Raw genomic sequence first — 72,089 nt, 5'->3', positions numbered from 1 at the left:
AATAAATATTTAAAACAATAAGTGTTACAAAACTAATGTGGACCATAAATAATATTTCATGTTTTTTAGAACGGGGAAGTCTTCTTCCACTCCCAATATCATTTGGAGGACGGCCGGTGTTATCCATCAGAATAATGAAGATTGGTCTGAAGGATGCCAAACAGTTCATTGATCCCTTCATATCCATATATGTCAAAGGTGAGAATATGATAAGTTGTAGGACTTGTAAAGTAAGTAGCAGAACATGTATTCATGTATTATCCCGAAACCTTGCAACAAATGGAAAGAGGTGTACCATAATTACTCTAAGTTTTTGTCCAAAATTGTAGATAAAAAAATGTTAAAAAAAACAACAGGTGTCTGAAAATTAAGAGACAAACAAATTACAGGTGTTCAATAATTTAGAGAATGGATACGGTTCTGCAATGTGTATAATGTGTAAAATGCTTCAACCAATAATGGCACTTGCTTGTAAAATACCACATCGTATATTTTAAATAACTTAAAAATCTACATGTGTTTCACTTTTAGCTATTTGGTCAAACTATTGTCTATAACCAGTATACACAGTTATTTACCCAATAAGGCAATTGTAATGGTCCATTGCATTTGTTCATTCTCTGCCAGGTTTTATTACTTTAATGTTGTAAGAATGCTTGATCGAGGTGCCATCAGATGAGGGCAACAGTGCAGAATGTTTGTTAAATAGTATAGTATAGTGAAACAAACTGTCCAAAATTTAATTATGGACTAAAACCCATATGTAAAAAAATTAAGAGTCTTGAAAAATTATTATTTTGGCTAAAAACAGGGGTGTCCGAAAATTTAGAGTGTCTGTTAACTTAGAGTTATTATGGTATTGGAAGTTCCTCTCTCGCCAGTTGGTCAAGTGATATTTTCCTAAACTAACTGACGTACAACGTACATTCAAACCTGAATGCATTTTTCCTCACAATATGAAGTTGTGCATGCGCTATGTGTTTTATACTTAACAATTGCATTAGAAATGCCCCTTTAAAAAAACAGTATTTATACAAATTGTTACATAATATAAAATTTGGCTAAGGGTGTGGTATGGTAATTACTATGACAAGCTCCTGTTTTGATTTGTTTGTTTATCTGATGACAGTCTGGGCATGATATTTATTTTCACTTTGGCTTACAGTAAAAAAAAATGTTTAAATTGAGGTTTGAGCCCACCTTTTGAAGGGATATATATTGTGAACACTGTTGGCAGATGGGACGATGAGCAGGCAGGCAGATGGGTTTTTCTCTCTCTAGTCATTAAGGTTTCACAGAATATCTAGACTTTCTCAAAATGTTTGCTGACATAATAGGAATGCCATATTGGATAATTCTCTCCAGGCACTTCATAGTTATTGCCCTTAATAAATACTAAAAATACGACATTGGCTGGTTGCATTCTATAATTGATACATACAGTTTTAATAGAATTTTCACAAATCTTTGTTGTCTTGTTAAAATATATTACAGTTGGACATTGGTATTTTGGTTAATTGGTGTTTTCAACTCTCACTTTTATGGAATTTTAACCAAACTTTCTGGAAATGTTAAGTGACATATAATTGGGGCTAAATTCAACAGCAAATCATTTCAGGTACCTCAGAGTTTTAAGTCTTTGTTTATGCCAAATATTCAACATTAAAAAAAATGTTTGTTGCCATAAAATGAAAGTAAAGTTTGACAACCAGCCCGACTTTAACTTATCCCATATGGTCCAATTCTTTATAGCAAGCGTATATTTTCACCCATGACTTTGTTAACCCTAAACATTTTTATGTCCCCCACTATAGTAGTGGGGGACATATTGTTTTTGCCCTGTCTGTTGGTCTGTTGGTCTGTCTGTTGGTCTGTCTGTTGGTCTGTTTGCGCCAACTTTAACATTTTGCAATAACTTTTGCTATATTGAAGATAGCAACTTCATATTTGGCATGCATGTGTATCTCATGAAGCTGCACATTTTGAGTGGTAAAAGGTCAAGGTCATCCTTCAAGGTCAGAGGTCAAATATATGTGGCCAAAATCGCTCATTTTATGAATACTTTTGCAATATTGAAGATAGCAACTTGATATTTGGCATGCATGTGTATCTCATGGAGCTGCACATTTTGAGTGGTGAAAGGTCAAGGTCATCCTTCAAGGTCAGAGGTCAAATATATGTGGCCCAAATCGCTTATTTTAGAAATACTTTTGCAATATTGAAGATAGCAACTTGATATTTGGCATGCATGTGCATCTCATGGAGCTGCACATTTTGAGTGGTGAAAGATCAAGGTCAAGGTCATCCTTCAAGGTCAGGGGTCATATATATGTGGCCCAAATCGCTTATTTTATGAATACTTTTGCAATATTGAAGATAGCAACTTGATATTTGGCATGCATGTGTATCTCATGGAGCTGCACATTTTGAGTGGTGAAAGGTCAAGGTCATCCTTCACAAGGTCAAGGTCATCCTACAAGGTCAAACATCATATAGGGGGACATTGTGTTTCACAAACACATCTTGTTTTGAAAATTGTCATTTAAGATTGTGAGCAAGTCCTCTTATGCTTAAATATATATCTGGGAAAATGGGGTTAATTGCATGTGCGTAAGTCTGCACAGGCTTATCAGAGACAACATTCTAAGCCCAACTTGATTCTCGCTAAGAAGAGACTTCTTTTTAATGAAAAACGCAATCAAAGCGGAAAGTGTTGTCTTTGATTAGAATGTATGGACTTCAGAGGCTAATATAGGACGACACTTTACATGCATGCATTAAGCCCCGTTTTCCAAAAGCGTTGCACATGTATAAATATATTCTCTTGTTGTCAGACAACCAGGGTGCTGACCTGACAAGTCACCAGGATACACCCGTGGCCAAATGCAAGGAGGACTCCAGTGTAGTGTTCAACGTGGATGTTCATGTTCAGAAAACACTCGATAGTTTGCCACCAGGTCAGCACAAGATTTTGTTTTTACAAGTGATACAAATTCAGTCTTCCAAATTTTTTTTATTGCCCGTTTTTGAGTACATGTACCCTGTTTCATGTATGCTTGCCTGATTCTGCTTATTTTTAATGCATGTCATACAGAAGTCAAACATATTTTCTTAAGGTAAATTAAATTAATATTTAATTGAGTTATCAATGTTAAATGCCTTTCCCAGTGATACAGGTATTTGGTGTACAACTAACTGATTTTCAAAATGTCAATTTTGAGCTTTAATGTTAGCTTGAAGTGGTAAAAGTGAGCCATTGTGATCAACCTGACATCAACTATTACGAATTGTTCCCATATTACTACCGGCAAGTATTGTTAAAAAAGTAATGAATAGGATTTTATGTAATGAAACTCATTTTTGACATTCATTGATCAGGTGAAAAATACAAGTTGTTCAATTTACCTGTAATTGTAATTGTTACTTCTCCTACTGAAATGCTCACAGCTACAGTTGTAAAGTTTAATGCAGTTGAATGTGCTTATCTCATAACAGTCAGTTTCATCTCTATTCACAGTTATATGGTAAGCTAAGTGTTAGATGGCAGGAATTTATATTCTCTATTTCTTGTATTGCATTTTTTTATTCATATTTTGGTAAAAGATATCAAATGAACATCTACAAATGTAAAAAAAAACTGTTACATGTTCATATTTATGAGAGTTGATCTCATATGAAGTCATAACAACTGGAGTTTGATCATTTATTACCAGGGCCGGAAAGAACTAAAAGTTTACCTCTCGGTCTGTCCATGTGTGTGTCTTTAAGTTTGAATTTTACATCTTACATCTAGAATGTGGCATTCTATTTCTACTAGTAAAAGTAGCAATGTATCAAACTTTGAATGGAGATAGTGGAATAGCTATATGTGAATGCAATGTCCTATTACAAACACACACTATTGTAAAATCATCTGTTTTAACTGCTTTACCAGAAGTAGTTTATATTTTTTGATTTTTCTGTAGCTGTTATGTCAATTTATTTTGTTTTTGGTACGTGGTGTTTTTATATATAATTTTTGGAAAATGTACATATTCTTTTATATGCTATTTGTTTGACAATTTATAACATTTTTTGATCATAAATAAAAATTGTTGTAGCTCTATTGAGGAATTCGGTATTGGATGTTGTAATTCTTCTTCAAAAACAAAAGAGCTTTGTTAAAATAATAACCAACTGTCATTTTGTTGATTTTTATGATGTAAATTCTAAATGATAATTAGGGTGCATTAAACGTCATAAAATAGCCAAACTAAGATGAATGTCTACGTTGTAGAAACAATTCTGAGTCTGTTGAAGCCCCGAAAATATTTTAGACTCGCTCTGGAAAAACGGGACATAATGCATGTTCGTGAAGTGTCATCGCAGATTAGCCTGTGCACTCTGCAAACTTTCAGTCTAAACTGGATTTTCACTTAGAAGTGACTTACTTAAAACGAAAAAATACCATTTTAACTCTTTCAGTGCTGGAACCGAATTTTGAAGGCCTTTGCAAACAGTTTGGATCCAGATGAGACGCCACAGAACGTGGCGTCTCATCAGGATCCAAACTGTTTGCTATTCTGATAGTATTCTTTGAAAAAAACACAAAGAAAATGCTTATGTTAGAAATTCTGCAGACAACATTTTAGCAGACGACCAATTTCCAAGCATGCAAAGGGTTAAGTTTAAAGTGTTTTTCTTTGCCTTTGCAGACTGCACTGGCTAATCTGTGAATACATGCATTGAACGCCGTTACACCAGGCAGAGTGAGGCTGATTTGTATTGCTTCTTCTGATACACAATTATTGTGCATTTCTTGTATTTTTGTATGGCAGGTTATGCAGTGTTCTTTGAGTTCAAGCATTTCAAGCCAAAGAAGGACACCACAAGCACTCGGTGCTGGGCATTCATGGAGAGTGATGAGATTAAAGAGGGACCTGCCGTCCTTGAATTGTATGTCATTTGAAGTTCACTCGAGTGCTCAAAGTGAGCTATTGTTATCACTCTATGTCCAGGGTGCGTTGTTGTGCCATGTTGGTCGTCAACTGTTAGTTTGTAACCAACCACTCTCTTTCATCCAAATTTAATAAAACTTGGTTGCAATGTATATTCTAACAAAATCTAGGCCAAATTCAAATCTGGGTCATAAACAAGGGGACAAGATCAAATATAAGAAAAAACACATTAATTGCATGATCTTTACTTGATCAGAATGTTTATCTTGACAATATCTATATTGAGTTTAAATCTTGGTCCATAGCCTTACAGCATTCATCTTCAGGTTTTATTACCTTAAACTCCATTTTTAAAAATGCATGATCTGAGTGTCACTTGATAAGGGCAACAGGGCAGACTTCTGGTGAAATAGAATTGTAAAATAAAATGTTTGACAATGAAGAGTCATTAATAATAGACAAAAACCTTTATGTCATAAAATGTAGAGTCACACAAAATAATAAATTTGGCTTAAATGGAGGATGTCTGACAATTTAGAGTGTGAGAAAACTTAGAATTATTACAGTATTCCAAGAGCAATTGACATTTACCTTAAAGTTAAGCAAAAGTTTCATTTTGGTTGCTTAATTTAAAGAGATTAATATAAATGTTTTGTGTTCATGTAAATCATTTATTTACTTGTACTATTTTTGCCATGATAAACATAAATCATATTTGTCATTTCAGGTACAAAAAGCCAGCTAACTTCAAAAGGAAGAACTTGCAACTGTTGACTGTAAAACCACTGTATTTGCATTTAAAGTTGTCCATCAATACCTAATTCTATCCTGACACTGCGGTGGGGAAGCATTCCAAATTGTGTTCTGCTCTTTCAAAAAATAAAATAAAATATGTCTTCCAAGAGGATATTAAAAAAGATTATAAATTACATATCAGCCGTGTCATGCGACAATGGGTCTTATGCCATATGCTGCCAGAGTAGCTCCAGGCCAGTCTGCGCAATATGTGCAGTCTGGTCAAAATCTACTCGGTTTGCAAATAAGAAAATGAAGCCTTGTGTAACTGTGTACAAAGTAGCTCCTGACAGGACTGCCCTCTGCCCTTAATGTGATGGCTTGTCTGTAGCTACACTGGCCGCAAATGGCTTATGACCCATTATTGCAGGATGGGGCTCATGTTAGTGTGCTAGTTAAAGATTGTATTCATGGAGTTTCCATGTTGAATTTGAACTGGAGTTAGTGATCTCTTAAATACTTTAGATTAAAATTATACGGTTGTGCTTTTTATATGTAAATATAAAATCTATGAGTAAAAAACCCACTGTGATCAATTCTAAATTATAAAATCATTATATAGGTAATAAGGAAAATAAACATGTCAGAAGGTTCAAATTCAAAGCTAAATGTAAGAAATCAACCTTTTACACTTTGTCCTGAACACAAAATTATCCACTATGGATTTATTTTCAATAAATATGCACTAGTGACTGGCAATTAGGTCTAGATTTAGTGTTGCACGCAAGCCACAAGCCCCTTAGTCAAGGACATAACCTAGGTCAAAGGTTAAGTGGTAATCTTGAGCATGAATAGGATTTTCAATTAACTGGTCCTATGTAATAAGCATACTCAAAGTGGCACATCAACAAATTAGGTCATTAGGTTACAGGTCAAAGTCACAATCTAGATGCAAAAGTCGAACATAACAGTTTTTGTGTGATCTTTTACCTCAAAAAAAAAATATATAGGTGTATCACTGTGACAATTGCACTCTTGTAACTGACAAATTACAATACAAGTTAACCTCGTTGAGTAGATATTTTGGGTGTTCTTTTTTCAAATTGTCCAGCTTGATGTTTATAGGTAGGGTTATATTGTTTAAATAAAGCAACATGACCATGAGTGATAAGATAATGATATGAAGACATTTCCATTATAATATGTAAATAAATTGTATATTTTAGATTTTTTACTTGAGTAGTTTCATATTGGTTGTTTATCTACATTAATCTCTAACATTCCGGGGTATCTTATAGTAATGAATTTATTTCATTAACATATTGTTACAATATATCTCTGGTTGTACATAGTCATTAATACATATCAGCTTAGACAATTGTGATATAAGTTATTACATAATCATTACTGATGTTAACACATTTTATTGATAAGATGTTGATATCAGTTTTTGTATGATTATTGCTGCTTTATATATTAATGGAATTAAGTTATTTATAAACATTTTAATGCAAATTTCAGTTGTGTTGATAAGGATCAGCATTAAAATATTGCAGTGGACATTTTTATTCAGTTTATTAAATCTCCTCAAACTTTACACATATTTGAAAGTCGTAGTGGTTACAGTTATCATTGAAATGTTTTGTTAACTATGGACACACCATGCACAAGTTTTTTTTTATAGAATTCTGCGTGAACGTTTTAATGTTTGCATATGAACCTTAAATTGTCAAATAAGTAAGAGAATGATTCTGAAACTTGTAAACATGCTTCTTCTGAACATGATCTCAATTGTCATGAAAGTTAGCCAATCAAATTGATATATCGTTTGTTTGAGATTTCATTTGCAGTGAAAATTTTACTTTGGTTTAAAATAGCTTTAAATGCTGATGATTTTATTTGCAACTTTAGATAAATGCTGCATGAACATTATGCCAAGATTCTTAATATGGATGAAATGTTGTTGTTAATGAATTCATTAATTGTGTTTACAGTACAAACAAGTGAACATATTGAAACAATACCATCGAAGATTATCGTATGCGGAAATGCTATCTTAATAATATTATACAATTTTCAAACAAAAAGCATATTTTGTTCATGTCATATAAATCAGTTATATAGCTTTTAGATTATAAATTATGGACTTTTGTGTATTATATTAACCTGATAACTTAAAGTTAACAACAAAATTTTTATTGAATAAAAGCATTCAGCATCTGATGAAATTCAATGATACTATGTTTGGTAGTTAACTTATTGGTATATCTAATTGATGTAGCAGCAGGTTTTGTCATTAACATGTTAATATAATGCTTTCTGGAGCATGCATTTATTATACCCCCACAAACAAAGTTTAGGGGGGTATATAGGAGTGAACTTGTCTGTCTGTCGGTCGGTCTGTCTGTCGGTCCGTATTAAGTGTCCGCTCTCTAATTCAAGTAGTTTTCATCCGATCTTCACCAAACTTGGTCAGAAGTTGTATCTACATGATGTCTAGGCCAAGTTCGAACATGGGCCTTGCTGGGTCAAAATCTAGGTCACGGGGTCACTTAGTGCGTTTTAAACATTCAGCATGTTGTCCGCTCTCTTATTCAAGTAGTTTTCATTCGATCTTCACCAAACTTGGTCAGAAGTTGTATCTAGATGATCTTAAGGCCAAGTTCGAACATGGGCCTTGCCGGGTCAAAAACTAGGTCACGGGATCACTTAGTGCTTTTTTTAAAATTCAGCATGGAGTCCTCTCTTATTCAAGTGGTTTTCATCTGATCTTCACCAAACTTGGTCAGAAGTTTTATCTATATGATTTGAAGGCCAAGTTCGAACATGGGCCATGCCAGATCAAAAACTAGGTCACAGAGTCACTTAGTACGTTTTACACATTGAGTATGGTGTCCGCTCTCTATATCAAGTAGTTTATATCCGATTTTCACCACACTTGGTCAGAAGTTGTAACTAGATGATGTGTAGGTCAAGTTTGAACATGGGCAATGCCGGGTCAAAAACTAGGTCACGTGGTCACTTAGTGTGTTTTAAACCTCACCATGTTGTCCGCTCTCTAATTCAAGTAGTATTTATCCAATCTTTACCAAAATTGGTCAGAAGTTGTATTTTGATAATGTCTAGGGCAAGTTTGAATATGGGTCATGCCGGGTCAAAAACAAGGTCACGGGGTCACTTAGTGCCTTTTAAACATCACAATGTTGTCCGCTCTCTAATTCAAGTAGTTTTCATCCAATCTTCACCAAACTTGGTCAGAAGTTGTATCTAGATGATGCCTAGGTCAAGTTTGAATATGGGTCATGCCGGGTCAAAAACTAGGTCATTGGGTATCTTAGTGCGTTTTAATCCTCACCATGTTGTCCGCTCTCTAATTCAAGTAGTTTTCATCCAATCCTCACCAAACTTGGTCACAAGTTTTATCTTAATGATCTCTAGGACAAGTTTGAACATGGGCCAGTCCGGGCCTAAAACTAGGTCACTGGGTCACTTAGTGCGTTTTTTAACATTCAGCATGGTGTCCGCTCTCTAATTCAAGTAGTTTACATCCGATCTTCACCAAACTTGGTCAGAAGTTTTATGGAGATGATCTTAAGGCCAAGTTAGAACATGGGCCTTTCTGGGTCAAAAACTAGGTCAAGGGTACATTTAGTGCGTTTTAAAAATTGAGCATGGTGTCCCACTTTGTGAAGACGACATGCAAAATATTATGTGTCAATGCGGCATGTGGGGGTATTCGTCACGTTTGTGACAAAGCTCTAGTTTTTTTCGAACTAGACATATTGTCTAACATAAACTAATATTATATGTGATTTTGAATCTTACTGTATTCATATACCAATAAAAAACATCAAAATATTATATATATGTCGGTACCAGTGTTTTTGGATCATTTTAAGAACCCTGATTATTATTTTGTGGATGGGCGGATGGATGGGTTGTGGTGACAAATATTTACAGTAAATAACTTTTGTTGCACTGACCAATCTTAATGAAATTCTGTGAGACCAAGCTTAGAATTGTATTTGGGATAAGTTATGGCCATAGTTGAGGACACTGTTTTAACCCTTTGCATGCTGGGAAATTTTTTGTCTGCCAAAATGTTGTCTGCTGAATTTCTAAAATTAGCATTTTCTTCGATTTTTTTCAAAGAATACTATCAGAATAGCAAACAGTTTGGATCCTGATGAGACGCCACGTTCTGTGGCATCTCATCTGGATCCAAACTGTTTGCAAAGGCCTTCAAAATTCGGTTCCAGCACTGAAAGAGTTAAAATTGTATTGGGATAAGTTATGGTCATGGTTGATGACACTGTTTAAAAAGAATAAAATGGTTTCTGATAATAATAACTTCAGTTTTTGAATGCAATATTGCAGACACGATTAGTATGTAGATAGTCTGCATGCAGATCTTGCCATGATTTCATTCGGAGTCAGTAGGGTCAAGGTTACTGTAACTAAATACAGGAAGATGGCAACCAATTTTGTTTGTTTGAATGAACCAATATGTATCAATCTTTTTATACAGCTAAATGAAGCTTGCATAAAGACCTAGCTTATGATTGTATAATATCAGGCTAGTGGAATTAAGGTAAAGGTCACTGTGTTTATATAAAAAACAACATAAAAACTTTTACTTTTCATTAAATTGAGTGCGCTGATAGATAGGTATTTCTCTGAAAGTTGTATGATAGTAGCTTGCATGCAGAGCTGGCGTATTTGGGCCCTAGTAAAAAAATAAAACAATATTTGGGTTACTAACTTATGTTTGGACGGACTTCTTCACTGACATTTTTTGTTTAGGCAGTTAAACGAAGGCATATATTATGCTAGCATGTGATATTGAAACTAAACATTTGAATAATAGTCATCGTGTGTTCAGCATCAGGACTATCGGATTCTGAAGCCATCGGGCCCCCTTTAAATTTCCACCGCATAAATATTTGAGCATTCATGAAACGATAAAGGGACAGTGTATGCTTGATGTTTTTGCAAAACTAGCGCTGGTAAAAACGAGGTGGGGGAAACGAGGGCATATGTTGCCTGCTGAAAATGTGGCTTATTAATATGCCTACTTTCTTCTTGCGCATATAAATAATTATCTTATATACAAATACTTAATTTTTACGTATGTAACAGTCCTACACCACAAAGGAAGTCTCATTAAAATGCAAATAAACCATTTTTTTTAAATAAATAATGCCTTTCAAAGTTTCCGTTCACTAGGCTCCCGATCTGTTCTCGATAGGAATGGAGTAACCTTCGGTATTCGGACGTCGAATATTTGATTTAGTACGATGTTAGTATGATCTGCAATATCGGCAACCGTTCGCAATGTTCTGAGGTATATTTGAAAAAGCATTTTGCAATGATTATTAATGTTTATCCATCATGAATTGACCCTTCAGGAAGCGGAATGACATTGCGGGGCATTGCAGAAGGCTTTCCGAAAATTCGGAGTCACTAGCCACGGGTTCCTGTGTATAAGCGAGACGAAACTCTGCCACTCGACATCCGCGTGGTGCTAGTCTGCAGGATTTGCTAGGTGTGGATACAACATGTTTAATATTAGCAGAAAGCTCACCGGGCTCCAGAAAGTTCCGAATGTTTGTCGATGGCTGGCCGAACAACCCAAAACCGTCCCTTAATGAACATAGGGCGTTGAAATGATGTACTTCTCGAAATTTTGATACCCAATTTTTCTATGTGCGATTCCTATCAAACACCGAAAGATCACAACAGTTTCACAACCACTACGACTAGACACTTATAGTCTCAGATCGTTGCAAAGACAACCCGAAACACGTTGATTTTGCCAAATTCGTGAAGGGCAGGATTAAGTTTAAAATAATTGACAGCTTGTTTGTTGTTTGTGTTTTAAACATCGGACACTATGACTTTTTTCTCGCGTGATTGATTTAAGAAGTGAGTAGATATATAGCACAGCTCAGCGAGATATTCACATTTCTAAAAAGTATTGTTAAATATGTAATATGTTGATAGCTCACAACTGTGATTTTTAGTTGTTCGCGTAGCGAACAGCTTATGTTGTTACTGAACATTTTAAGTCAGTTCGCGTTATCTACGGAAAGCCCACTATCCGCCACACCTTCCGTATCCGCGTGAGAAAGAGTCGTATAATTTATGCAAGAGGTTTGAGTTCTCCAACTTCATTCATTCACAAATGGAAACATTATGTGAATATCGTGTTAAATGGAATATTTTTGAACGGAGCTTATATAGAAAAGAATCAATAAACAATGATTGTATTATACATGTCGCGGAAGAAATTATTTAGGAATGATTAAAATAGTCCACTATCTGATGCGCCTTAAATTAATGACGTAGTACAGGTCATTCATAATCTGAGGCTATTAACAGATTCGAGAAAATCGCTGCGTCTTAATGACGTAGTACAGGTCATTCATAATCTGAGGCTATTAATAGATTCGGGAAAATCGCTGCGTCTTAATGACGTAGTACAGGTCATTCATAATCTGAGGCTATTAATAGATTTGGGAAAACAACGCAATAGTATAAGGTTACGCTTGTTTATATTCCCTATAAAACATTTAACAGGAGTTCAACAATAATTCAGGGATACGATAGACAACAACAAAAATGCTTCATAATCGCTAAAACCGAATATAAAAAACAATTAAATATAACAAGAATTATCTGTTTCGTAACCTCGTTCATGCTTCTACAGCGGGGTTAAAAAAGATATTTCTGGGAAACGTTCTTTTGTTCTCAACAGATAGCGGCGATCTTTTGTATTTACGGGTGCTAACAACGCAATAGTAGAAGGTTAAGCTTGTTTATATTCACAGGTCTCAATTTATAAAACGTTGGACATGAGGTCACCAATTACTACAGGTATACTATAGACAACCTCAAAAATGCTTTATAATCCCTAAAACCAAATATTCAGAAACAACTAAATATAACAAGAAACATCTTTTAAAAAGGTAGTCGGCGTAAATGCTGACTTTGAAATAAAGTTTAACATTTTCGTTTCTAAATAAATAAATTGAAAACAAAATATTGTGTGTGTGTGTGTTTTCACGTGTAAGTCGCATATTCACCGCATGAAATGTGTTTTATAGTCAAACCACACATTAGTGTTAGTAGATACAAATTATACTTCGGGAGTTCAAATCATATGTGTCCTCATATGGCTTATTATAAGTTTATTTCTACACCATCGAAATATATCTGTGTTAATATTTAACACGCAGTTTTCTTTCGAAACATTCAAATCACACATTCATAGCCACGTCATGCGAAAATGGGTCTTATTGCGTTTCAGCCAGCGTAGCTCTAGCCCAGTCTGTGCATTTGCGTAGTCTGGTCAGAGGCGATGCTGTCCGCTATAAAATCACTTAGTGTTTTATGGTCTCATTATGTATCTTATGACCAGACTTAGAGATGCGTGTGGGCTGAAGCTATGATGGGCGCATATGGCATAAGACCCATTTTCGCATGACGCGGGTCTTTTTAAATCTCATTGCGAGTTGTAAATGGAACACTTTAGCACAATTCTTTTCGATTTAAATTGTATTCACAAAAGCAAATATAGCAAACTGGCAAATAATGGAAGCATATTCAGGCGTTCAGGAACGATTTCCAGAGTGCTGACCGAGTACGCAAACATTTGTGGTTAGATAATTAAACGATTTTCCCTCTACATGACATACTATTTCGGTAGTGTTTTTAAATTCTGATTTCTGTACAGGTGGCCGTCCTATGTCTGCACAGGCTTTGCCCAATACCTTGATGATAACTGAACATTTCTCAGTGCTTTTCCTGGCACTAGATGCCAACACGATCTTATTCGAAATCGATCGGACGATGTTTTGCCGCATAAAACCTTCACTCGATTTCACTTTCCCACTCAGAAGCAAATTAAAAATGCCTATGTGCAAACAGCATAAAACCAAAACAGCCTGCGAGTAACTCGCAGTCTGTTCAGGTTTTATGCTGTTTGCTGCTCATCAGTATCTAAGGGTTGGAGATGAAGCCTTTAAATTTGAATTTAATAAAAAGGTCTTAAATTTAATTTAACTTTCTATGGGACTACACATACGTCAAAATACGTTCCTAAGCGGGAAAGGGTTAAATATGTACCACCACTTCATCTGTTGAGTTGTTCTAATGGCGTATTGCACCTTTCTGAGATGTGATCAGGTGATATGGCAAGGTGTGAAACTTGATTGTTTAGACAATTGGTTGTCGGGATATTAAATCGGATGGATGTGTAGTTCACCTGCTTAGGTAAATATGAAGTTGTGTTACGCATGCTGTATCGGTTTGTGTTTTGTAATTGAGACGGTGCTTGTGAGAAAGATACGTTTTTTACCGTGTTTTAGTTAATTGAAAATAATTCATAATGAAGATGTACAACTTGTTGGAACAAAATAGTTAAGTTGACTAATTTATCACTCGAAGTATTACAAAACATGATCATATTAATGAAAAGGAGCATAACCTAAAAGCAAATTTATATGTGTTTTATATTCCCCATGCAAAATATAGGTATTAAACAATATACACGTGCGCCATAATGTGTATGTGTACTTAAACGGATCGTTTTGAACTTTCAACACTGTCAATTATCGTAAATGGAAGGTTTTCACGCTGCAACTAATTTGGAATAAATATAACACATTGTCAGTTGGAACATTTTAAAACTTAAATCAATAGATTTGGACAAAAAATATCGGCGACAAATTCTTTGTCTGTATCCAATATACGTCGTGGGTGGTATCTATAACATATTTTTGTTCAACAGCTGATACACCATGCCCAACCGCTGAAGTTCACATATATCCGTCTGAATTGTGGATCGTCATCTCGGCCATTGATGTTAATAAAAAGATAAGTGGTATCATTTTTAAAGGTCAAACATGACGTTAGACAGTTTTGCTTAAAGAGATAATTGTGATGTGCGATTGTTGTTGACTTCCTTTGGAAAGCATAACTGCTGTTGGTAAGCAGACAGACAACACTGTCCATTCGACTTGATTTAAACATTGTTGGCGCTAAAACTTGGGCAAGGCTCCTCAGTTTACAGCGAGGGACACACTTTTTTGCCCGCAAGCGTAAACACACTGACGTGGGTCGATGGTGCAAAAGCGAGTCCGAGTCAGCGTAAACAGTGTTAAACGCCTTAGCTCTGAAAATCAAGTCTTTAGAATCGATAGCGGGTTCGCTCTGTTTTCAAATAGCAGTACTGTTTACCAAAGGCAGAAAGTAATGTCTTGCATCATCTTATCTCTTTTTTCAGTGCTGCAGTATAACGTAAATTCTGACATTTTGTTGCATATGTACGTATTCTAATTTACATATATATGCTAATACGTGTTTACGTTATTTATCTGCAACTAATTTTTAAAAGAATATAGTACATGGTCATTTGGTCCACTTTACAATTTAATCAATATATTTGAACAAAAAATATTGGCGATGTATTCATTGTCTGTATCCAATATATGTCGTGATGGTATCTCTAACATATGTTTGTTTAACAGCTGTCCGTGCATTGGGATACGAGCATGAACTCTACATGGGCACCGAGAAACCATGACCAACCGCTGAATGTCACCTATACCCGACTGAAGTATGGACCGTTATCTCTGCCATTGTTGTGAATAAAAAGATAAGTGATATCATTTTTAAATGTCAAAGATGACGTTAGACAGGTATGCTTAAAGATATAATTGTGATGTGCGATTGTTGTTGACTTCCTTTGGTAAGCATTACTGCTGTTGGTATGCAGACAGACAACACTGTCAATTCGACTTGATTTATGCTGATTTTTTTGCATTTATATGCGGTGTAAATACATTGATCTGCTTTTCAATGTGTGTATTCGGCGATGGGTGATACGTTGGTTCCTTTTTCCTAGTTCCTTATTTTTTATTCGAATAAGGATTAAGGAACTGTTCCTTATTCCTTATTCACGCGTTACATATTTGTTATAGGGTTTAAAGAACACTAATGCAAACATTTCTGAAGTAAATCAAAACACAATAACTAGAATGCATTTACTTTATGTATTACGTTACATATTCATGGTTCTTCTTCGCGCTTGCATAGGATTTCTTGTTTAAACCGAACCGATATTTTTAAATCGAATACTAACTTAATTCACATTAACAAAGCCTAAAGCATATACTATTATTTTACATGTATGTGATAAAAAATATCAATCTTGTACATTTAAACATGCTTGTTTTTATTTATAATCCAGTTCCTTATTCGATGCTGAATAAGGAAAAAAGGAACCAGTTCCTTATTCCTTATTCAAACTGAATAAGGAACTGGCATTTATTTACTTAAACATCAATGAAATTGATCCAAAATTAACCACATATAAATGAACATATCATCTAAATATTGGTTGTATATGTAAAATTATGATTGCAATACATTTCTACCAAGTTTGAAGTGATGATTATCCAGTTCCTTATTCAGTGTGAATAAGGAATAAGGAACTGGTTCTTTATTCCTTATTCAAATCGAATAAGGAACTGGAATTTTCTTTCTATAAATTATAAAGTCAAAATGAACCAACGAGACTAATAACTCAACGAAAATTATTGTAAATGTATGTCGGGTGTAACAAATATAAATTGCAGTACATTTCTACTTCGTTTTAATTAATAATAACATAGTTCCTTATTCGGTTTGAATAAGGAATAATGAACTGGTTCCATATTCCTTATTCAAATCGAATAAGGAACTGTAATTTTCATACTAAACAACAAATTAAAATGAACCAAAAGGACCAATAAATGAATTAAAATCATTGTAAATGTAGGTTGTGTATCAAAAAACATTAATTAAAGCACATCTCGATTAAGTTTCATTTAATGATAACATAGTTTCTTATTCGGATTGAAACAGGAATAAGGAACTGGTTCCTTATTTCTTATTCAAATCGAATAAGGAACTGGCATTTTCCTAATAAACAAACTATTAATATGAACCAAAGAGACCAATAAATCAATGAAATTGATATCGCTTTGAACCTTAAGGTAGCGCACCTCTAATGGGCACATATCCAAATATAATCTAATTAATTATTTTCTTAATCAGCATCATTTCACTGAACTACATGCAAATTTGTAGGTAGGCTTTCCATGCTTTTTAAAAAAATATACCGATCTTTTCATATGGCCATATTGGGTAAAAATCCAGAGGAAGTACAAAACCATTTGGATAATCTGCGTGTGTATTGTAATACTTGGGGCCTTAAAGTAAACACTTCAAAAACTAAAATTATGGTTTTCCGTAAGAGGGGCCGCCTACGCCAAAATGAGGCATGGACATACGATGGCCAAATCATCGAAACAGTTGATAACTTTAATTATTTAGGTACTGTTATACATTATACAGGTAGTTTCACATTCAACCAAGAACATTTAGTAGGTAAAGCCCTTAAGGCTATGAATACTTTGCTATACAAGTGTAAAATGTATGATCTAAAACCTAAAACACTTTGCCAGTTATTTGATGCATTTGTTGGTTCTATTCTTAACTATGCCTCCGAAATATGGGGTTTTACAAAGTCTAAAGAAATAGAACGTATCCATTTAAAGTTCTGTAAACGAATGCTACAAGTAAGACTCAACAGTTGTAACGCATGTGTTTACGGAGAGTTGGGTAGATACCCACTTTACATAAATCGTTTTATAAGAATGTTAAAATATTGGTTTAAAATTAGATTGAGTGATAATATTATTCTCCAAACTGTGTATAATATGAATGTTATAGAGTGTCATAAAGGAAACATCAATTGGGTCTCACATATTAAACAGTTGTTAAACGATTATGGTTATGGATATGTTTTTAATAACCCTAGCTCTGTGTGTGTTAATTCTTTAATATGTCAGTTTAGAAATAGACTTATAGATACATTTAAACAGGAATGGTTTGGTACATTAAGTAACAGTACTGTATTAGACATGTACAGAGTTTTTAAACCTACAATTGTATACGAATCTTACTTGGATTTGTTACCAAGGAGTTTGCGTACCCAATTTGTTAAGTTAAGAATTTCTGTTCACTCACTGAGAATCCAAACTGGGAGATATGGGCGTAATAATATTCCTCGCAACGAAAGATACTGTGTTTGTTGCAATAGTAGAGATATTGAAGATGAGTTTCACTTTGTTTGTATTTGTCCATGTTTTAGTGTTTTCGACAAAAATACCTTAAAAGGTATTTATATGTTAATCCATCTGTGTTTAAGTATCACCAATTACTGACTTCATCCGATAAAAACGAACTTGTCAAGTTGTGTAAATATATAAAAGAAGCATTTGTAATTCGCAATTCATTTATCAATAATACCATATAGAGTCTAACCGGTATCACCTACAAATCTTTCTGTCATTATATGTTTAGAAAATTTACTATATGCTTTTTCTTCATTTGTATTTTTTGTGTGTGTGTGTTTTATATATATATTTGTTTTCAACTTAAATGAAATGAAAACGTGACATATTTATTTTATACTGTTTGTATTAAGACGATGTACTTATGTATAAGTCTAAATAAAATGTCTGTTCTGTTCTGTTCTTTTCAAAACCACCCCCACGCTCGGCTTTTGTCCAGTTTATTTTTACCCCTGGGGTATATAAAAGTTCCATAATTCATTCAAATTTCCAAATATGGGCATGCAGTTGGTGTGTACAGATGCTGTAAAGGTGTTTAAAGTTTAAACAAGATGAAATAAGTATTCTTTTACAGACATTTATTTTTTACAAATTTTTATCTATGGAAGAGCGCCATGAAATGTAAATGATTTCAGCCAAGTAAAAATTGGGTCGGTTTAAAACAAAGTGTCATAAAATTCAAAATAGTATCATTTAAGTCATACTTTAAACTTAGTTTTTATAGAAACACTATATACAGCAAAAATACCAAGAAATAGACAGATTTACCGTTAAGTTTTTGAAATAAAAATAAAAATGCAATATGCATGGTTCGTATTTTCAACACTAAATCACCCAATTTCGCCATAACGTTGTTTTAATTTTAATAATTGAAGAATGTGCATAAAAATTGCAACATATTTAACAATAAATATAGCTTTTATGCCATATTAAATCAAATTACGTTAGAAAATAAATAAAACCCGTCGCAAAAAAGTATACGTCGTCGGCAGGATTCGAATTTCCGCGGGAATATCCCAAAAGATTTCTAGTCTATCGCCTTAACCACTAGGCTACGGCACCTAATAGTAGGCTCTTCAACCTTCGAAGAAATCGCGGGAAATCATTAGAGGTGCACTACCCTAATCATATCTCTTTGTAACTGTTTAGGTATAAGAACGGAATGGGATAGCTAAATCAAGACTGGTATTATGCTATCGGAAAGTCTTCTCTAGAAGTTAGGGTCAGAAAAAACTTCAAGAACTGTATCAGACATATAAATTAAAAAAAATCTTACATTAAAAATAGCCAATGATAACTAATATATAGCTGTGCTATTCTAGAATGATCCGAATTTAAATATCCGAAATTATGGCCTCTGAATAAGGAATTGGCGTAAAGTTAGTTCCTTATTCGGAAGCCTGTATTTCAGAAAATCACTTTCGGATATGTTATATTTAAGATGTAGTGTGGGTTATTTCAGCATGATTATGTTATATGGACGTATTCTGTCACATTTCTTTTTATATTCTATGTCACTATACACGCTGAAAACAAGTATTATAAAGAGGATAATTAGGAAATGGTATTGTCTTTCTCAAACATAAATTAAAATTAACCAAATAATATAAAATGTCGATGAAAATTATGGTTTGTGTAGGTTTGAAGTTAAAAATATTTATTGCAAGATATTTCTACTTAGTATTATTTAATATAACACAGTTCCTTATTCAGTGCGAATAAGGAATAAGGAACTGGTTTTTATTCCTTATTCAAATCGAATAAGGAACTGGCTTTTTCATACTAAACAAACTATTAAAATGAACCAATAAATCAATGAAAATCATTGTAAATTTAGATTGGGTATCAAAAACATTAATTGCAGTGCATCACCACTATGTTTCATATAATGATAACGTTGTTCCTTATTCAGATTGAAAAAGGAATAAGGAACTGGTTACTTATTCCTTATTCAAATCGAATAAGGAATAGATATTTTCATACTAAACAAACTATTAAAATGAACCAAAGAGATCAATGAACATATTTTTTAATTAGTAAGTCGTGACCATGACAGTGTTCACTCGTTCCCACGAGTAAGTAAGTCGTTCCCTGGACTAAGTATGTCATAGGGATAATACAGAAAAAAGAGGTGTGCAATTTAAAAATCATATAAACAAGGAGGAGTGAATTTCACATCTATGCTACAGTTAAATTAAGTACTGGCTTTAACAATTGTGTTATTGACTGTATTAACCCTTTGAAGGTTAATTAATATCTCTCGCTCGTGCAGACCAACGATATATTAGGGGACCATCAGATATAATTAGGACAACGTTGCCGTCAGTAAGTCATTATTGACGTCACCATCAAGGCGAGACTGCACCGTAAGTAGCGACCCGGGTGCCTCTATAAGACTGGAAAGTTTCATAAAAAATGCGTAAACAATCCGTAATTGAGTGTTTGCATTTAAACAGATGTTCTATCACTGGAAACGCGTTTTCTCGATCTTGGATGCAAACGGTATATCCGGCAACTTACGACATTGACGCGCGATAAAAGGTCACGGGAAGCGAAGAAATTGCGCTTTTCTATTTGATTACCAGGCCTACCGGTATTTTTCCTAAGTTATAACAACTGGTTACTTGTGCATTATTTAGTAGCAAAAAACTGGACCTGGGTTATCGTTTTAATAAACAAAGTGGAATTGTACGGCATTAAGTATTTTTTAAATCCAACTTACATATACCATGATTAACATTGACGTTCATTAATGTTGGGTTACTGTATTATGTTTGATTATGAACATGCCTGTCTCTTACTATCATCTTCATAATACTTATTTTCATCGCTTATCGCAAAATATTATATACAGTAGAAATGTTAAAGAACATTTCCATAGAACATAATCAAGCCTAAATAACCTACACTACATCTCAACTAGAACAGATCTGAAAGTGATTGTCCGAAATCCAGGCTACTGAATAAGGAACTAACTTTACGCCAATTCCTTATTCAGAGACCATTATTTCAGATATTTGAATTCGGATCATTCTAAAATAGCGCAGCTATATATTTGTTGTTATTGGCAATTTTTAATGTAAGATTTTTTTTAATTTATATGTCTAATAAAGTTCTTGAAGTTTTTTCTGACCCTAATTTCTGTAAAAGAGTATCCAATAGATGAATACTAGTCATGTTTTAGGTATCTCATTTCATTCTTATACAAAAACAGTTACAAAGGGATATGATTAAATTGCAAAGCGATTTCAGTGCGTAAACACAAAAGCCATTATGCAACGGAAGCAGCGGTCTAGGTTCCTCACGAAGATTTTAAAGTTTAATCGAGATGCCTCAATATTTTATTTTACAATTCAAACGCATGCGCGCACACTAGCTGTAAAAGTGTGTTTTCTTCATAGATTTGTTCAAGTGCGAAAACGTGTTTTCTCACTCATTCTGGCCAACGGTATATCCGGCGACCTTTAACCTCAGAACACGACTATTGACTGTGGGGTCTACAAAACGGTGATGGCTTCTTTGGAAAACAGTCACTCGCCGATCTTATCGATACAGTTCCGACTTTATTCGTACCGAATGCTGGTGGAATATTTCGGACAGCGTTCTCGTCAGTGCGACGTCACTGACGTCACCATAAAGGCGAAACTGCACCGGAAGCAGCAACTCACATGCCTCTGGAAAGTTTCATAGAGATTCCTCGAGGATTGTATTTTTTAATTAAAAAAGAATGTGTATACCAGCCTTACTTGAGTTCCTATATTTAAATAATTTTCTATCTCCGGGAACGCGTCTTCTTCATCTTGGATGCCAACGGTACATCCGGCGATCTTCAACATGGCCACCAAATTAAAGGTCGTGATAAACGACCAAAAAGCGCTGGTCTTGGTGGTAACCAGTCATTTTTGTTCTAAAGAAGACCTGGTTACTTTTTTCCACAAAAACTGTTTATCATGACGCAACAAAACTATTTAGATTTGTACTATAATACATATTTTAATAGCTTCTCAACCTACATTTAAAATGATTTTCAGTGATATATTGGTCTCTTTGGTTCATTTTATTTGTATGTGTGTGTAAGAAAATGCCTGTTCCTTATTCGATTTGAATAAGGAATAATGAACCACTTACTTATTCATTTTTTCAATCCGAATAAGGAACTAGGTTATCATTAAATGAAACGTATTATTTATGTACTGCAATGAATGTTTTTTTTACTCAACCTACATTAACAATGATTTCCATTGATTTGCTGGTCTCTTTGGTTCATTTTAATAGTTTGTTTAGTATGAAAAAGTCAGTTCCTTATTCGATTTGAATAAGGAATAAGGAACCAGTTCCGTATTCCTTTTTCGCACTGAATAAGGAACTGTGTTATTATTAAATAATACTAGGTAGAAACATATTGCATTAAATATTTTTAACTTCGAACCTACATAAACCATGATTGTCATCGACATTTAATATAATATGGTTAATGTCAGTTTATATTTGAGTAAGGCATATCATTTCCTTATCGTCTTCATAATACTCGTTTTCAGCGTGTATTGTCACATATAATATAAAAAGAAATCCGACAGAATACGTCCATATAACATGTTCAAGCTTAAATAGCCCACACACCATCTAAAATATAACATAACCGAAATTTATCGTCCGAAATACAGGTTTCCGAATAAGGAACTAACTTTACGCCCAATTCCGTATTCAGAGGCCATAAAGTTGGATTCTTTAATTCGGATCATTCTAGAATAGCACATCTTTATATTCGTTATCATTGGCGATTTTTGTGTGTAAGGTTTGTTACTTATATCTCTGGTACAGTCTGACCCTGAACTTTGGTCAAGACTATATAATAGCTGAAAACTAAACATGGTTTAGATATCTTGTTCCGTTTTCATACAAAAACTGATACGAAGGGATATGATTAAGAATGCAAAATGATTTCAACACGTTTCCATAAAAGAAAGACTCCACCGGAAGCAGCGGTCCAAGTGCCTCTATAAGTTGAAAAGTTTCATCGAAATGCCTCAATATTGTATTTTATTTTATAATTGAACTGAAAAAGCGCGCATCAAAGCTGTAAAAGTGTGTTTTCTTCTAATATATTTTTTGTGCGAATACGCGTTTTCTCGCTCATGCAGACCTACGTTACATTTGGAGACTTTCAACATCGGTACAAGACGAATGCCAATGTTCCGGACTAAGTTGTCATCAGTGCGACGTCACTGATGTCACAATAATGCGAGACTGAACCGGAAGCAGCGGCCACGGTGCCTCTATTAGACTGGAAAGTTTCATCGAAATTCCTCTGTATTTCGTTGTTGCTGTTGTGTTTTTTTCAATTAAAAACCAAAAATTATATAGCTGTAATTGGGAGGTTTTATTTCAATAGATTTTCTATCTCCGAAAGCGCGTTTCTTCGCTCTAGGATGCCTACGTTACATCCGGCCACCTTCAACATTGGCGCACGATTAAAAGTCGTGAAAACCGACAAAATGGCACTGTTCTCGGTGGTTATAAGTGATATCTTTAGATATTGCAACTGGTTACGCTTTCCTTATTCAACCGCATAAATGGCACCAGATTATCATTACACAAGAATACTAAAAAGACATGTACTGTAATAAATACATATTTTTTTATTCCCAACCTACATATGCAGTGATTTTCCTTGATTTATGCGTCTCTTAATTCATATTATTTTATTTGTTAAGTAAGAAAGTACCAATTCCTTATTCGATTTGAATAAGGAATAAGAAACCAGTTCCTTATTCAAATCGAATAAGTAACTATGTTATAATTAAATACAACAAAGTAGAAATGCACTGCAATTAATAATTGTATACCCGTCCAACATATTTCATAATTTTCGTTGCGTCATTCGTTTCATTGGTTCATTTTGATTTATAATTTATAGAAAGAACATTCCAGTTGATTATTCTATTTGAATAAGGAATAAGGAACCCGAATAAGAAACTGTATAATCATCACTAAAAACTTAGAAGAAATGTATTGCAATTAGAATTTTACATGTACAACCAATATATAAATAATATGTTCATTTATATGTGGTTAATATTGGATATTACATTGATGTTTAAGTAAGGAAATGCGAGTTCTTTATTCGACTTGAATAAGGAATAAGGAGCCAGTTCCTTATTCCTTATTCAACCCGAATAAGGAACTAGGTTATGATTAAATGAAACATAGTAGAGATGTACTGCAACTAATGTTTTAATACCTAACCTAAATGTACAATGATTTTCATTGATTTCTCTTTGGTTCATTTTTATATTTTATTCAGTATGAAAACGCCAGTTCCTTATTCGATTTGAATACAACCCGAATAAGGAACTAAGCTATCATTAAATGAAACTTAATAAAGATGTGCCGCAATTAATGTTTTTTGATAACCAACCTACATTTACAATGCTTTCATTGATTATTAATCTCTTTGGTTCATTTTAGTTCCCTTTTCGATCTAAATAAGGAATAAGGAACCAGTTCCCTTCGTTCATTTTAATAGTTTGTTTATAATGAAAATGCCAGTTCCTTATTCGATATGAATAAGGAATAAGGAACCAGTTCCTTATTCCTTTTTCAATCTGAATAAGGAACACTGTTATCATTAAATGAAACATAGTAGTGTTGTACTGCAATTGATGTTTTTGATAACCAACCTAAATTTACAATGATTGTCAATGCTTTATTGGTCTCTTTGGTTCATTTTAATAGTTTGTTTAGTATGAAAAAGCCAGTTCCTTATTCGATTTGAATAAGGAATAAGGAACCAGTTCCTTATTCCTTATTTGCACTGAATAAGGAACTGTGTAATTATTAAATACTATAAGGTAGAAATATATTGCAATAAATATTTTAACTTCGAACCAACATAAACCATGATTTTCATCGACATTTTATAGTATTTTGTTAATTTTAATTTATGTTTGAGAGAGGAAATACCATTTCCTAATTGTCCTCTTCATAATACTTGTTTTCAGCGTGTTAAGTGACATAGAATATAACAAGAGCTGTCACCATAGGATGACTTATGCTCCCTATTAACGCTTTATAGAAGTTATGAGCTTTTTTCGAAACCTAAACGCAGATTTCGAAACCTAAACGCGGATCCTAAGTTCAAGGTCAAGGTCACAGGGGTCAAAATTTGTGTGCGTATGGAAAGGCATTGTCCATATACACATGCATACCAAATATAAAGGTTATATCTCAAGGGACATAGAAGTTATGAGCATTTTTCGAAACCTAAACGCAGATTTTGAAACCTAAACGCGGACCCTAAGTTCAAGGTCAAGGTCACAGGGGTCAAAATTTGTGTGCGATGGAGAGGCCTTGTCCATTTACACATGCATACCAAATATGAAGGTTATATCTCAAGGGACATAGAAGTTATGATAATTTTTCGAAACCTAAACGCAGATTTCGAAACCTAAACGCGGACCCTTAGTTCAAGGTCAAGGTCACAGGGGTATTTTTTTGTGCGTATGGAAAGGCCTTGTCCATATACACATGCATACCAAATATGAAGGTTATATCTCATGGGGCACAGAAGTTATGAGCATTTTTCGAAACTTAAACGCAGATTTCGAAACCTAAACGTGGACCCTAAGTTCAAGGTCAAGGTCACAGGGGTCAAAATTTGTGTGCGTATGTAAAGGCCTTGTCCATATAACATGCATACCGAATATGAAGGTTATATCTCAAGGGACATAGAAGTTATGAGCATTTTTCGAAACCTAAACGCAGATTTCGAAGCCTAAACGCGGACCCTAAGTTCAAGGTCAAGGTCACATGGGTAAAAAAATGTGTGCGTGTGAAAAGGCCTTGTCCATATACACATGCATAATAAATATGAAGGTTATATCTCAAGGGACATAGAAGTTATGAGCATTTTTCGAAACCTAAACGCAGATTTCGAAACCTAAACGCGGACCCAAAGTTCAAGGTCAAGGTCACAGGGGTAACATTTTTTGTGCGTATGGAAAGGCCTTGTCCATATACACATGTATATGAAATATGAAGGTTATATCTCAAGGGACATAGAAGTTATGAGCATTTTTCGAAACCTAAACGCAGATTTCGAAACCTAAACGCGGACCCTAAGTTCAAGGTCAAGGTCACAGTGGTCAAAATTTGTATGCGTATGGAAAGGCATTGTCTATATACACATGCATACCAAATATGAAGGTTATATCTTAAGGGACATATAAGTTATGAGCATTTTTCGAAACCTAAACGCAGATTTCGACACCTAAACGCGGACCCTAAGTTCAAGGTCAAGGTCACAGGGGTAACATTTTTTGTGCGTATGAAAAAGTCTTGTCCATATTCACATGCATACCGAATATGAAGGTTATATCTCAAGGGACATAGAAGTTATGAGCATTTTTCGAAACCTAAACGCAGATTTCGGAACTTAAACGCGGACCCTAACTTCAAGGTCAAGGTCACATGGGTAAAATTTTTTGTGCCTATGTAAAGGCCTTGTCCATATACACATGCATACCAAATATGAAGGTTATATCTCAAGGGACATAGAAGTTATGAGCATTTTTTGAAACCTAAACGCAAAGTGTGACGGAAAGACGGACAGACAGACGGACGGACGGACAGACGGACAGTCCGATCACTGTATGCCCCCTTTTCTTCGAAAGGGGGCAAAAAAAGAAATATGACAGAATACGTCCATATAACATAATCATGCTTAAATAACCCACACTACATCTTAAATATGACATATCCGAAAGTAATGTTCTGAAATACAGGCTTCCGAATAAGAAACTAACTTGACGCCAATTCGTTATTCAGAGGCCATACTTTTGGATATTTAAATTCGGACCTATACCTAAACAGTTAAAAGGAGAGGTTGCAAAGCGATTTCAATTTCATAGATTTATTGGTCTCTTTGGTTCATTTTAATAGTTTGTCTAGTAGGAAAATGCCAGTTCCTTATTCGATTTGAATAAGGAATAAGGAACCAGTTCCTTATTCCTTATTCAAACCGAATAAGGAACTATGTTATTATTAATTAAAACAAAGTAGAAATGTACTGCAATTAATATTTGTTACACCTGACATACATTTACAATAATTTTCGTTGAGTTATTCGTCTCGTTGGTTCATTTTGACTTATAATGTATAGAAAGAAAATTCCAGTTCCTTATTCGATTGGAATAAGGAATAAGAAACCAGTTCCTTATTCTCGTTGGTTCATTTTGTCTTATAATTTATAGAAAGATAAAATTGCTTATTCCTGTTTCAATCCGAATAAGGAACTATGTTATCATTAAATGAAACTTAGTAGAGATGTGCTGCAATTAATTTGTTTAATACCCAATCTACATTTACAATTATTTTCATTGATTTATTGGTTCCTTTGGTTCATTTGAATATTTTGTTTAGTATGAAAATTCCAGTTCCTTATTCGATTTGAATAAGGAATAAGGAACCAGTTCCTTATATCTTATTCAAACCGAATAAGGAACTATGTTATTATTAATTAAAACAAAGTAGAAATGTACTGCAATTAATATTTGTTACACCCGACATACATTTACAATAATTTTCGTTGAGTTATTCGTCTCGTTGGTTCATTTTGACTTATAATGTATAGAAAGAAAATTCCAGTTCCTTATTCGATTGGAATAAGGAATAAGAAACCAGTTCCTTATTCCTTATTCACACTGAATAAAGAACTGGATAAAAATCACTTGAAACTTAGAATTTTACATATTTAACCACTATATAAATAATATGTTCATTTATATGTGGTTAATGTTGAATCAATTTCATTGATGTTTAAGTAAGAAAATGCCAGTTCCTTATTCGGCTCGAATAAGGAATAAGGAACTGGTTCCTTTTTCCTTATTCAGCCTCGAATAAGGAACGGGGTTTTAAATAAAAACAAACATGTTTAAATGTACAAGATTGATTTTATATATCACATTTATGTAAAATAATAGTATAGTATGCTTTATGTTTTGTTTATGTGAAATTGGTACTCGAATTAGAAAATATCGGTTCGGTTTAAATAAGAAATCCTATGCAAGCGCGAACAAGAAATACGAATATGTAATGTAATGCATAAGTAAATGTATTCGAGTTATTCTGTTTTCATTTACTTCAGAAATGTTTGCCTTATTGTCCTTTAAAACCCTATAACAAATATGTTACGCGAGAATAAGGAATAAGGAACAGTTCCTAATTCCTTTTTCGAAAAAGGAATAATGAACTAGGAAAAAGGAACCAACCTATCACCCATCCCCCGCTATTCGGCGGGGGTAAGATCTGGAGAAGGAGAAAAAAGAGCTAATTGTTGATTTTCAATTTAGTAGCGTTTAATTTATTTTAGGTCAGTTTCCAGTTCTTGTCAGATGGGACACTAACACGATCCTGTTCCACTGCTGAAGACGTATGGCGCAACGTTTACGGATGCCATGAAGATTGCTCAATTTAGACGTTCCGTGGAGGCTGAACATCGTTGCATATTAAAGAAATTGGAGCGACTGAATACTCTTTTTTTATATTTATGTGTAAAAAAACGTAAAATACAAACACACATGCCTAATTTGTCCATGTATAATTACTATTTATAAGAAAATACATTTTGTTCGATTAACAAGGAAAATTATGATGAGTTGCAAGATGATGATGATGATGATGGTGATGGTCGTTGTGGCAATGGCGATAGGGCTGGGGATTGTGGTTATTGTGGTGATGGTTGTGATGATGGTGTTGGCGATGGTGATGATGGCGGTGATGATGGTGGTGAATGTTATGGTGGTGGCGATGCTGTTGTTTATGGTGTTTGTGGTGGTGGTGATGGTTAAGGTAATAGTTGTGACGGTGGTGGTGATGGTTGTGACGTTATTTGTGACAGTGGTTACGGTGGTGGTAATTGTGGTGGTGTTGATGGTGGTGGTGGTGATGCTGGTGATGATGGTGATGATGGTGAAGGCGATAGTTGTGGTGTCATAATGGTGATGGTTATGATGGTGTTTGTGATGAAGGTGTTGGTGTTGGTAGAGATTGTAATGGAGGTGTTGTTGTTGGTGGTGAAGGTGATGGCGGTGGTGAATGTCATGGTGGTGGTGGTGGTTGCGGTGGTGATGGTGGTGATAATGGGGAAGATGGTGACGTTGGTGGTGATGATGATGGTGTTGGTGATGGTAGAGATTGTTAAAGGGATCGTGGTCGTGATGATGATGCTAATGGTAGTGATGGTGTTGAAGGGGGCGATGGTGGTGATGGTGATGGAAGTGTTGAGAGGTGATAGTGATAGTGATGAAGGTAATGTTGGTGTTGGTGCTTGTGATGGTGGTGGTGATGGTGGTGGTAGAAATTGTAATGTTGGTAATGATGGCGGTAATTGGTCATGTTGTTGCTGATTGTTGGTGTGGCTCTGGATGTGGTAGTGATGATGATTGTGGTGGAATTGGTGGTGGTGATGGTGGTGTTGATGAAGATAAAGGGGGTGATGGTGGTGATTGTTATTGTGATGGTGGTAGTGGTGATGGTGGTGGTGGAAATGGTAATGGTGGTTATGATGGAGGTAAGTTGTCATGTTGTTGCTGATTGTTGGTGTGGCTCTGGTGGTGGTGGTGATGGTGATTGTGGTGGAATTGGTGGTGGTGATGGTGGTATTGATGGAGATATAGGTGGTGATGTTGGTGATTGTGATGGTGGTGGTGATGATGGTGGTGGTGATGGAAGTTTTTATGGTGATGGTGGTTGTGATGGTGGTTGTGATGGTGGTGATGTTGATTGGAATGGTGATGGTGGTGTTGTGGGCGATGTCGACGATGATGGTGATGGAAATGACGGTTGTTATGGTGGTGTTGGTGCTTATTGTGATGGTGATGGTGTATTGACGGTGATGATGATGATGAAAATGGTTGTGATGGCGGTGTTGGTGGGGATGGTGGTGGGGATGGTTATAAAAGTGATGGTGGTGGTGGTTGTTTTTGTGGTGATGATGGTGATTGTTATGGTGGTTGTTGTAGTGATGGTGGTGGTATTGGTGGCTTGTTTGGTGGTGGTGATGGTATTGGTGACGTAGATGGTGGTTATGGTGGTGGTGACAATTGTGGTCGTTTTGATGGAAGCGGTGGTGGTGATAGTGGTGGGATGGTAGTCTTGATGTTGGTGGTGATGGTTGTGGTGGTCGTGGTAGAGTTTGTTTGGTGACGGTTGTGATGATTGTGGTGCTGATGTCGGTGGTGTACGTTGTAGTGAGGTTCTCAGGTTACTTTCTGGTAGCCAAACTGTAGATGTCGCTGTCCAATCGGTTCCGAGAATGCTTATAAGGGCGGGGTTATCTGGCGACTATTATTTTATTGAATCCTTATGGCGAGTAAGTTTTGAAAACAACAAGTTTAAAGAATCTATGTGGTAGCAATTTAATGTCAGTACATGTATATTTCGATTTTCTATAGCCATGTGTTGTTATTTGCTGATTCAAGTCCCTTCGTACGCATCTAAAACATCCCGTGTTTTTATAAGAGTGCGACATTGTTACTATCGTCTGTCAACTTCCGCGCATGAAAAGCGTGCGTGTTGCAACAGACCAGGTGCTATATTTAAATAGAGACGTGCAATTCAGTTTGTAGCATTTTATGATGAAAAATGTAAATCGGAATAAATGCTCACGATGAGAAAGTATTGACCCATTTAAACTATAGAAAAATATGTTGATTTACAACTTAAACATTGCAATAGATGGTACGTTCTTAAAAATATTTGTGATGGGTGGGAGAGTAGAGGAGCTACACGTTAATGTCAGTACATGAAAATGAATAAACAATGAAATGGAAATACATTGAATGAAGCATTTAATTTCAGGCGAAAAATATTAAATATTGTGTAATGCAGTTTATTTGAGTTTTAATACAATGGTCGTTGATACTACCGGTAATACATTTATTATGATAAGTATGTTGTAATTCATTCTTTGTTATACTCACTGACTTTTCTTTAGCGCCAACTTAGATATACGTTGACTTGTTTCATCTTTGTAATCATATATGGAGTGTGTGTGAATACTGTATAAATTTATGAGAGATTGTTAATCAATGGCATTTTCCTCTTTGATGTTTTTAAAAAAAAATCTCACCATTGTAGAAAGATTAACTACATGGGCGTTTGCAGTTTTCGTGGCCGGTCGATTGGCCTACGTTAAAAAGTCGAACTTAATGTCCTGTGGCTGTAAATAATATTAAAAACGTTCAAAGGGCGAACAACTGAAGTGCGTTCAGCGCTTTGATAAGTTGATGCAACAAGTATACGCAGCTGGTTCTGTCTGATCGAACATGGCAAGTATGTCTTACGATTCGCTTTTTCGGCGTAAGCTGCATAAGCCAGCTTTTCACCTTAGCCTGACCTTTGTAAGTGTCCAATAAAATTCCAATAAAATTTCCCGCGGCTAGGTACGAATGAATACACTTCATTTATTCCATTGGCTGATTTGAGTTTACCACCAGAACATTGGAAACATATCCGCGTCTTTGTAACACTGTTTTACTGTATGAAACAATTTTATCTCGAATGAAAAGGCTTAATAGATAGAACAGTTTTACACTCAATTCTCGACATCAATACAGTTTGTGCGTACACCTTTTATTTTCAGAGTATTACCAGCGCAAGAGCGTTTATACTTAAAAGGCTATGTTCTCATATTTAGTTCTTACTTCCTTATTCCTGTCAACATGTTAACATGTAAAAGTATAAAGAGCAATGGAAGCGAGGCCTCACTTTAAAGCATTGCATTTCAACCCGCGAGTTCAGAGTTTATATACAGGTCATCACCGGAGTTGGCGGCCAGTAAAATAATCGTTATATAATAAAGACGCTATCCGTGAACTAGGTGACCTGGAATTTTCTTTAGACCAGAAATATGTTAAATGAAGATATTCAGCAATATAATTATGGTATGTAAATAATAGATTCTTAATGTGTTTTCAACAATACAATGATAAATATTATTGTTGATAAATTTAACAATAATTATTCGTCCATATTGCCTAATGTACTAAAGTGATATTATGAGCATGTAACAGTTTATAGGTGTCTATCGCAACCGTTGATTATTTTTGATGTTTCTACTTCATATACACTTATATTAATTAATGCAGCATCATCATACTAAAACAATATACCAGAAAGAGAAAAATAATGCATTTGAATATCAACCGTACTTTCGTTTGACAACTGATCATGCGTTTACGAGTTGAACCTAAATTTAGTTTTAGTGCAGATTTGTTCATACGACACAAAGACACGAAATTGTTTTACGGATCATTTCAGCTTACAGGACTGGGTGGGTCACGTAAGAATATCGAATATAAAATATATTTTTATAAACAACTGGTAGCAAGGTGAGTTGCAGATAATTAATCAGTAACCACATTTTAACTAACTATTTTGACCTGTTAATTCTTTTCAGCTCAATTCAACATAGCAAAATGCCCATAATATCACTTTAAGCATTAGCACGATGATAATTGATACTGTTAATAATCGAATCAAATAGCAATGCCCGACAAACCACTAAAACAGGTTTGTTCGAAGAACGCGCCTTTAAATACGGATACTTCTCGTGTGGCCGGTTGACTCATATGTTTAAATTTCACTACCATTCTTCTTGTGGTTTTCTGTTTTGTATCTATAGGTTTATGACCAGCAATATGTTATAATGTAAAATAAACCGCGAAAACTCCCCGTAACATCCCGTACTGCGTGTGATGCAGCTAAGAACTGCACAGAAAAAGACATTCGCTATCCTTGATCTCATTCATTAAACTATTTACGCCGTATATCTTTTTTAAAGATATTTCTTGTTTCTCTAAACCTTTTTGGCCCTCCGTAAATCCCAATGATTGTGCACTCAACTCTTCTTTATCTGTTAGTGTACTCGTCTACTTTTTAACTGGATTTTGCTCACACAGGAATAAAGACCTTATGAGCGACCTTCAGCAATTTATCAACATTCCAATTAGGATGTAAATTAACTTGTGGGTTTCGTCTCTAGCCATAATATTATGTATGTTCTAGATGTTTTTATCACCACGTTTTAGCGTCAGTTAAGGCGGAATACTCGAGTTTTATCAGGGTTTATGCACGGTCGTTAATCACGGGCGCCACCTCCTTTTTGCGATGGATTGATAAATGAGCCAATGCTTCTTCCGAGGTGCCGCTAAGGACCGGATGTTATTAAATGCCACATATAATTCTACATAGTGAGTTAGTTGTATATGTTTATTTTAACATACTTAGCATTTTTATATAGGGCAATGTAGTGCGATTCATATATATATATTAGTTAGATCTGTGATAAAAGGCACCATTCACACTTGAAGTTACAATGTTGGCTATATCGTAGTATTTGTACTTAACATGTTACGATATTGTAATGCATTGATTATATTGAACTGTAAAATGCTGGACATGTATACACAAATAAAACTAGGTAACTAAATGATATATTAAAAATATTAAAGGTCAGGGTAACACTTTAAGGTCAATACTACACGAGGGGGCATCCATCGACCCTACATTTATTTTTAAGCAATTCTGCATTTGTACTTCGAAGAGCTCTGCTGTAACTATTACAATCGACTTCAATAATTTTAAGTAGTTTATATTCGTTGACATACGAATGAACGCATTTTTAGACGAAACATATGCAACATTTCCGTGATGTTGCCCAAGTACTGAAAAATCATTTGCCCATTCATTAAATACAAGAATTGAGAAGTAAAATAACGGGACATGCTACATAATTTTGATATCCCTTTCGGTGGATCATTTGTTGATCGAGTAAAAAGATTCGGCACTTCACACCGTTAGATATTGGTCAATAAATCTTCGAGTTGTGTATTATGTAGAGATACTAGTCCACAAAAGCTGACATGTAGTAAAACTTCAAACAAACTAGGTATACATACAAGATATATACACTTGTAAACATAATTGCATCTATTCATACTTTGAGGATAAGATCACCGTTTTAAATCAAGTGCTTTTTTCTGTAAAAATAATGCAATTTATAGCATGAATTTTAGCAGTAAGGACTCCGTATGTTCATTCAATATATTACCTTACCAATGTGATTTTATTCATAGTGAACTAATTCTCCCGTTTCACACGTCTTAAGCGCATGTACCGACATTGCCACGCAATGTGGGCGCATAACTACAGTACTATTTAGAATAATCAACAGGAAGCTTTAGGTATACATGCAACTAAACATGATAACAATCTTCTAACCTAGTTATCTATGCAGCATTAAACCTATGTCAGTCTATGCGCTGAAAGAGACACCGAGTTAGTTTTGCTCTTTTATTGCTTCACATGTACATCACGAACAACCCGTAAACGCAGTCCAAACGTGCAACATCCTGTAATTTCGTATACATTGCTAATGAAGGATTTAGGACATACCTAATTACGGTGTAAGATACAAAATGGATATTTCACGAGAACGCATGTTTTCGTCGCAAGAGACGCTGCAAAAACCGACCAATAAGAAACGAGTTATTATAATTATTTCGAGTGTTGCCATCGCAACTTTCATAGTCGGGATTCTCATCGGACGCTTTGCTACTTGTCCGAAACAAGAACAGCAAGACAGGAAGGGTCTCTATCTGCCCAATGTGTCCGCAAAATTGATGCGTGACGAAGATACGTCAATAATTGATGAAGTCATCAACAGCATCAGCGCTGACAACATCCGTGCGCATCTGAGGTATGTCTCTTATGAGCAGATCCAATCCTGCGTTGAATAACAAGCTATACATTCTTTGTTTTATAAAACATTCAACCTTTTTTGGAACCGCCAATCTACCGCTATCTTAAACTCAGGCGTTCCGTTAATCAATGAATGGCGTTTATGTTTTATTTTCTCCGATTTTGTTTAAATCTTTTCGAATATCACGTGAATCTATACCTCATTTAAACCGGACAAGAACCCAAAATGCGCTGCATTGACAACTATATCTATATGGCTATAGCTCAAGTATATCTTTTTTTCTACCCTCTTGCGTACTTTGTTTTGTGTTCTTCATATGGTTATATGCTTTAACATTGACGTTCCTTTAATACATGACATACGAATTCTAAGGGCAGCACTTTAGTTCAAATACAATTCTGATTTTTTATATGCGATAACATGCATGTGCTTATCATTGTTTACATATTCTCTCTGGCAGGGACCTTTCACTTTTTCCACACATCGCTGGTCAAGAACAAAACCACCAACTAGCTCTGGACTTGAAAGACTTCTGGCTTAAAGAAGGCGTGGATCACGTGACACTAACGCCGTACAACGTTCTGTTGTCATACCCCAACATGTCGGATTTAAACTTTGTAGAACTTCTAGATGAGCACAGCAGCACTCTGTACAAATCAAACCTGACCGAGCCCATTTTAAGACCGGAAGAGAACCAAACAAACGTGGTGCCGCCTTTCAACGCTTATTCGGCCCCCGGCGACGTAACTGTGAGTCAAACATAAAAAGACGACCCATACAAGTAAAAATATAAACGCAATCAAATTCATGCATTAATAACATTAAGTGTAATAGCAGTTTTTGTTTCATCTGTTCGCATATAAAAACGAAATTTGTTTATTGATGGAACTGTATCAATGATGCTATTAAATATTCTACCTTCAGGGCGATATTGTGTACGTCAACTACGCGAGGGTCGAAGATTTCGAGTATCTCGAGAAGAACAAGAGCATACATGTCACGGGAAAAATTGTAATGGCTCGATACGGGAAAATATTTAGGGGAGATAAGGTAAAGCAAAATAAAGCTTCAGATATGCCTCTGCAATTGTATACACTGATGTGGAGTCATAAAGTCACAATGTCCTCTAATGGCACCATAATTGTAGATCTGTAAGTTGCTCATGACCAGACTGCGAGAACGCACATGCTGGTTTGGAGCAACCCTTGTGTATATGCCATATTATTCATGTTCGCACCTAATGACCCTTAAGACAATCTGCATTTCAAGTTCGAGAACAGAACCAAACAAACTTTCGTTGAGTTTGTTTTACACTGCTTATAGAACTTAATACTTTTAACATGTCCATACATAAATGTTATACTGCTGTTGGTATGATTCAAGCAATCCCGCGGAATAATTTCCCGATCATTCCATTAATCGATTAATGGTTGTCATGGTTATTTCGATGTTTTAATATTAAGTTTGCAAACTGCACTTGTCCATTATACGAGTAAACAAGATGTGTTGTCATTTAATGTGTTGTAAACGGTCATTCGATATATGTCTGATCTCCGTATTCTTGTGGCTTTCTTAACCCATTTATGCCTAATGGACTCTCCAATCCTTCTAAATTGGATCATTTTATTTCCAAAATTAGGAATGTCTAGTATATTTATTTCTATATTTAGAATATTTCTTACAGAAATTCCTTTAAGCAAACAGCGCAGACCCGGATGAGACGCCGCATCCTTCGAGGTCTTATCTGGGTCTGCGCTGTTTGCCAAGGCCTTAATTTTTTTCTAGACGCTACGCATAAATGGGTTAAATATAGAGACGATGAGACAGACGACATATTCGGAGATACACTGTATTCAGAAAATAAATGTTGCTGCCATATTAACATTTATTTTTGAAGACGCAGGCCGAAATTATTACTTCTGGAGTCGTGATTCTATACGAAATTATATATTTTTGTGACGAAAATAGGACAACCTTGGCACTGTAGATAAACGAATGTTTTTTTTACTGTTTATAACATACGGTGTATTTATTAGCAACGTAGATTTGTAGATAAAATCAAATAACTTGGTAGTTTTTTACACCAATTTAATATAACTTTTTATGGTCGTTTTGGTCTGATGAAAAAAAAAAGAAAAATAAGATTTTGTTTACTGATAATTGGGGAGTGGATGGGGTTTTAACTCTCGACCATTACACGTTGGTTTAACAATGCATAGCATTGATAATGACCTTATTTCCTTCAAGACTGAAGTGCGCGTTGCTTCGACATCTTTTCACAGGTCCACATGGCTGAAATGCGAGGAGCGAAAGGCGTGATCCTTTTCTCCGATCCTGCAGATATAACTGACAATGGTGATATGAACCAAGTGTATCCGCATGGCTGGTGGCTTCCGCCTTCTGGTACCCAGCGCGGTACAGTCTATATCGGAGACGGGGATCCACTCACGGCTGATTATCCCGCTATTGGTTAGGAAAAGTGTGCTACGTTTGAATGTATTATGTAGCATTTTATAAGGCGTTTTAATAATGCGTGTTTTCCGATTTCAAAATCCTTCGAAGATCATAATTTGTCATAGCCGTAAGAGCGTTATTTCTGGGTTAAATAAACACTCATGTTGATCATATTTACGTACGCATTTTATGTGATACCGTTTTCACCGAATCAAAAATCGATTTAATCGAACGAGATAAAGACAGGACGCCAACTTGAAATGCGCTTCAAAACTACTTAATTTATAATGCGGTCCCGGACGAATCTTTTGTATTCCGCTTAGTATTACGTCTTCACTTTCGACGTTTGGTAACGTAACTGCTCTGCCCTGTCAACAGGCACGGCGTACAGGAAGGAGGACCCAACCAACTACCTTCCCAAAATTCCCGTACATCCCATCGGCTACGGGATCGCCGTTCATCTAATGGAGTGTGTATCTTACATTTGAAACAACACGCACACGTGTGCACACATAATGTTCAGTATTTTTGAAAATGGTATCAATAAATGCATATATATTTAACACTAGTAAAACAAACTCTTCGTATGAAGTGTGTTATCAAACATGATAATATAACTGCTTAATTATGTCGAACGTATATTATTTAAGACTCTCCGTCACAGTGTGATGGCATTGTAAGTTGTAACATATCAAGTTGAAACATAGTATATAGTATATACATTATTTAGCCGCGCTCTGTGAAAACGGGGCTTAAAGCAGGTCGCGTAAAGTGTCGTCTCAGAACAGCCTGTGCAACCCGCATTGGCCAATCAGGGACAATACTTTACGCTTAAACTAGAATAAAGCTTATAAGAAACTTCATTTAAACGAAATATACCATCAAACTGCATTGGCTTATCTGGGACGTCACTACGCACAAGCATGATGTCATACTTTCCAGAGCGAGGTTCATATATATATTATTTAAGAAATGATTCAAGAAACTCTCTTCCATTACTCCAATCACAGGTCGCTGGGTGGGGAGAAGGTCCCCCTGGAATGGAGGGGTCTGATGAACACCACGTACAGATTCGGGAACACCTTCAAAAACAACGGCTCGTAAGAACATACAGTTGTTTTTTTCAAACGCTCACTGAAGTCCAGTACAAAAACGATTCAATATTTAAGCGACACTCCGGAGAGAATATTTCAATAGATATTAAAATGGCATCAGTTATAATGAAAGTAAATAATTAACATTTCACTGAAATCTACTTAAATGTTCGTTTGTAAGTAACGATGAAATAATGTTTACAGACGGAGACGCATTTTGTGTATTGAGTACAGCACTCTTGACTCTTTAGACGAATAGTTCATGAAGTTTTAGCGATTAACTCCATCCCAATCACCAGCTATCTCCAGTACAGAAGCTTAACAAGCATAACCAAAGAATTAATATCAACAGGTTTCAGTTCATATTGTTAAGTTTTGATGGGTAAGATGTCCGTTAAAAAAAATCTTATACATTTTAAAATATGAGTAAATTTATGGCAAGTTATTGAAGATAAACAATATAATGAGTAAATTTATGGCAGGTTATTGAAGATAAACAATATAATGAGTAAATTTATGGCAAGTTATTGAAGATAATCAATATAAAAACTGTTATACTTGAAATTTTATTTTTTCCAACTCAAATTATATTGATATTTTGTTCCAGGAAAGCCCGTATCCACGTGTCCACGAGCAGTCAACGTGTAGACGTCTACAACGCGATAGGAATCATACGGGGAGAGTTTGAACCTGGTAAGATATTTGCAGCTGAAAAAAAATCATTGAGCTCGTTATTCAAGTATTAAACAATTGAACATACCAGCAAAATACGTTATTTTGCTTTAGATTCGCAATCTGATCTTGTGATATTTGTACAAGATTTTAAGCATGTCAAGAGTTTCATTAAATTTTAAATAAAAATATATACTACATGTATATGGAATATTATTAGAATGGTAAAGAACTGTGAAATAGCTACGACGTCAACATCATTCCTCTTTTCTTAAACTGTTCTCAGTTCTGTGTCCATTTTGTCACTATAGGCGTTGTTCTATAAACCCTGATGTGTTTGCGTAGACGGCGACGAATAAATAAGTCGGAGCGGAGTAAATCTACTTGAACACAAATTAGGATTTACGGTTTCGAACATTGAATAACAACCGCCTGGGTGAAACCCAGATATTTTTACCACTGTTCCAAACCGGACATTGAGTTTGTTGAAAGATAAGATGCAAACATTTTAAACGTGACCGGATGCATAGTGTAAACCAAGTGATATCGGTTAAATATTTGTGGGTTATTCAAAAGCATGATCCCCCCCTCACCTCTTCGTCTGGCACCTAACCACTCGGCTAACCGTGCACATACATTGAGATGTGGATTTTATACTTTATATAAGCAATCCTCGTAATGTCAAAAAATCTGGCGATAACATATTAACTCTCCAAATTATTCAATCGTTTTCGCGTATTGGTGACCAACCAAATTGTCATTGCAAACTGTTGCATCTATGCTAGAGATTTATTGCAAACTTTATTATAGGTTATCATCCGTGATTTAGTCTGTCTGTCTGTATGATTGTCTGTCTGTTTGTCTGTCTGTCTGTTTGGCTATCTGTCTGTCTATCCGTCCATCATTATGTCTATATTTTGAACTTGTAATGTCCTTATAATACCAAATTGTGCAAGTTTTCACATGTGAACTTCGGTTTCATGTGTTGTTCTTCACTACTGCGACGTGCTAACGTTTTTATTACATTAGGACTATGTGGATGATGTCATAACGAACCTTATACATAGTAGGGAAAGAGGCATGTATTGAATCTTGAAAATAAAGAACATATTTGAATAATTCTTGAAATCTCCTGTTCAGATCGGTACGTGATTCTTGGTAACCATAGAGACGCGTGGGTGTTTGGTGCCCTTGACCCTTCCAGTGGTACTGCCGTCATGATGGAGGTAGCTCGAGTCTTGGGAAACCTCGTTAAAACGGGTAAACGTCGCCACGTACTAGTATGTTTTTTACCTAAAGGCAGAACAGTAAAAAGTGTTCCATTTTAAACACTGAAAACATGATCTGGCTGTAAACTGTTCACCGCAATAGTATGTTTTCGAGCATGTAACTGTTAGACTGACGTCTTATGTTTACTTTTATTTCGTTTTAATTAGCGTAATATAGAAATATATCAAAAAGATATAATCTGTATTTCACTGTCACATTTCCCGTTTATGATAGCTTTCATTCAACGAAGCCGAAAATCGACAATGCAATATTTAAAACAGATAAATGGCGTCTTAATTTTCACCCAATGAAACGTTCAGCGTTATTTGCAAAATCCACCATAAACTTACCTTATTTATTTACTAACATCAGTCTGCCCCAGTTAGCCAAGGCATCAGGTCTTCCGAACTTGTCTTTATTTACACCTCGTTCTAGGTTCTGGGAAATTGCTCTTAATGCTTGTGTGTGAAGTATTTGGAGTCCGCACAGGCTAATCAACAAAGACGCTTTTCACATGTATGGTAATTTTCGTTCAAAGGAAGTCTCTTTAACAAAAATGCAGTTTAGGCGGGAAAAAGTGTAGTGCCACATAAGCCTGTCCTAGCCTGCTATAAACCCAGTTTTCTCACAACGCGGCTCATTTCTTCATAAATCAATATTCAATTCTGTTAATCAATCTAAACTAATCTAGGCGATGTTTCATTCGGTCGTCTTCCTCACCTTTGCCCAATGTATGTTAAGGTTAAGACTATTCGGGATTTCGCCGACTTGCGTTCAAAATGCATGAACAAAACAGCTTTTACGCTGTACTTTCACACAAGAGAATCTTTTCGAACAACAATAGATCTCATTGGTGACTGTGTTGTGATCTAAATTGCATGTAGATGCTTTTAGGAAAATCAATCGAAAGGATTTCTCGAGTCCAATAAGTTAGTAAAGATAGTTGACATTACGTTCAGGCAAGTGGCGTCCACGGAGGTCCATCATGTTCTGTAGCTGGGGAGCAGAAGAATACGGACTGATTGGATCCACCGAGTGGGTAGAGGTGAGTCATCATCATCCTCATAATCATCATCATCATCATCATCATCATCATCATCATCATCATCATCATCATCATATCATCATCATCATCATCATCATCATCATCATAATCATCATCATCATCATCATCATCATCATCATCATCATCATCATCATCATCATCATCATCATCATCATCATCATCATCATCATCATCATCATCATCATCATCATCATCATCATCATCATCATCATCATCATCATCATCATCATCATCATCATCATCATCATCATCATCATCATCATCATCATCATCATCATCATCATCATCATCACTACCACCACCACCACCATCACCACTATCATCATCCTCCTCTTCATCATCATCTTCTTCTTCTTCTTCTTTTCTTCTTCTTCAACTCCTTCTTTTTATTCTTCTCTCTCATCTTCTGGTTCCACATCTTCTTCTTCTTCATCAACATTATTATCACACAACATCCAAAACCACCACCACTACCTTCAGCTTTCGTTGCAATTAGTATTAGAAAAAGTTATCGCCGTAAATAAGTAAAAACAATAAAACAAACGTCTTTTTCAATTTGTTTCGATACATGTTGACCACATGTTTTAGCTCAATTTAGCAAAAAACTCTAAATACGGGCTTTTGTGATCGCTCAATGACAGGCGTCCGGTGTCGTGCGGCGTGAGGTGTGCGTTGTCGACTGATTGATCATTAATACTCTAGAGGCCCCATTTTGTATCCAATCTTGATAAAATTTGGTCAGAATGTTGATCTTGACAATATCTAGTTTGAGTTATTTTGTCAAATCTAAGAAAAACATTGTCATCACTCGTATATTTATCTTGACAACATCAAGTCTGAGTTCGTGTCTTGACCACATATATCTTAAATTAGACCATCAGATCAAATCTTACTAAAACTTTGTGACCACTCTCGATCTTGGTCAAACTTTTTCAGAATGTTTATTTTGACAATATCTATGCAATGTTCGAATCTGGGTTACTTGTATCTGAAATTAAGATGCTTATGCCAAATCTTACAAACAACATACTATTGCTATAGAAGCAACCATTTTTATGAAACATGGTAAGAATGTTAAACTTAACAATATTTAGACTATATTTGAACCTGGGTCACATGCGGTCATAACCAATACCTCCAGGTCAAGTATTCGACACTTGTTTTACCTTGAACTCAGGTGAGTGGTTTCGAACCGTCATGACTCTCTTGTGTATTGTGTTTGTTTTTGCAGCACTACACAAAGACTTTAGGTGCCAGGGCGGTGGCGTATCTTAACGTAGACATAGCAGTGGAAGGTATCGCAATTCAAATTTTGACATCCGCATTGAAATATATTTTACATAGTCTTAGTCATTTGGTGCGTTTTGATGTATACGTGCATTCAAATATGATTTTAAATGTAAAAATTTTAACAAATATATTAGCCGCACTCTTTGCAAACGGGGCTAGGTGCTTGTGCGAAAATGTATTCCTTGATTAGTCAATGAAAAATCCGCACAGGCTAGTCAGGGACGACATTGTTCCCTTTTATTGAAGTTATTGTTTAAAGGAAGTAACCTTTTAGCGAAAATCCCGTTTAGGCGGAAAGTGTCGTCCCTGATTAGCCTATGCGGACTTCACAGGCTAATCAGGGGCGTATCCGCCTCGCGATCCGACCGTTCTTTAGATCTCCCCAAAAGACACAAAGTACTGGTTCTAGTCCCAGAAAACGGACTCGATAGCGTTTCAAATAAGCCTTAGACTTTCTATGCAATCGAGCTAATAGCAAATAAATATGTTTAAACTTATCAGGGGAGACACTTTTTGCAAATGCAATAAACAGCTCTATATCAGAGCAAGGCTCATTTCGTATATCGCACTTTAAAGGAAACTTCACACTGGACGCTGCGGGTACCCCGCTCACCCACAAGACGCTGTTTGCAGCAACCAAGAAGGTACCAAACCCTAATGCGGAGGAAGTACAGGCCGGCCGAAAGACGGTCTACGACACTTGGGTGAAAACATTCAATGGATCACACGGCAATCCTGCGTGAGCATAAAAACTTTTCGCCCATAAAACTTTAGCTTGATCATGTATGCACTGTATGTAAGACACCAAACAATTGATGTATGACAGATTGTGGGTACGAAAACATGTTCTCAAACTCCATCTATTTTAAAGGGTATCCCTCCCTGGATCCGGAAGTGATTACGCCCCTTTCCGGGACCGACTGGGGATTCCAGTGATGGATTTCAGGTTCACATTCCATCCGGTACAGTCTTCATGCTTTATGAATTTTATTCATAAATAATTTGCGTTTTCAAAGCGTGCAAGCGATTTAAATGTCGTTCAGTGTCGATTATCAAATAAAATTAAATTATATTTCGACCCGATCATTAATAATTATTAGTTATACAAGTTGTCGTTTATCCAGCGACTTAAACGGATTAGGTGAAAAACGTGATATATGTTAATATTGGTACGTGCAAGACGCTTACAAAAGAGTACATACTAAGTAAAGAGATTTAGATAAAATTGATGTTGATACCAACCACGTTTTCTAGAGTATGAAGGTATCCACCTATCCGATGTATCACTCTGCTTATGAAACATTCTACCTCGTCGACACAATAATGGACAGGGGATTTAAAGTAAGTTACGTTTTTATATTTTATAATGTATGACTAACGGCGTTTTATGCTGCACTTTTATCAACAGAGAACATTTTTATAAGTTGTACAGTACCGGTTTTGTTAATTTCAAGTAACCAATTTATTTGCATTTACTGAGTAACAGACGGTAAAGTAATGCGGCATGAATTTCCAAAAGAATTGCATTGAGGTTAATTGATGTTTGAATGATAATTATTTTGATCCATGAGCATTAAACCAATACAGTGACAAAATAGCCTTCGTATGAGGCACGTTAATATATCAAGTGTTGTGTGACCTTAACAGCGACATCGTGCAGTTGGTCAAATCTGGGTCGAGATGGCACGACATCTTGCGGACAGTTTGATAATACCGTTTGACGTCATGGACTATAGCGCGCTGTTACAAGATCTCGTCAAGACCTTCCTAACGAGATTTGAGGTTGAAATGAAAAATCAAACATTAGATGCGAGTAAGTTAATGAGTGATACATCGTCGGTTATGAGTGTTGCTTCAACTGTCAAAGCAACAATCCTACACATATAGGCACAGTTTTTGGCGTTTGAAATTATATATTTATATTGTTAGGATCTTAGTGCTTGATTTTTTTTTCGTTTTTCCTTTCTGTGCAATACAGGAAAATGAAACATTTAATTACTTTTGAAATCGTCTGTTTTGATTTCCATTATTTTGTTTTAATACTGTCGCTTTAAACCTATTAGTTGTCCTCAAGAAGGTTCAAATACACTGACGGCCATTTTAGACCAGTGGCTGCTGACAATAGACCATGCTCCTCGCAAGGAAATTTTGGGATAATGTTTTTATGCAAGTACTAGACCTTATGGTAATTTTTCTCATAGCTGCACAACGACGGGTTGTTATTTTAAGGTCAATATACTATTTCAAGGTCTATTTTCATAAAGAATTTAAGGACTTGCCGAGCTATACCTTCTACGGACATTGGAGGAATACAAACTTAATAGGCACACAGTTTCACATGCAAACCAAATTGCACTATTTAAGGTACAGATAATACTTCAATGTGAAGTCTAATTAACTTATATCTAATGACAAGTAAGTCCACACACGTGTCCGCTAACTTGTTACAATTAAACAAAATCCTCTATCGTCTCTGCATTCCAGCCAAGCTACGAGAGGTTGCTGACAATTTTACCCAAGCAACCAAGGATTTCACAACTGCCATCCAACACGCCAATCTCGAAGAGTAAGGGAACATACTGGATATAACCATGATAATAACTTTGATTAAGTATAATAAAGAAGGAATGAATACATGTGCTTGAACAACTTTTGAGTCAGGAAGAGTCAATAGTCACGAGTTTTCAATTACTTTAAAAGCCATTGTATGTTTAAACACAGCGGCCATATCTCTCAAGCTTTTTGACATGGCATGTTTTCAACACAAGAATTAACATCCCATTCATTCACATTGAAAATGTTTTTATTTCAGTCCGTACGTTGTGCGACGTATCAACGACCAGCTGATGCAGCTGGACCGGGCGTTCCTGGATCCAGCAGGTCTCCCGGGCAGGCGCCTCAAGCGGTGAGTAAATAGTGGTACATGACCCGGCAGATATGAAAGTCAGGCGCCTTAAGCTGTAAGTTTAGTGGCACATGACCCAGGAGTTCTCCCGGGCAGGCGTCTCAAGCGGTGACTATACAGTGTTGCATGACCTACATAACAAGGTCTGTGAGTCAAGCGCCTTAAGCAGTGAGTATAGTGGTACATGACCCAGCAGGTCTCCCGGGCTGGCGTCTCAATCGGTAAGTATATTGGTTCGTGACCAAGCTGGTCTGCGAGTCAAGCGCCGTTAGCAATCAGTATATAGTGGTTTATGACCCAGAATATCTGTTATTCAAAGGCCTCAAGTGGCAAGTAAACTGGTACATGTCATATACATGTGTACTATATAACCCAGCAAGTCTGCTAGTAATTCAGAAAAAGTTGACTTACGAAGTTTACAACGATCATTGACTATAATGCAGTACATAATTATGCATATTTGCTGGACATGCGTCGTAAACGGTTGGTATATTGTGGTACATGACCCAGCAGGTCTCCCGGGCAGGCATGTCAAGCGGTGAGTATTGTGGTACATGACCCAGCAGGTCTTCCGGGTAGGCGTCTTAAGCGGTGAGTATTGTGGTACATGACCCTTCATGTCTGCACGGCAGGCGCCTTCAACGATTGGTATACTTGAGCAGGGACAATAGAAAGTTTGAAGCATATGTATCGACTTGCATATATAACTGTATAAACTCCAAAGTTATGTCATCAAAATCACGAATACTTCCGTTCAGCCAGTTTCACCCTGTGATCGTCTGTGTGTACTTGATTACATGCACATGATGACAATATGTTTTCGATGTTGGCCTGGATTTATTGAGATAATTAATAATGCAGCAGTGGAACTTAATGCGCATTTTTCTTATTTTGGGGAATTCAAACTAACAACGATTTTAGTGTCCGCAAATAAGTATTGCGTATATTTGGGGATTTAAATTTACACAATTATTTGAATAACAAAGTTATTTATACCTTTTCGACAAAACACTACAACGGAAAATAATAATTAACAATGAGATGCTCCAATCTACTAGGCGCTTGTCGATAAAAACGTATAAATGCCAGTTGGGCTTTCTAATCTTATATGTTTAACTTCTTTCAACAACATCAAAAAACTTGCTAAAACAAGTCTTGTAATATGTTAAAAATGTTATCCATATAATTTTAGTTAATTTGTTTAGCAAGAATGCGCAATTTTCATTACTACTGATAAGTAGAGTATATTATATTAAATTAAGATGAACACGTTTTTTTTTCGTGACAAATTCAACCGAAGTTTCTGTCCGTGAATTATTAATATTTAGGTTCCTTATGCAGAACACATCGGGCACAGTGCGATCGTTCATTACTGGTACATATACAAATATCTTAGATTATGTCACATTTATTTTGGTCCAGTTAAGTATTTTTTATAGTATTTTTGAAGAATCAAAGGTCCGAGACGTTTTCTAATTGGCGACGTGACAATCTGGGATATGAGTGTCACGTAACTGATCTTTTGGTCATCATGCATTATCTTAAAGCAAAATTGACATCTCAATATATATTTCAACGCAATTAGCCTTTTTAATACATTGCTTGTTTATATTAGGAATCAGTTTTATTTAACAGGGAACTTTAAAGTGATATTATGGGCATTTTTCACTGTTGAATTGAGCTGAAAAGAATTAACAGGTCAAAAGAGATAGTTAAAATGTGGTAACTGACCAATTATCTACACATCATCTTGCAACCAGTTGTTTATAAAAATATAAATTATATGCGATAATTTACATGACTCACCCAGTCCTCTAAGCAGAAATGATCCGTAAAACAAAATTGTGTCTTTGTGTCGTATGAACGAATCTGCACTAAAACTAAATTTAGATTCACAACGTACATCGAATCATTTCTGTTGTCAGTTGTCAAAACGAAAGTACGCTTGATATTCAAATGCATTATTTTTCTCTTTCAGGGATATTGTTTTAGTATGTTGATGCTGCATTAACAAAAATAAGTGTATATGAAGTGAAAACACCAAAAATAAACAACGGTTGCGATAGACACCCATAAATATAGCATATACTGTTAGATGCCCATAAGATCACTTTAATCATTTGCTGTCAGATGAAATCTTTAAAATTTCAAATTTAATAGTTTTCCATTTTCGCAGGCACATTCTACTTGCCGAAAGTATCGTAGATTCCTATTCCGGAAGTAGCTTCCCCGGCCTATCGGACGCCCTCGTGGAGATCCAGCAGGGAAACAACGTGACGGAACAGTGGGACATCGTACGTCAACACTACTCCGTCATCCTCTTTGCAATCCAGTCGGCAGCGTCAACGCTTAAAGACGTCACCGACTTCATGGTCGACTACTACTAAGGACAAACGTTAGATGAATAACAGTGCGCCTATAAAAAACGACACAAATACATTTTTAAATGGGGTAAACTGAAATCGCCATGTTGATTGGTCCGATATAGGAACGTTGACTGATCCGTTAGCGTTGTCATTCGAACTTCTCTTTTACTTGTGTTTTATGTAAAGAACACATTTGGTGCTTCATTTCTTCAAACAAGTACGCGTAGTAGTTTCTGGAGTATAATCCCAGAGAACGACCAAAGTTTCCGACTTGCGGCCATTTTGGCTGAACGTTAGTAACTTAAATTCGTGTTTATTTTAATATGGATTTAACATATTGTTTCATTGGGAGGTGCAAATACTTGTGTTGTACAACGGTATTTGGAGGTGTTATCACCTTCAGAGATAGCTCATTTCGTTGTTGATCATTCCCATGGACGTGTTTAAGGATTTAATATTTCGGTTTGATATAAAAAATAACAAAAATTACACCAAGATGTTTCCGTTTTTTATGAGCCTGTAAACACGGCGGAAACAATAAATACATTCCTACATGAACTTGTTTGTTGAAGAATCTTATGTAAAATTCGAGTTTTGTATAACGGTTTTATTTTAATCCAAAGCCATCGTAATTTAACCGTAAAACAAAAAATCCATTTAATTTCAAAGTTTATAAGTAAACACAACAATTTGTGTTTGAAGGTTTTATAAGCGAAAATAAACAACTTTTTGGTTGACTTTAATTTATTAATTCGACTCTTATTTGTTGTTTAAAAATATCCAGTAAATCAAATAATATATATTTAGAAACTATTTCGGTAAACAAGTTATGTATCACTATACAGCAAATGACAGTTTTATATAGATAGATCTTAATACATATGTCATTGTACAATTTTACACGATGCATTATTTATGTACTAACTTTTATAACAGTAGCTTACTTAGTCCGTTTGCCGCTAGACATCCAACGTAACTGGCTCAGAGTCATATTAAGGTACATCATTTGTTTGTATATATTAATTATTTCCATTTGCGTCGGAGACTTTTTAATACGAGTATTTATATCGTACACACATGTTAGTCTTGTTTATATGAATTGATTATATCATGTTTAGGCCGCATCCTTCATAAACGGTACATAACAGGGGCGTAGATAACCTCCAAACATTGGAGAGGCGGTCCAGTTTCTGTACTGGGAACATAAAGGGGTTCGTTTGAGAGGCTTGTCCTCTCCCGTAGTTCCGAAAAATTTTACAATTACAATTAATATGGTGAGTTTTGGGGCAACTTTCATGTTGATATAAATGCTCGATTTTTGTCTCACTCAAAGTTTGTCATGAATCAGTTTGTCCAATGCCGCTGACGACGGCCCAGAAATCTCAACAGTTATTTTTTTTCTTACCAAAAACTCGTGCTAATTAAAGCATAAAAATAAAGTATATGTTTATGTATTCTAATGACGGAGTTTAACACGTGATATGAGAAATAATAACATTAACATTACATTCACAACACACAACCGTGGTGTTGTAGCAGCTGCATGAAGTTTCCCTCATCGTCATCATGCCCACGTAGCGCGATGCCCTGGCGTGCGAGGAACCGTATGCTGCGTAGGATTTGCAGCAGCTGCTTCCGGTTGTCGGCCTTCTCCTTAGCGTGCCCCGCCGACAGCGTCTCTCCCACGTCACGCGTAGTGGCGGTAAGCGTCACCAGTCGCTCGACCGTCTCCTTGTGGCACTCGCTGCCGTCGTGCTTCCAGAACTTCACGGGACCCTGTTTCCAGTTGGAGAAGCCATCACTGATGAAGAAGCCGTCTACCTTCGTGTTGCCGATCTTGCCCGTCTTTTTAGCCGCCATGCAGAGATGGCAGAACGCAAGATCCCGTCTCTGAAGGGAATAACATTGTTAATGTAATAAATTATGTGTTAAATATTAATGATAATAATAAAACAAGAGATGTGTTTGTCAGAAACACAATGCCCCCTATTGAGCCGCTTTGAAGCCATAAATTTGACCATGACCATTCACTACTCAAAACGTGCAGCTCCATGAGATACACATGCATGCCAAATATCAAGTTGCTATCTTCAATATTAAAAAAGTTATGACCAAACTTTAACGAAGGTTAAAGTTTTAGGAAAGAAAATTAAAATGATATTTGACCTTTGACCTTGAAGGATGACATTGACCTTGACTTCTCACCACTCAAATGTGCAGCTCCATGAGATACACATGCATGCCAAATATGAAGTTGCTATCTTCAATAATGCAAAAGTTATCAAACTTAAACCAACACACACATACAATGAATGAATGAATGAATGAATGAATGAATGAATGACAGACAGACTGGCCAAAAACAATATACCCCCGATCTTTCGATCTGGGGGCATAACAATAATAAAAGAACATTATTAAGCAACAATACGAGTAATATTTGTATGCTGTGTTTTTTTTCTAAATTTCGTTTGTATTTAGATCGACGTTAGGTTCATAACATGTAAGAACGGTCGCAAATTATAATTTAATACTAATATACATACCTCATCGTAGTGGAGCCATGTGAACGAATCAAACCAACTAGATTGGAATGAACGCTGTTCTGGCTTTTTCTTCCCGAATGTACGCTTAGGAAAAGCAAAACTTCGAGGCTGATGAGGAATACTCATTTTGAACATTAAACAATTACATATATGATATTGTTTCAATGATTTCTAATAAAAAAATAACTGTTATACTTAGAGAATTTTTTTTTCAATCAAATTAATGTTGTTCACGCGTATATTTACTAAAAATTGTTTTAAGTGGCAGTTACCTTTGAATTAAAGCGATCAATTAAAATTAAAAGAATAGCCCGTCCTTAATCAAAACACCGACAGTGCAATCACGGAAAAGAACAGTAAAAAAACGCAATGACATTTCACATGAATATGATTAATACGTCACGTGATACAGTGTTTACAGTGTGAAATCGGTGTAGTGAAAATATTCATTTATTAATTATTTACAGCAAATTAAAACGTTTATGGGTTACATACATTGTACGGATATATGATGTTCTACTTACTGGAGTGTTAATTGGACATATTGGTGTTTTGAAAATGGATTTTCAAGAGTTTTCTGTGCCCGTGCAGAACCGGTTTAGCGTCATGGCCGAGCGGGAAAATGAGCGACGAAGCAGTTTGGAAAACCAAAACATATCCAGGCAAGAGTTTTTGCATAGCTCTCTTGATGACAAAATGCTCCGCATGTTTGACGAGCTCCGGTTTATTCGCATTGAGCAAATTAACTTTAACACAAATATGGTGGGTCTGCAAAACTCAGTGATAACCCTCAATGAAAACCTCAATCAAGTTGCTTCAACAACAAACACACACTCAGACTTGCTGAAAACGTTGGCCTATAAATCGATTGATATAGAGGCAAGATCGAGGCGTAACAATCTTATCTTTCGTGGTTTCATTGAAAACTTTGGTGAAAATTGCAATCAGCTCATTGTAGATTTTCTGAAGAACAACCTTGACATTGACCCGCATCATGTATATATCGCAAGAGCGCATCGACTAGGACAGAAAAATCCAAACAAAATGCACCACAATAGACCGATAATTGCAAATTTTCGAGATTATGGTAACGTTGAGCTTATAATGGACAATGTACGCCGATTGCGGAACACAAACTTTTCAGTGGACCATGATTTCCCACGTGAAATCCAAGATGCCCGTGGCAGGCTTTGGCCCAAATATAAAGCACTAAAACAGCAAAACCCGCGGTCGAAAGTTTACATCGCGTACCCGGCAAAGCTTATTAAAGATGGATCTATTATACAAGATGAGTTGCCCGAATGGGGAAAATACATTGGGGCTAACCGGTTGGTAAATGTGCGCAAAATCAGTGCTGTTAACCCCGCGCATATCCCTCGTAGAACAACCTCAAGGACTGATTGGACGGCCTCTGCGAATCAGTCTTATTTTGATAGACCAGCCGTACCCACACCCGGAGTCGATTGTGCAGTCAGTATGTCCTCAAATCCTCAACCCCTCGCACCAGCTACCGAGGCCCCTCAACTCCTCGCCCCAGCTACCGAGGCGATGGATTTGCAAGGTAACGAGGTTTCAACGGAGGCAGCTCTGCATGTCCCTACTGTGATAAACCCGGAAGTGACGCGGACATTAACCCTTTCTACGGAAAAAAACTCCATCGTTAACAGTCAGCACTTGGTACAGGCTCCGCACGTACCTACTGCGATTAACCCGGAAGTGACGCAGACATCCACCCTTTCTGCGTACAAAACCCCGAGTCAGGGGTCACAGTCAGCACCAGGTACAGGATGTGTATAACACGACGGAAACTAAATCGCTTCCACCCCCGGCCACCCCAACCCAAAATAGCCACTCGACCTACAAAACCGCAAATGCAAATATATTTTCTGCAAAACTCGACGGAGAAACAGCATTGAAGTCAATTATGTGCGACGCCAGTAACCCGAATATAAATGTGCACGAGAAAAAGCCCGCGCGAGGTCGTCCGCGTGATTCTCGCTCATTGTCGAGAGCAGAGAAACGCTCAGAGTCGGCAAAACCGTACAATCGACAAGGCAATAAAAGTCGCGAAGATTCCCAAAATAGATCATCACAATCTACGTCTTCTAAAAATAGCAACATATCCATGAGTGGGTCAGTGCACTGTGTAAATGTAGGCGGCATATGTGCTGACCAAGGTCAACCGAATTGTGGTATAAAGTAGGACATCGCCGAGAAGGTCAATCTACGCTGTGCGTTACTGAATATTCAGGGTCTGTCTACGCGTAGATCAAACAAACTCCACTCTCAAGAACTTAATGACATTTTTCGCTGTCATGATATTGTTTTATTAACTGAAACATGGGCAAATGAGTTTTCGGATCTTGATTTCTTTGGATTTGAGCATTTTAAACTTAACAGAACCGAAAATTTGAAAACAAGTAAACGTGCGTCAGGTGGTCTTATTGTATACATTAGAAATGACTATGTAAACAAAAATACTTTAGTTTTTCAATCTCATGATGATATTATTTGTATAAAAATTGAGTCATCGAAAGTCAATCTAACTAATGATTTGTATATATGTCTGTGCTATGTGGTACCCGAGAGTAGCTCCCGCCAAGCCTTAGTTGAATCGCATACATTAGATCGATTATTATAGTTCATTATAGATCTTGATTCCAAAAATGTCAATGGTTTTAATTTAATTGTTTGTGGTGACATGAATGCACATACGTCTAATCTACAAGATTTTGTCCAGCACGAAGATTGTAAACACATCGATTTTTTACCTGATGATTATATACCTGATGATTGTAAAATGCGCTGTTCTAAAGATATTGGGCGTTTAAATAGTAACGGAATGTGTCTATTGGATTTGTGTAAACAAACCGGTCTTCGTATTTTAAACGGTAGAGTGGGCAGCGATGTAGAGGGTAATTATACGTATGTTGGCAAGTCAGGCTCCAGCGTAGTTGATTATGTTTTAGCAACACCAATGTTATTTGAACATATTAGTACATTTAGTGTCCATGAACCGAATATTTTATCCTACCATTGTTTGATAGATTTTTCTTTGACGTTTAATGCAAATAGTCGAACTGATATAAATTGCAGCAATAAAACGGATCATACATGTTCTTATGTTTGGAAATGTGAACATAAAGATACATATAATGAACTTTTATCGTCTGAAGCATTTACTGGCAAATTGAATGCATGGGTTAATGATTTGAATACATGTAGTACAGCAAATGACATTGATGCATGCATAGGGCAATTCAGTGATTCTTTTGACGCATTAATCTCTCCTCTATTTAAACGGAAAATGAAAGTACAGAGACCGTTAACTAATGTGTATACTAACAAAGATTGGTTTAACGCGGAATGTACAGAAAAGAGAAACAACTTTTACAGACTTTTAAACATGTTTAGGAATGATAAAACCGATGAAAATAAACGTAACTTTATAGATGCCAGAACGCAATTTAAAAAGTGTCTAAGAAAATCCAAACTTGATCATGATCGTGGGCAAACTAAAAAGCTATTAGAGGCTAAATTTAAAAATGCTAAATTATACTGGAAATTGTTAAAACAATCTACAGTGTCAGATAAATCCAATATAACAATAGATGCATTTAAACAATACTTTCAGAGCATTAACAACCCAGACAGCACATTTTTTACTCCAGATGAAGATGTTATACATTTTTTAGAGAGATATGAAAATGATGAATTTAAAATAATGTTTGAAGAATTAAATGTTCCTATATCTACACATGAAATTAATAAGGCTCTTCAACACACTTCTTCTGGCAAGAGTGCTGGACCCGATATGTTTCTAAACGAATTTTTTATCCATGGTAAAGACGTTCTTATGCCGTTTCTTTATTCCCTTTTCAATAAGATTTTTTCATTAGGGTGCTTTCCGGCATCATGGACTGAGGGTCACGCAATACCGCTACATAAAAAGGGTAGTTTAAATGATGTTAATAACTTCAGAGGTGTCACATTGTTAAGTACTCTCGGTAAACTTTTCACAAAAATTTTAAATAACAGATTGTCCGATTGGGCAGAAGATTATTATGTATATGTTGAAGCGCAGGCGGGTTTTCGATCGCATATGAGTACAGTCGATAATATATTTGTTTTACACGGTTTATTATCGCATGTTTTAAATCAAGGCAAACAGTTATATTGTGCTTTTATAGATTTCACTAAAGCATTTGATTATGTAGTAAGAGACAATTTATGGTACAAGCTAATTAAACTAGGCATACGTGGTAATATACTCGATGTAATGAAATCAATGTATAACTCCATCAAATCAAAAGTTAAATATAGTAACACTTTAAGTGATAGCTTTGAATGCATGCTAGGGGTCAGGCAAGGTGAGTGTTTGTCGCCATTTTTATTTTCCATGTATCTAAACGACATAGAACAGGAATTTCAGATGAATGGGTTAAATGGAATTGATATTAACTGTTTTAAAATGTTTCTACTGCTTTACGCGGATGATATAATTATTTTTGCTAATAACGCAGATGATCTCCAAAGGGGTCTAGATTTATTACACGAGTATTGCAACACATGGAAGCTAGTAGTAAATACAGATAAATCTAAAATAATGATATTTCGCAAAGGCGGTCGCAATTCAAACATTTCTTTTCGTTATAACAACACAACTATAGATATCGTCAACCGTTTTAATTATCTCGGTGTTGTTTTTACGTCTGGCGGGTCATTTTGCGACGCCACAAACACACTAGCTGGACAAGCACTTAAAGCAATTTTTAAACTGAAAAAGTATTTATACAAATTTACGGAAATTCCAGTAGGTAACAAACTTGAGCTTTTCGATAAACTTATAACCCCAATATTGAATTACGGTAGCGAGGTATGGGGCTTTTTTAAGGCTTTACCAATAGAAAGGGTTCATATGCAATTTTGCAAACAATTATTGGGTGTAAAAAAATGCACACAAAATGATTTTGTATATGGTGAGGTTGGACGTATTAATTATCAATCCAGAAGATATTTAAATATTATTAAATACTGGGTAAAACTTTAAGAACCCCAGACAACAAATTTATTAAGAAAATATATTTAACTCTTTTAAATGATAGCATCGTCTATCCTTCAAGAAAAATTGGTGTACACTATTTAAGGATTTGTTAAGTAATTTGGGATTTTATGACGCTTGGCTTTTCCAAGATGTTGGTAATGTAAACATTTTTATATCTGCCTTAAGACAACGGCTGAGCGACACGTTTATCCAAAACTGGAATAATAGGCTTGAAAACTCCAGCAGAGCTAACTTATATAAACACATTGCAATATTTCGTTTTCAACCGTACCTAAATTATTGTCAAATAAGTAAATTTCGAATAAGTTTTTCTAAATTACGGCTGGCATCACATAGACTGCACATTGAAAGCGGCAGATGGGCACGACCCACTCCTATTCCACTAGAACAAAGAAAATGTAACGTATGTAATAAAATTGAAGATGAGTTTCATTTTGTACTTGAGTGCATTTTATACTCAGAACTAAGAAAACAATACATTCCATCATATTTTCGTCACAGACCAAATATGCATACATTTGTAGCACTTATTACTTCAGAAAATAAATTGGTAATTAAAAAATTGTGCATTTACATTTTTAACGCTTTTCAAGTTCGTACAAACAACACATATGTAATGTCAAACTAATTCATTAAAAGATTACAAATATTGTGTTTTATTTCATGAAAATGTCAATTAAGCAAACAATATTCATGTGTACTTTCCCCTATGTTTTTGATATTTATAACTATGTAAAATTCATATAACTTTTTGATACGATTTATCATTTCCAAAATATTATCGGTTATGATCCATTTGTGTTAAGTGCGATATCACACTCATACGCAATGTATATCAAACTCTCACAATAAACTGTTTATTTTGTTTTATTTTTCTTTGACGCTCATAATTGTTTGATTTCAAGGCAGCTGCCCTTTGTATTAGAAAGGAATATTTAATGTTCTTTTCGATCATTATTATAATTTTGTTATCATTTATTTAAACATTTTCAAGCCTTATGGCTATCTATTTTTCGATCTCGAATAGGTAGCCAAGACAAGGCGTTAGAAAAAAGTATAGTTTCAGTTATGTCAATATGAAAGTTATATTCATTATTGTTTAGGTTTCATAACTACTTATTGTTTCTCTTTTTCGAATAAGTAGTCGAGCCTATGCTAGTATTTAATAGTAACTTTTTGTACATTCTTTAGTAGAGCTTTTGTAACAATGGATATGTATAATACATAAAAATTATATATCATGCTTGTATTACTCTAGTGTGTAATTAGGAAGAATCATAGTTATTTGTATTTTGTTATATAACCTGATTTCACAAATTACATTGCATTATTATCATTATTACAATTATTACACGTTTGCTTTTTGCAGTTTGAGGTGTGTTTTAACCAACAATCTTGAGTTGCATGTTATGTAAATTTATATGATATACCTTGCACCATTTTAGTAGAAAATATGTGTTATTATTATTAGTATTATTATTATTATTATAATTATTATCATTACTATTATTATTATAATAATTATTTGTATTAGTAGTGGTATTATTAATATTATTATTATTATTATTATTATTATTATTAATGTTTTTAGTATTATTAGTATTAGTATAACTCGTAGTAGTATATATGTTTCAACTGTCATACATTGATTTCCTTATATATTGCACATTTGTAAACACTGTATGCATAATCATTGTCCACTTGGGCTGTTATTGGCCTTCTTGATCCGATACGAAATAAACAAACATTTACCCGGGCCCATGGTTTGTGACACCTAACAAGAGATATTGACACATCACTATTGGCAACCTCGGAGCAGACGGAGATGGGACACATGGCTTCTGCACTGACGGCGCGTGATTACAAAAATACTGGTTTTGGGGCGGCGATTTTGGGGGATTTTACGTTTTATTTATATAACGATGGCTAGCCGAAATATTTGGGAGGCGGCCGCCTCCCTTGCCGCCCCAATCTTTAAAAGTTTAATCATTAACACAGAAAGTGACGTCAACGTCATACAGTAACGTACCGTCGTTACGGACCGTCAAAATATTACCACTTATTAATACTTATGCTACTATATATAGTAACAAAATTGATTAGAATGTATGTGATTATCGGTCAAAGCAAGGTGATTATCACGTTTGGCCCAGAGCCGAATGCTGATAATCGATAATCGGCACCGGAGCTAAAGCAAGTGACGTTACGGACAACGCGTTACGTAATAACAAAATGGCGTCCACATGTATCAGCCAACGGCGATCAATACAATTACATGGGTGAAAGTTGAAAATTCCCAAAATACTGAAAATAAAATCTAGGGGCCTGGGGGCCGATAGGGCCCCGGTGGGTCCAGGGCAAGTGCCCTGGCCAAGGGTCCAGATGCCCCCGGAAGTTCCTGCATTTTAGCTTATTTGAAACAAATAAATCTCCTGATCTTAAAGACACCTGTATTTTTAAGTGATTCAAAACTGAAAAAACAGTTAGTTTGGCTAGAAAATCTATTTCTTTAAAATTTCATGTAGATCAAATATGATAGGCAAAATCTTTAAGATAGCACTAAACTTTCTCAACTGTATAAAAATATGTACAGTATAATACAGATCAATGAACATGTTAAAACAATACATTTTCTGTCTTGTATTTTTAAGTAATTTGCTTGTATATCTTATCTAGTTATTTACTAATGATTTGATTTCCACGTCCAGTAATTTTTCACATGCGTAACGTCCTCGGCGTGAGACTTGAAATATGATAGGCAAAATCTTTAAGATAGCACTAAACTTTCTCAACTGTATAAAAATATGTACAGTATAATACAGATCAATGAACATGTTAAAACAATACATTTTCTGTCTTGTATTTTTAAGTAATTTGCTTGTATATCTTATCTAGTTATTTACTAATGATTTGATTTCCACGTCCAGTAATTTTTCACATGCGTAACGTCCTCGGCGTGAGACTTGAACGCCTTTTTCACCAATTGATTGGTACTTGATCGTTTTGAAACAGATATCACAATATGCGCTAACCGGAATGTTTTTTAAGGACATAAAAGTCATATCACTTTCTGAAATGGCCAGAAGTGGGTGGAGTAATGTCAAATAATAATTCCTCATTTTAGCATTCTATATTAAAGTCTCTATAACGCTCAAAATCAACGAAAATTTCGAAAAGTATTTCGTAAAATAAAGTTAACACCTTAACAATCAGTGTTCCTTATAGCAATAGCCACAATTTCAACGCTAGATGTGGTATGGTCACATAGATTTTTGTAGATAGAAAATGCTCGATTTTATTTATTTCTGACCACAATAAATTCCATGTTAATTTCCTGCGAATATATCTTTTCATACGACACACGAACACTTAAATGGTACCATGTTAAAACCATAATGAAAACGAGCATTTTATATCCACAAACATCTATTTTTACAATGAACAATGATTTTTAATTGTTTAGCTTTATTTTACGAAATATTGTAGGAAATTTTCGTTGATTTTGAGTAGTGATGTTACTTTAAAAATGTACAAATGTTACTTTCAGTTTGGAACAATATGCAGAACGAGACTCTCGTGGAGAGAAATGGGTAGATTGGTTTAAGGACATATCACTTTCTGAAATGGTCATCCCGGGTGGGGTAATGTAAAACAATAATTCCTTATATTAACATTCTATATTATATATAAAGTTTGGAACATTGTGCACAATTAAAATAACATATACTTTAGTGATACATGAACCAGTTCTAATGATATCTTTCAAAAAGAGTAAACAATCACATGTTTTCATCTTATAAACCACTTTCTTCTTGGGCGTTATGAGTCCTTATTTTCTTATTCTGTTCATTTATCAATTTACACCAGCTGGAACCTAAACTGCTGTAGAAGATAATGTTGGAGTATTATTAAATATAAAACAATAGAAACACTGAAAAAATGATACTTTTGTGCAAGAAAAAAATGTAAACAACTCGAGTCAAAAAATAGTGCACTTGAAAAAGTATGGTGGGCCAGAAATGATAATTTAAGAAAATAAATAAGAAAAATACAGAAACATTTAAATAAAATACCTTTAATTGTATAGCGTTTGTTAATAATATATAAATAATGATACATAAATGTGTATGTTAAAGTGATGTTTTATACTGTTTCACAAAGTTTCAATAAAGTTTACATTTGTCTTTTCTGGTCAACCATACTATTTCCTACTATTTTTAGACTCAAGTTGTTAACATTTTTTTCTTAAAAAAAAGGATCCTTTTTTCAGTGTTTCTAGGATTCATCGAACAGCAAAATTTATAGTTAAAGAAACACTTATCTCGACAACTTAAATCCGATGTTTATAATAATAAAATAACAGCGATGTGCTAGTCCGTCCTTTTTTGTTATTCAATCCATTATTTTAAATTGATTTTAAATGCCGCTTTTTTAAACGAGTATATCGAATGCTTACCTCTCACCAAAAAACACGATTTACAAAATCGAATGACTTGTCGGAGTAATAACACAAAATTGATTCCTAATAATGCATGACAAACACACAATCCGAAATAAGTTTTGGATTCGTTTGAAGCTAAAAAATATTTAAATGTTTTAAATATAAATCCTCTACGACGGAACTGTTGTCACTGAAATCCAGGGAGTCTAGATAAAACTTTGTTTCGTCACAGAAATTACTTCACATGAGATACGTAATAAATTGCTTGATCAATGGAATGAAAATTAAAGTACACGGACAGCTGGTTCTGTAATCAATAGTACAGTTAACGCGGATTAAGTATTAAAGACGTTAATACCATCGTTGCTTGAAGGCCAGAAGTGATAATCGGCCCTGTGGTGAATAATCGCCCTCAGGCCTACGGCCTTCGGGGCGATTATTCACTCTGCGGACCGATAATCACTTCTGGCCCTCAAGCAACGAGGTATTAACTTCTAATTAATACTTATGTTACTATATATGGTACCAACATTATTCGATGCATGTGATTATCGGTCAAAGCAAGGTGATGATCACGTTTGACACTGCAGCGCCACATGTTGATAATCGATAATCGGCCCCGGGGCTAAAGCACGTGACGTTACGGCCAACGTGTTATGTAATAACTGGCCACTGGCTGAAGTTGTCCTGGAATCACTGTCCAACAGACTAATGGACCTAGACAGACGTATAGCTGTATCGGCAGAGGACACATACCAGTTTATTGACAGTAAGAAGAATACATCCACAGTAAAAAAGACAAAAGAGACATTAATCGCTTCAGAACATGGCTTTCTGTGAAAGGGGAGAGCAGAGAACTGGAGGACATTAGTCCAAAAGTCTTGTATATGTTTATGGCCAGGTTTTTCCTGTCGGCGAGAAAAGTGAAAGATAACTAGGAATTTTAACTTGTGACCCTACGTGGTAATAATTCGAGCATTAGAAGATATCTCACGGATAGGAACTAGCCTCTATAGTGTAGACCCGGAAAACTCCACGGAATTTCGCCATTCCAGACAGATTTTGAAGGCATAGTCTGTAGATCTGAAGAAGTAAAGGACTAGGGAAAAAAGCAATCGGTCCGATCCGTTCACAAGCGAAGATATCAAGCACTTGTACGAAATGAAACTGGTTTGGAAATGGTTAGCAATTGCATTTGACACCATATTGTTTACACGTAAGTTCATGTAACTAATGCCGCCATAGAATGTTTATATCATCACAGCATCAGGGTGTACCATATATGCTTCCATAGGAAACGTTTACGTAGAGACTTTAACTTAATGTCGTTATGGCGAGTAAACTTAAGAGGGAAAAACCTACAAAACTATGACGACATCGTGTACGTAATTCCGGTATGTACGTAAAAAAATCGGCCAACCTGTGTTTAATCATTTTCATGATCTAAACACACATATTTTGATTATTTTTAGAACAATCAGCTTGGAAACCAACCCTACTCTCAATATTTTGCAAATAAAGAAGCATATTAATGTAAACGTTCGCATTGATCCATTTATGCATAGCGTCTAGAAAAAAGGCCTTGGCAAACAGCGTAGACCCAGATTTTGGAAATAAATTTGATCCAATTTAGAGGGATGGGAGAGACCACCAGGCATAAATGGGTTAAGATGTCTCAAACACAACACGAAATATTTCTCACATGGGAAAAGTGACGTCATCAGTAAGTCCGAAAATTATATTCATATAAGAAACAACTATATTAATAAAAGTATTATTATTTCTATCTGATAAACTTTAATCAAGATATATTTAATTAATTGTATGAAAACATACATTTAAAAAATAAAAATCAGCACCTAAATATAAACTTTTAATATATAAATTACCTTCCTTTACTAGAATATTAATAGGTTACATGTTGTAAAATTAAATATAAGCGTTTACTAAAAATCGACACTAAAGTCAACTTTTTAAACAAAATGTTTTTACTTTCTTAGATGTTAGAAAAAATGATAAAAACTATTAAAAATAATTATTTGTTTATGAATTTGCAGTTCCCCTTTAACAGTGTCTGTTTATATTTATTAAAATAGGTAGGGGGAGTAACTGGTATAATAATGTCGCATATTATGACACAGTGGCCCAGATAACTATTAAGGAAATAGGGTTTTCACCCTTTGATTTTGAAAAATAGGGTGATTTCATTCTTGAAATAGGGTGAACTGAGTTATAAAACGACGGATTAAGTCAGATTGAAAACGCATGTTACGATTTGTATCAATCTGAACGCATCGGACAGTGGGCTACACCACACCGTCTGATATGGCGGAATTGTCCGAGGTCTGATCGCCGATATGGCGGAATTGTCCGAGGTGTCCCGATTGGATTTGTATGTCGTCGTAAATTATTTGGTCAGACGCTTTATTTAACTATGAAATCCAGTCCGCAGAGCCAGTCCGCAGAGCGTTTTAATAACTTTGACTGTTATTCATCATCCAGGTGCTTGCTAAATGAAAGCATCGCCTCGTTACGATAATACTTCAAAAGAGAAAATACCGAAAATGAGAAAAGCATTTCCGATCGAAGCCATTGTATTGTACGCATCCCATTTGACGAATTTGCGTAAAAGTCAAATTGGTTGCGTTTTCAATACGCATTATATGGTATTTCTTTGCGTTTTTAAACATTTTAATAGGGTAAAAACGCAGATACGCAGCTTATCTGGGGCACTGATGACATTATCATATTATGATATTGTGGGTATTTTTCACTGTTGAATTGAGCTGAAAAGAATTAACAGGTCAAACGAGTTAGTTAAAATGTGGTTACTGACCAAATATCTGCAACTCATCTTGCTACCAGTTGTTTATAAAAATATATTTTATATTCGATATTCTTACGTGACTCACCCAGTCCTCTAAGCCGAAATGATCCGTAAAACAAAATTGTGTCTTTGTGTCGTATGAACGAATGTGCACTACAACTAAATTTAGGTTCACATCGTACATGCATGATCAGTTGTCAAACGAAAGTACGGTTGATATTCAAATGCATTATTTTTCTCTTTCCGGGATATCGTTTTAGTATGTTGATGCTGCATTTACAAATATAAGTGTATATGAAGTGAAAACACCAAAAAATAAACAACGGTTGCGATAGACACCTATAAACTGCTAGATGCCCATAATATCACTTTAAGTTTCAAGTCGATAATTTTTTTGGGGAAACCTATATTAATACTATTGAAATGAGGACATTTGTCTAAAGATATTGCTTTGTAATTGTACCTGCAGATTAAACTGAAAAGTGGCCGATTTGTTTAGGTACAATTGCCCTACGCAAATTGATAGCTGATATGTCATTAATTTCTGTTCATAAAAGTAACATACACTGATCTAATTCTATTGAAATTTTCATGCTAGGTGAGTTTTGAACCCAGGATTATACATGTGAAGTTAATTTTCAACCAGTTGCCTAAAACAAAAGATTTTGTTAAAATTGTCCAAAAAGTGGCCGGAATTACGTACACGACCAGTAATGGGTGTAGATTTAAATATTTTAAATAAATTTAAGGGAGGTAATTTTAATATATATATATATATATATATATATATATAATATATCAAGGGAAGTAATAAAAAAATATAATGTACTTGTTACTATGTTAACATTGATACCCGAATAAAATAATTCTTAAATTCCTCAATTATTTATTATTAAACATCTGCTGCATAACCTTTATTGTTTATGCATTAATATAAATTAATTGTTCAACAAATCTGATTTAGACCGTTACGATACGCTGACGCTAGGGTGATGAGTAGATATATACGCTCGACTATTTTTCTATAGTTAATTTTGAAGCCAACCTAGTGTTGGTGAAATTGAACAATAAGTTAATACGCCAGTAACAATAGATTAATTAATAAAGATAAAGGGAGCTTTTCCTTCTCTTTGTTAGATTAAACTCGATCGTGTTGATTTACATAATCCGTTGTATATTCATTTCTCTGAACCTCAAGTTACCACTACAAAACAAGTCCATTATGTAGAGAATTATATCCGGTCGTCAATTGAATGTTTAAATTAATAGTAATGTTATTTTTGAAAACGAACAACGCCATTGGTTATATTTCACGTGTGTTTGTAATGTAGGTATGCATAGATTCCCAATGTGTCACGCTTAATTCGTATTTCAATATGTAAGAATTGCCATAATACGTTCTGAGAAAACTGGGAATAATGCATGTGCGTAAAGTGTCATACCAGATTAGCTTGTGCAGTCCGCACAGGCTAATCAGGGACGATACTTTCCGTCTAAACTTGATTTTCGGTAAGGAGGGACTTCCTAGAAACTAAAAATACCATAAAAGCGGAAAGTGTCGTCCCTGATTAGCCTGTGCACGTGCATTAAGCCCATTTTTCTCAGAAAGCGGCTCATATATACATAAATGCATTTCAGGTAGAAGATACAACTGGGTAATCCGAGAGCCCATTTGTTGAAAGTCTCTGTTATCCGAAGTGTCGCTTTATCGGGAATCAAAGTGTCTGCAACTACGTGAATACCACCTATTCAAACATGCTTTATCTCGAATGCTTTGAGCTTTAATGACAACAAACGTACAGCGACTCGGTGTTTCAATAGCTGGGAGTTAGATTATTGCAACTAGACATTTATAACTTCTTTGTTAGATAAAGCTGTCCCACCAACAGATGTGGCACAACTGTCTGGAGAAAAAAACCTAGCTAGTCTTAATCACTACCACACTCTTAGCTTGGCCAAACAAGAGGAACTGTCGGATATGATACACAAACCCGTCAAATCAGCTATAGTAACAAGCTTAGATACCGAAATGTCTGACGATGAACTAATCGCTGCATCACAGGAGAGAGAAAAGACTTTACAATCCATTCATAATTATGAACAAATTACAGCTAGCACTAGTACTAGTGTATCACATAGTAACGTCCCCACGGGACCAGCAGGAGTACAGACACTAGACCTGCCCGTCACGCACAGTCCAGGGGGAACTTTGAGCTTGACAAATTTTAGTAGCCAGCCGAAGTCCTTGTTTAGTGAGTGTAGATTTAACAGTGCCGTGACAATTGTGCTTAAACAGTAGACTAGACGTGTAAAGAACTTGTTACAGTTCCGTGACAATTGTACTTAAACAGTAGACTAGACGTGTAAAGAACATGTGTCATGATGTATTTTTTTTACAATTTATGTAAACTCTGAATAGTTATAACTTGTTCTGAGGGTTGAATGTAAAAATGTATTGAATTTAATATTTTAAATAAATGTATGGTATGCTAATGCTTGTAAGGGAGGTAATTATCAATATATAATATTTTAAGGGAAGTAATTAAGAAATATAATGTACTTGTATCTATGTAAACATTGATACCCGAGTAAAATAATTGTTAAATTCCTCATTTATTTGTTATTAAACATCTGCTGCAAAACCTTTATTGTTTATGCATTAATATAAATTAATTGTTCAAGATATCTGATTTAAAACGTTACGATACGCCGACGCTAGGGTGATGAGTAGTTATATACGCTCGACTATTTTTCTATAGTTAATTTTGAAGCCAACCTAGTGTTGGTAAAAGTAAACAATAAGTATATACGCCAGTAACAATAGATTGATTACTAAAGAAATAGAGGATATTTGTTCATGTTAGTGTAAGATCGTTTGTTATTTCACGAGTGATTATAGTAAACTATATTTTCACGAGTGGCGCAGCCACAAGTGAAAATATTATTTTTCTTTGATCACTCGTGAAATAACAAACGATCTTACACTGACATGAAAAAATTTTCTGTTTCTTTTCGAGAAAATAATTAACAGCTGTTTTTCTTTTGCTGAAAAGTTACCCTTTCTCGGAGTTTCTCCCGTGGCGTGCCTCAATACATTTATATGACGTCATTTTGTTGACGAAATGACGTCATTTTGTAGACGAAATAACGTCATTATTCCAGGCAAATTCTTTAGTTAAACTCTTTTACAATGTAAATAAACGGTGAAAAAAGCAAAAAACTAAAAGAACACGGGTTGGATTCGGTGGAATATCGATTTTGTTTCACTCGTGATCATAGAAAAATATAAACAAGGATATAAACAAGGGAAGTACATCTTGATATGATAATCTAAAAATATATAAAAGAATTCCGAAAATGTGTTCTTTTCATCGGTGAAAAGAACAATTGTGTTATTTTCACTGCTGTTATTTCACCGCAGAAATATCATATTTTATCATTAGGTATAAAAGAAAAAGGGAGCTTTCCCTTCACTTATTAATGTTGTGGCTATGCATTAGTTCCATGCTATAAGTTAGATTAAACTCGATCGTGTTGATCTACATAATCCGTTGTATTTTCATCCCTCTGAACCTAAAGTTACCACTACAAAACAAGTCCATTATGCAGACAATTATTTCCGGTCGTCAATTGAAATATATTCTTCAGCAAAAATACAATTAAAAAATTAATTGTGTAAATTAATAGTAATGTGATTTTTGAAGACGAACAACGCCATTGGTTATATTTCACGTGTGTTTGTAATAAAGTTATACATGGATTCCCAATGTGTCACGCTTGACTATGCACATTGATTCGTATTTCAAAATGTAAGAATTGTCATAATATATACATAAATGCAGTTCAGGTAGAAGATAAAACTCGGTAATCTGAGTGCCCATTTGCTGAAAGTCGCTGACCAAATCCAAAGTGTCGCTTTATCGGGAATCAAAGTGTCTGAAACTTGCTGAATACCACGGATCTATTAAAACATGCTTTACCTTGAATGCTATGAGCTTTTATGACAACAAACGTATATAGCGACGCGTTGTTTCAATAGCTGGGGGTTAGATTATTAGAACTAGTACTATTGGAGGGATAGCTTTGTAAAATAAAGTGACTATAGAAGTGTGACATAATCTTTGACACACATAAGAATAAACATACACAAGTCCTTTTCAATGTTCATCACGATTTATTTCTATTGATTTAATTTCAACACAACGTTCCCAATGTTCGTAAAATAATCTAAACCGTAAGTTAAATGTAATGGCCTTTTGGTCCCATGACAATAACAAATTGTCTGACCGTTATGTTCGGCGGTCTCTCGCTCTATAACTAACCTCCCGCTACTGACGAACAGTGTATTAATATAGATTGGAACACCAAATGCTGACGTGTCGACTTTCGACGGGATCTTGTGCACAACTACATGCCCAAATGTAGCGAAGTAACATGATATGCGAAAGACAAACATATGGTAGTCCGCTATTTACATGAAATCATACAACATCCGAGACATTTCTTATTAGTGAGATAAGCAGTGATTAATTAACTTTGTGTGTTCTTCTGTATTATACATTAAAACTTATTATAGAGTCAGACCTAGCATGTTCAAACTCACACAGTTATTAACCATATAAGTAAAAGTGAAATGTTCAAGTTAGGCAAGTTCATATCAGAAGCACTAACTATTCGCCAAATTTATACTCATATTAATGTATAATTGTGTTCTATGTATAACTGTAGTGTTATGTGCATAACTGTTGACTGAATTCATTATGATACATTATGCTATAAAGTGATAGGCTGCATTTAACCATGTTATGTAACTATTGTATGCTGATTAAGTTGTTGCATGAACATTAAGTATAAATAAAATTCGATATTCTGTGCACTACTTACATTTAACTGTGATTCAAATTGTATTATGTTTTGTTTTTTAAAAAGATACTGATTTATTTTATTGATCATGTTGTGCAACTATTGTGTGCTGATGGGGTTGTTGCATTAACATCAAGTATAAATACATTCAGTATTCTGTGTACTACTTACATTTTACTGTGATTCAAATTGTATCATTTTTTGTTCTTTGAAAAGATATTGATTTATTTTATTGATCATGTTGGGTAACTATTGTATGCTGATGGAGTTGTTGCATGAACATCAAGTATAAATAAAATTCGGTATTCTGCGTACTACTAACATTTTACTGTGATGCAAATTGTATTATCTTTTGTTCTTTAAAAAGATATTGATTTATTTTATCGATCATGTTGTGTAAATATTGTATGCTGATCAATGGAGTTGTTGCATTAACATGAAGTATAAATAAAATTCGGTATTCTGTGTACTACTTACATTGACTGTGATTCAAATTGTATTAATTTTTGTTCTTTACATAGATATTGATTTATTTTATTGATACAACGACATATTAAAGCAGTTCCATATATAGCTAGATACACTGTTATCATGTTTGTCTAAAATATCTGTAAAGTTCATCCATTACCAAATTATGATATTTCTGTAAGAAAAAAACAACGACTTACTATATTCATGTATTTTGTATTATTATTTTGTTTAATAATATAAACTGTAAAGTTTATGTGTAATAAAATTCTGTTCTGTTCTGTTCTGTATTATCCTCTGGCATCGCTCTACAACATGCATCATCAATTAGCTTAGCCATTTCATAATTCGATTGGTATTAAATCAATATTTACATTGAATTTTTGCGAAAAGAATTTCTGCTGTTTATAATTTTCAAATGCGTATAATATTTTGTATACTAATATTTAATATAATATTTAACTTGTTACGACACAGAAGTACAAGAATGTAAACGTCCGCTTAATTCACAGTTTATATATTTCTACTAAACATGTGCTATATTAGTATCAATCGAAAGTGTTAATGCATATGTGTCCTTAAAAGACATCAATAAAAATCAATAAAATTACGATACAATGCACCAAGGCGAGGTTGGCTTCGAAATTGGCTATTATTAGTCGAGCGCTTATAATTAGAACTCGTCACGGCGTCGGCATTTCGTAAAAAATCCCGCAAAATATGTACAATGACTTCATTGATGAATACATAATATATTTGCTAATCTTTTGAAATATAAACCTGGTAATGTTTGAATCAACACTTGATTTTTTAAATTTTAAAAACTTAAAGTAGTTTTTTATTTACGATATAAAATTTATCTCCCCTATCAAATTGAACAAGACCTTAAACAAATATTCGGCGTTAATTAATTGAAAGTATCCGAGCTGAAAATATAAAAAATTAAATAATTGCATGTAGTTTATTTAAAAACTTAATCATGCTAAACGCGCATCGCTTGATTATCTAGCATCCGTTGGTAATCAATGATTTAAGCAACTTTATAAGTTACTGCATACATAGTTTGTAAAGTTTATTCGATTCATTATGGTATATCTGACGATGTTTTTCACGAATAGGATTGGATTATATATTTTTTGTCTACCGTTCATGCGTATCTTCATAATAATAAATCCTTTTTTATGTCACGCTCTCGTGCTATTGGCAAACATGCGTAGTCAGATAATGTAATCATGTTTCCTTTATGATGACACTTAAGTGTTTCGGTAGTGGCTTCTCCCAATGCAAATTACTGGAATTTATAAATAGGTTTTCATTCATTTCTTTACCTAGAATTTTTGTTATTTCATATATTAATATAATGTAACATCACAATGCGTTTATCGAGAGCCAATACCCTCTTCTAAGAAATAGTGCCATCTATAATCTCGCCATTCTTTCATCAAGGGCGACAATAGACACACAAAGCGAAACACGATATTTTGCGCGACAGTCGCGGCGACGCACGATTTTATTATTCAAATATCGCCCATATTATCCGAATATCGTGTATCGCGGTCTAATTTCAGACCGCGACACTAGACACGCGAAGCGATACTCGATATTTTGCGCGACAGTCGCGGCGACGCACGATATTTGCACTGTTCAAATATCGCTGTAATAATATTAAAATTCGGATAATATGGGCGATATTTGAATAATAAAATATCGTGCTTGATCATTTGAATGAAAATTAAAGTACGCTGTAAGACTTATCAGGACGGCGAGTTATATATTATAGTAGTCGCGTATGTATGGTTGATGATAAAGGAAATAACGAAGGATTTTAACGGTTAAGTGAACGTTCTATTTTTCCGTCTTTAAAAGTCTGGATCACCAGGCACACTAAACAAGTGTAACAACATTTGTAAATATAACGTGAATAATAAAGTACATCTAAGGCTCACCCTTTGACAGTTAATTTCAAGTTATTTTAATTTGGGTATACTTAGAGTTTTAATTTACGATTTATTTAAATTATATTTTGTTTATTTTATTTTTACTTTTTGATGTTGTCGATTCAGAGTTGGACATTTGAATGAATCTGCCTTCTGAAACTCCTTCTTTTATAGACAGTATCAGCCAATCAGGCAGCACGTTATGAAATCCAGACCAATGAAAACAATCGTTACAAAGTGACATTGGCGTTCTAAAATGAATGATTCCGAGAAAATTTAGCTTCTGATGCAAAACTACAATTATTTACAATTTCATGGTTCAAACAGAAATCTCAAACCTAAATTCAAGCACTTTTCAAGGCCAAGAATCGTACGTTTTTTCTTTTATAAAGCCAATTTCAACCGAACATAGGTATCCATATGCTTGGATTGGTCTTTCTTGTTTAAATTTTCATCAAAAGACACTGAGTACTGTCCACTTATAGAACTATCAAGTAAAGTTTTGAAATGTTCAGCTAGCCCAAAAACGGCACATATGCTGGCTTGCGGTCTCCGCAAGAAAATTTCTGTTCTGTGGTACCGTCATGGAACATAACCTGAACTTACTGTGTAATGTTTTAAGTGGAATTGAAGGATTGATGTGTGCAAACGGTATGCAATACCCAAAATTCTTCCGCTTTCAACATATCATTTTTGTAACGAATTTGTCTATGGATATCTGCGAGTTTGATACTGCTACTGATGGTTGCGAAGGTCCTGGAATTTGAATATCTTCTATCTGCACACTTTCTGTGGCTGTGCCTACCTGGTTCAACACATATGGGCTGTTGTTGTTTTAAATTTAACAGTTTTAACAATAATACCTTCCTGTTTCACAAAAAACGCATCGCAGGAACCCTGTTTGCATATCAATTTCATGTTTCTTTGTGGGTTTCCCCTTTTTCGTGGCTTTTCAAAGCGCTTTCCTCCATCCCCCTGATATGAATGGTCTTCATACAGACCCGACAATGAGCTTTTCGAATGACATTTGCTTTCTGTACCCAGGAATATTCAGTTAACCACCCTGGTTTGAAACGACACTTCCCCATCGCTGCGTTTTCACTCGCGAAAATTGATCACAATGGAGAAGCTCTGACGTAGTACACATAATCTGTGACCTGTACACATACCGTTTCATACTCAATAGTGTACGAAACTTATATTTAGTAATCAACTTTTTGCACGAAGGAATTTATGATAAATTTTCGTAATATTTCCCTTAACAACGATTTAAGTTTATAATTAAAGCAGAAATAAACATTTCCATGGCTTTTTTACATGAAATAAGCACTTTTCAAGCACTTTTTCAAGGCAAACCTTTGTTCAAGGGCTTTTCAAGCCTTGGACTCGTTTTCAAGCACTTTTCAAGCCCTGTGCGAACCCTGAATTTATAATGTGGCGTTTACTTGATTTTTAGAAAGAACAATATTTAATGAATAAAATGGCACCACATATGGTTTAAATAGACAAAAATGTGATATCAAACGCCGGTTTCCAAAATAGACATTGACAGCTTCCAAACAAGATGGCGGATGAGAATTACAATTGACAAGTAAGTTGATTTTGATAACATGAGAAAAACTGCATTAAATGCATTTACCAAATACAACCCCATTTAGCCATCAGGCTAAAACAATGACATATTAAATAAATAAAAGGGTGGCCTTTTTCGACGTTTGCTTATATAGCTCATATAAGCCAAATTTCATTAACAGCATATTCATAAATACATTTGCCACAGTAATGAATCACAGTGTTACAATACTGGTTAGTGACATAACAGTTATATAAATATATGGAATATATTGAATCAACATTTTAGCTTGAGCAAATGCTAAGTAACATACAATCAGAATTAATATCATAAGATTATTCATTAGACCCCTATTAAATAACAATACCATGTAAGACATTCATTAGAGGTTTTGAGTTATGGTTATATCTGTAACAATAGTTTCACTTGTTACATTTAACTTCAATAACAACATATTCATATATACATTTGCCACAGTAATGAAATCCCATTGTTACAATATTGGTAAGTGACATAACAATTATATAAATATATGGAATGTATTGAATCAACATTGAGTTATGGTTATATCTGTAACAATAGTTACACTTGTTACAACGCGGACAGCTGGTTCTGTAATCAATAGTACAATTAACGG

General features: G+C 35.1%; 3 protein-coding genes and 1 long non-coding RNA gene across 5 annotated transcripts in view; 3 read left to right on the top strand and 1 right to left on the bottom strand.

Annotated features, from left to right (window-relative positions):
• The window catches only part of LOC127875165 (axin interactor, dorsalization-associated protein-like), a 16,491-nt gene extending 6,948 nt beyond the window's left edge, over nt 1-9,543 (top strand). Inside the window, exons 7-10 of the mRNA XM_052420023.1 lie at nt 70-198; nt 2,835-2,957; nt 4,818-4,935; nt 5,665-9,543. Of these exons, the coding sequence (XP_052275983.1) occupies nt 70-198; nt 2,835-2,957; nt 4,818-4,935; nt 5,665-5,758 (464 nt within the window). The 3' untranslated portion in view covers nt 5,759-9,543. The remainder of the gene's footprint in view (nt 1-69; nt 199-2,834; nt 2,958-4,817; nt 4,936-5,664) is intronic.
• A 4,292-nt stretch (nt 9,544-13,835) lies between these two features.
• On the top strand, nt 13,836-31,203 carry LOC127875182 (uncharacterized). Its single transcript, XR_008047318.1, has 4 exons — nt 13,836-13,946; nt 14,464-15,291; nt 28,224-28,404; nt 30,992-31,203. It is a non-coding gene; the product is annotated as an uncharacterized LOC127875182 (long non-coding RNA).
• Nucleotides 31,204-34,131: 2,928 nt separating this feature from the next.
• LOC127875155 (N-acetylated-alpha-linked acidic dipeptidase 2-like) lies at nt 34,132-48,286 on the top strand. 2 transcript variants are annotated; one of them, XM_052420008.1, is made up of 17 exons: nt 34,133-34,613; nt 35,077-35,365; nt 35,541-35,666; nt 36,899-37,085; nt 37,449-37,539; nt 38,081-38,170; nt 38,772-38,857; nt 39,977-40,096; nt 41,065-41,150; nt 42,403-42,466; nt 43,038-43,200; nt 43,333-43,423; nt 43,716-43,802; nt 44,109-44,274; nt 44,946-45,027; nt 45,274-45,366; nt 47,543-48,286. In XM_052420008.1, the coding sequence occupies exons 1-17, from the start codon at nt 34,333-34,335 to the stop codon at nt 47,751-47,753; spliced, it is 2,313 nt and encodes a 770-aa protein (XP_052275968.1). In that variant the 5' UTR covers nt 34,133-34,332; the 3' UTR covers nt 47,754-48,286. The 2 variants fall into 2 exon arrangements, 1 of the variants encoding a protein (XP_052275968.1); XR_008047311.1 differs by lacking the exon at nt 44,109-44,274 and having other exon boundaries at nt 34,132-34,613; nt 47,543-47,693.
• Nucleotides 48,287-49,201: 915 nt separating this feature from the next.
• Nucleotides 49,202-50,310, bottom strand: LOC127875176 (uncharacterized). The gene is made up of 2 exons (XM_052420034.1): nt 50,279-50,310; nt 49,202-49,622 (listed from the first exon to the last, which is right to left on the bottom strand). Exon 2 carries the CDS (start codon nt 49,590-49,592, stop codon nt 49,242-49,244), a length of 351 nt encoding a protein of 116 aa, XP_052275994.1. The 5' UTR covers nt 49,593-49,622; nt 50,279-50,310; the 3' UTR covers nt 49,202-49,241.
• Nucleotides 50,311-72,089: the final 21,779 nt, after the last annotated feature.

Source organism: Dreissena polymorpha, chromosome 3 (assembly GCF_020536995.1).
Source record: "Dreissena polymorpha isolate Duluth1 chromosome 3, UMN_Dpol_1.0, whole genome shotgun sequence".
Classification (NCBI taxonomy): Eukaryota; Metazoa; Mollusca; class Bivalvia; order Myida; family Dreissenidae; genus Dreissena; species Dreissena polymorpha.
Note: the sequence above shows the minus strand (reverse complement) of the source record. Positions and strands in the feature narration are given on the sequence as shown.

Excerpts from the sequence above, each read along its gene's own strand:
- LOC127875155 (XM_052420008.1), top strand. The coding sequence starts at position 34,333 with ATGGATATTTCACGAGAACGCATGTTTTCGTCGCAAGAGACGCTGCAA. Across the intron at positions 37,086-37,448 it reads GGCTGATTATCCCGCTATTG|GCACGGCGTACAGGAAGGAG; the intron begins GTTAGGAAAAGT and ends CCCTGTCAACAG. Across the intron at positions 43,201-43,332 it reads GGATCACACGGCAATCCTGC|GGTATCCCTCCCTGGATCCG; the intron begins GTGAGCATAAAA and ends TCTATTTTAAAG.
- LOC127875176 (XM_052420034.1), bottom strand. The coding sequence starts at position 49,592 with ATGGCGGCTAAAAAGACGGGCAAGATCGGCAACACGAAGGTAGACGGC.